The 62,707-nt window shown below is 38.6% G+C and overlaps 2 protein-coding genes across 8 annotated transcripts in view; one reads left to right on the top strand and one right to left on the bottom strand.

Moving 5' to 3' along the window:
* The first annotated feature begins 5,244 nt into the window (after positions 1-5,244).
* LOC129764548 (uncharacterized) lies at positions 5,245-53,070 on the top strand. 7 transcript variants are annotated; one of them, XM_055763748.1, is made up of 6 exons: positions 5,245-5,273; positions 16,033-16,385; positions 37,303-37,502; positions 37,569-37,846; positions 52,170-52,342; positions 52,414-53,070. In XM_055763748.1, the coding sequence occupies exons 2-6, from the start codon at positions 16,316-16,318 to the stop codon at positions 52,500-52,502; spliced, it is 810 nt and encodes a 269-aa protein (XP_055619723.1). In that variant the 5' UTR covers positions 5,245-5,273; positions 16,033-16,315; the 3' UTR covers positions 52,503-53,070. The 7 variants fall into 7 exon arrangements, with proteins under 7 accessions (XP_055619723.1, XP_055619722.1, XP_055619726.1 ...); XM_055763747.1 differs by having other exon boundaries at positions 5,265-5,403; XM_055763751.1 differs by lacking the exon at positions 5,245-5,273 and adding an exon at positions 5,351-5,370.
* Positions 53,071-60,998: 7,928 nt separating this feature from the next.
* Positions 60,999-62,707, bottom strand: part of LOC129771258 (elongation of very long chain fatty acids protein AAEL008004-like) — a 21,279-nt gene continuing 19,570 nt past the window's right edge. The window contains exons 3-4 of the mRNA XM_055774719.1: positions 61,622-61,865; positions 60,999-61,551 (exon numbers count right to left, since the gene is read on the bottom strand). Coding sequence (XP_055630694.1) covers positions 61,247-61,551; positions 61,622-61,865 — 549 coding nt within the window. The 3' untranslated portion in view covers positions 60,999-61,246. The remainder of the gene's footprint in view (positions 61,552-61,621; positions 61,866-62,707) is intronic.

Genomic DNA, 62,707 nt, shown 5'->3' with positions numbered 1-62,707 from the left:
GACGCGGTGTTCTGGCCGGATCTGGCGTCGGTCCTTTACTCGAAGCGATCGGTAGAGAAGATGGAGCGGCTGAATAACGATGTGATACCCAAGTCGGCGAGCCCGCCCAACGTCCCCTAGCTGCGTACCATCGAACAGGGCGTAGATGTTTTTTGCAAGTAAGCTAATATAATTACCTTCCATGGGAAATTTATCAAACTCAATTATCTGTCTTAGTTTTTTTTGTCGCCATCCGAAACAGTCTATTTTTTTAATGCAAACGTTATGTTGCGATTTGCAGATGAGAATGTGGTACATATTTTTTCGCGTTAATCGTATTACCAGCGTTAATCGGACACCAACTGGATACTAGTTGACCTTACTCGAGTAATTCCAAACAGTTTTACATACCAATGCATCGTCGGATGTCAATTGATAGGGACAAACGTAAATCACAAATAACAGCATGTCAAGCGGCTTGAATGAAGGTGTGGTTATTCAATCGAATGGAATAGAACCAGTGAGGAGAGATCCGTATGAGTGAAACATGCCCGTACATCAAAGTAGCCAGCGATCCCGCGATATTGGTTTAAAGAGAAGTGTTGTCAACTGATGGCTGATGGCATTTGTCGTTCGAATTCAAAAGAATGAATTAATTTTTTTCAGCACTGATCTGTAACATCAAAATTATCGGAACAAAATCGTCGAAACCTGAATTGCATATAGTTAGCTATCATAACAACATGTCACGATAATAGATGCCGAGCTAGCGATTTCGAATATATGGAAGGAAAACGGTCAAATATGGCTCATTGCTGGTAGCCATTGTCAATTGCACAAAAATAATAGTGATAGTCAAGCAATCACAAAACTGTCTGAAAGCTGCGGGTATTTTTGTACTCGCATGCATTTTCGCAGACCGGAATGTGTTTCCCTAACACAAAATTTGTTTCCCTAACACATAATTCAAAACCATGCAGTCTGGGGAAAGTGACATTGCAAAATGAAATACGAAAATGTCCACGCTTGTACACGGTGAGGGGGAAGGGGGTATAGATAGCTGAATCTATCATATAAAAAAAGGCACAGGAGGGTTGTGTGCAAGACACGACCGCATGGTTGACGTAGGAGACCGTTAGGCATTCTGTTGATTTTGGATATTTTTGAAGAATTACATAGCTAAACTCTTTGATAATGATTTGGTGGATCAGTGTTTTCCGAGTGATGATGACAGAAGGATGGTAAACAGTCGTTGAATGGAGTGTATCAGATAAAAAATAACGAAGTGGAACGAGATATGATGAAAACCGCCCTGTTATCTAAGACGAGATGCCTCCTGTGTTATGTATGGATGAAAAAAAGAAAAAAAAAACAATGTGATATAAGATAATTACCAATACCGAACACAATTATCAATTTTTATCATCTGTTAAAACATGTTACTTCAATATAGAGAAAACATATTTGAAATGAAAAAGGTAATTTTCTTCTATAAATTTTACTTTCTGAGTGTTTATTCAACCCAATGCGAATTTAAATTGGACTGACAGTACCTAGTACTATATGTAGAGCATTAGGAAATCACTTTTTCTAATATTTCTTCACCTTTACCAATTTTCTTGCCGTATAAACTTTCTTTGAGTCAAAATGAACACAAGAAAACAGACAGCTTAAACCAAACGACCCGTTCTCGAGCGGGAACACACCTTGGTTTTTATTTATGAAAATTGAAATAAATCGTTTCATGAATCGAGTTATTTTTAACACAACTGCTACCATATCCAATTTTACACTTACACTTGTGCTAAATTTTTCACTATATACGATCGATCATTGATATGAAATTTCATGAAGCAACCAACATCAAACTTCCAAATTTAAATTTTATTTGCTAGAATTAATCGTATCACTCACCTTACTTGCAATATGAAAATGGCTCCGACTTGAATATATTTGAAATGCCGATTTCCCTCGGGCAGCTTCGTTTTGATGTCTCTGTTAGGGAATACATTTCGGTAGGAACAAAAATTCCCCCTACTTTCATGTATTTGCAATGCCGATTTCCCCCAGGCAGCTTGGTTTTGGTGTCTCTGTTAGGAACCCGCCGCATGTGTCGTCAATTTCTTCCAATCAGAAGTGGGTATTTACGTTAGGATAGGGGTTGAGATTTTTTAATTTTTTGATAGTTAGTTTCATGACATATATTATTTTCTTCAATATAAAAAATTGTTATGGAATGCCGAAATCGATTGAAGCAAAAATTTCATCAATCCATAATGAAATGACTGAGCAATAAGCGTTTGAAATTGGACAATTTTCACGATGTGCTCGATTTTCGATTTTCAATTTACCACAATATGTTCCCGAAAGACGTAATCCTACGTCAAAGAACTTTTTAAGTAAGCTTTTAAGTGCAATTTTCAGAACCGATTCGCACTTGTTTTTAAACGGTTCGACAGATTCAGCATTTGCTGGTATTGTGTAAAGAGACTCTGAGAGTGCCAGCCGGACATCCATACTTCTCTCTTCTTGATCTTTTTCATTGAAATAAATATTCTGAAAATAATGCACATAAACTGTGAGCGATTGATTTATTTCCATTATTAGTAGAGGATAATTTATTCCTGCAGGATGAAGATAACACCACAGGCCGTTAGTACTGTAATATTAAAAATGGTCGACATTGTTTTCTTAGATGCGGGCTTTGATGCAATTTCCTATATCTTGAGAACCTTCAAGGTTTTGCAAAAATGAAAGACGAACAACACATTCTTTTGAAGGTGCACGGGTTGTATCTCTGATGAAGGGTTTCTTGCAGCGATACCCTTTATTGCTCTTTATTGAACTGTGGTAATTTATGAAAATCTTTTCTATGAGTTGGTCCGGAAAATTCACGCCGCCAAGAATCTATCAAGAATAATATTCGGTACACGACAAAAGAAGTAACAGATTCACTACAGATATCAACAATCACCGTCCCAGAGCATCTAAAGAAGCTAGCTTACACAAATTGCTACGGCGTATGGGTTCCACGTTATTTGATCGAAATAAATTAAATGGATTATATCTCATCTGCGACTCGTTCTATAAGCGTTAAAAACGCCGTTTTTGTTGAAAATTGTGATAGGCGATGAAAAGTCTAACAATTTTGAACGAAAAAAAATCATGGCACAATCGATATAAACCATTAGCTATTCCTAAAGCCGGTCCTCACCCGCAGAAAATCATGCTCTATGCGTGATGGTATTGGAAAGGAATTCTGTGCTATGAACTTTTAACAAACAACCAGTCTACGAATTCCAAAAAATATAGTTCGCAATTGGACGAATTGAGGGCAAAGATCCGTTCAGTATTAATCAATACGATGGGCGTCATGCTGCACCAGAGTAACGTCAGACCTCATATCTGGCAAGCAATTTTGGAGTTTGACAGGGATGTGCTGTTTCACTCACCGTGCTCATAGTATAAAAAAACACAATGACAGTTTTTTGATGAAAGATTCCGGGACAAACCAGTTTAAATTATAATTTAAAGTTTTTTTTCTTAAAATCGGTACGAGCTTTCCGGCGAACCCATTATTTCCCAAGTAGTTATACAGGAAGATCATTGTTAGATGAACTTATTACAACCACAAAACTACTGCCAGGGTAACGTTTTAACAATGTTCCTTGAAGCCACCAGACACTACTCAGCCTTGTTTTGCGTTCTGTAAGAGATTTGAGTGGCAACTCGGGTGTTGAGCGATCCAAAATTACATCAATCAATCTAGCATCTTTATCATCAGAAGAACAACATGATGAAACTTTTCTAGCCAGCAATGCAGTCGGGAAATTGAGTTCCTTACATAGAATGTGCGTGATGTAACTTGTTTGAGATTTACAATGTAGAACGGCTCGATAACCGTGTTGTCGAAACCATCAAATACACTTACTGTAGCATTTATAGACATTCGACTAACGTGAGTTATAAGAATGTGTGATCAGGAGTTGAGTTGGTTTGCGGCTTTTCTGATCTTGGGATGCTGGTAAAATGGGAGCTTCGCAAAAAAACGAGGGTAGAGCAATCCACTGCAGACTCCTCGTGAATTCATAATGAAATGACTGAACAATTTTGAGATGCTGAATGTATACCCATTATCAGGAACAGTTATAGTATTATTTTGTTTTCACGCACAGAAGCTAAGTGTAGACAGTATAAATTAAGTTCGCAAGAAACTTAAGAGAGATACAAATAACTTACCGGGTAATGTTGAAGAAATGAAAGAATAGAGAATAAATCACTACTATGACATTGTTCACAAATTGCATAACGCCAAAAAATATGGATTTTGGACTTCCTTCCTCCCTAACGTAACGCAAGCCATACCCCAAAAATATAACAAATAACATAATCTCGACCCGTGATCACGTCATGATGATGTCGTTCATATCTCGAATCTCATCTTGTTCGAAAAATATTAAAATCAAGATACAACAAATATCGTAACGTAATCCTACGTCAACTATGTGGTCATGATTCGGATACAACCCTACAACTTTCTTGGTTTTCAAAAAAACATAAAACAGAAAATACAAACAAACTTCGATCTGTTCTTCAAAAGAGTAAGGAAAGGGGGTGTGTTTGGAATCGTGCTTTTTCTGTCCACGTGGTATGTGGACAGCCCCTGTCCTCTAATATACACGACTTTACAGATAGATAATTGAATGATTTCTGTATTGATAAAACATGCTGAAATATGGTTTCTTTCGCGTTCGCACTTCATTTTCAGTCCTTTATTGCTTTATTCGCGATTTTCGTTATCCGAGATGACGTTGCCAGACTATTCCGCGGATAGTCGGGATGCTACTGTAGCATGATATCAAACAATCATAAACAAATTGTAACCTGACATTTGAAAAAAAAAAAACACACACAAAATATTAATCACCATAAATAAATGAAAGAAATAAAGAGTTAGAAAATGAATTATGAATTATTTTATGTAAAAGACAAAATGTGGGTCTAACGGTTGCAAAGCGCTCTTTTCTCATGTATGATGTTGTCCAAAAACATTCCGCCTCCTCGTGCCCGCTGTAGTCGACGGCACCCTTCCGTAAGTGGTTCGGCGCTGCTCCTTCTCGGCTCAGTGAGCCTGACGAAGGAACTTAGGGCCGTGTGTTGCGGTTCCACACGGAGCGCGGCTAGCATTAGCCAGTTGGGGTACGTGTTGTTTTTAACTGCTTCCTTTGTTGTTATCCGAGAGTGTACAGAGTAGTTGCTGGCAAGTATCGACGGTATTCGCGCGGCTCCGAGAGGTCTTGTTTTCTTTCTCTGTGTTGTTTGTCTTTTCTCCGACTATTTTTCTTTTCCTTTATGGCATTAGTATAATACAACGTTTTGGTGTTTGAACGGGTAGCTGATTTCTTCCACACATCCTCTCACTCGGTATAGTTTTTATTTTTTTTTATTTCGCAGTCTCTGCCGTTGCTTTCTCAAATTTATGCGAGTTTCGTTTCTGCGAGAGTCGCCTGGCGCTTGGTGAGAGATAAATCGAAAATGGAAAACCATAGAGCACCACCGGGACGGCATTTGCCTCCCACATGTTACGCCAGTCGTTTTTCTTCGCTCGAGTCCGCTTGAGCCAGACTTTTCCCGCGTTCTTGCTGTGTTGGTTCGTTCCGGTGGTAGTTTGCAACCTGGCGCGCGAGAAATTCCGGTGAAGCACGTGTGGGTCCCGTTGCCGTTGCTCTTCCGTTCAGCGGGTATTTTATTAACTCTTTTCTTCAACCGGTAGTATCTCTGCGGCACGTAATCTTTTTGGCGAAAAAAGAAACAGTGTTTCAGGACGATCATCGAAGCGTGGAAAATTAAATGGTTTCTGTGTTTGGGCGGAACTGTTGCTCTTGTGGGTAGTGAGAGAAAGCTGCGCTAGATGTGATTGTGATGGGATAAAAGCGCAAACAAGAAGTTTCGTTTACCGTGATGGTGAAGCGCAGTGTAACGTTTGGAGCGGGATTACAAACGAATGCTGATCTGTCAAAACGATTCAATGTACACAATATGCTCCCATACAGCTGACTACGGAGGATTTCAGTTCTGTGTGACATAGCTCTGGCAGGATATTGAGCGATACGAGCCTTGTTTTGTGATTGATTCTATGAACTGTTGATTGCGAATTGTTTCTACCGAAATAGTTTGGACCGTTGCAAGTTTCGAACGAAACATTCAGTTATAAATGGGCGATTGTTTGTTTCAATTGCATGAGATTTATTTTCCGGTGAAATAGATTGAAACATACCAGGGAGTTGGAACTATAGTATGGTATTTTAGAATTTTTTTTACTATTCTGGAAATGATGAGGATGATATTGATTTAAAATGGATTCTTTTACACTTATGTGACATATAATGAATACAACATGACGAATGCAGACATGATCTCTTGATTTTTTTTTTGGCCAATCGGTGTTATAACGAGGCATTTTTTAAAGTTTTTCCCTGATTTAGCTTTGAGTTATAGAAATGGGTTTTTTAGTGGCTTCAACAGTAGCGTCAATAAAATTTATGTTAGATCCAGGTGATTCATAAGCATTCTTGATTATTATGGTTCTTCAATTGCTCTAACTTCGAACATCGAGGAACTTCATCGTCTAATCATGACGGTAAAATCTGTAGTTTATTACTTAATTGAGGTTTCTATGCTAGTTGACATGCCTTGAATGTGTTCTGAGAGCAAGCTCAAACAATATTTGTAAAAAATATTGGAATAGACATATCGTACCTTGGGAAAGTTAATAATGAACAGAACACTACTAGCGTTTTAACTTACAATAAAGTACAATGGATCTGTAATCTCCATACAACCGTCTCAGAGTAGTGGATAAAGATAACGCCGGAGGAGATCCTCATTATTATTTCTTGAACACAGTAGTGTATCAATGGAAATGTGTAGAATGCAGCAATTTTGCGTTTATGGACAATTTGGAGTGGAAGTGACTAGATGATGCTTTAGAGTTCGTTTCTTGCCAAACAAACATTTTGTTAACGGAACTAGATTTATCGCACGCGATTGAATCAATGGACCCAGAACTGCTGCAGTTGATGATTGTGGTCAAACCGGGAACTTCGAACGTTGAAATTGTTGGGACTGGGGACGGAATGCATCGTTGATCGGATGGTAAAATATTCCTGTTAACGGCGCGAACGGCTAAATCGTTGCTCATTGGAACGAGTGGTCGCAAAGTCATCGCAGCTTCGATTTTGACTGAAACAGTAGACAGGACATAATATGACAGCAAAGTCTCCGACGGTTGACCACGTTTGAGCACGTTTGCTTTTGAATAAACTGGACCAGTGTATTCCATGCCGGCAACGGTCATCGGATTGGCTTGTTGACAGTGATCCGTTTGGCAAGAAGCTGGCCGATTTGTTGCTAGGCCGAAACGAGATCAGCTCTGGCGCATTGGAAGCAGTTTTTGATGATGCTGCGTATTAGCCTTCGCTCTTGAAGTAACCAATACCCCCAACGCATGATAGGGTGACAGGAGAAAGGATGACGATGCCGATACTATGAACAATTATGCAGTGGAATTTGGAAATAAGCTTGGCGAGGAAATGAAAGCTAGAGAACAAGGCTAGATGCTTAGATAAGTATACTGTACAGCTTGAACTGGCCTCTAATCTTCAAGACACCATCGATGTTGAAGAACGGATTCATCAGTCTTATCGGAGAACTCTTCTTCGAAAAGTCGGAAGTGGAAACTGGGATGAAGCTAGAGGGATAACCCAACCAGAATACTCGTAAACTCATCTGTTAAGTAGATGGTAACGAGATTTTCTGGGTTATGGCAGATATGATTGCAAATTCCGATGAACACGATTGTCCCTAAGTAATGAAGACACTGAAGTGTCAGTAAAACTCATTTGAAAGGTCTAATGAAAAAACTGCAGTTTGGTGCTATAAAGGAATATCCTAATATTTAATTATCTTCAAGATAACTAGTCCAACTCAAACATTTGTAGGGGAATGAGGTGGGGCCATCATTATTTAATAAAAAAAGATCGTTCTTGCCGAAGGTCACGAGTTTCGCCTAGACAGCAGCGGAAAGCGACTTGCTTGAATCGGAACATGTGTAATGTGGATGGACCGTCGGCAGTAGGCAACAATTCTTACCAGACGCGAAAAGTTGTGGCACAAGGTAAGAGCGGAATTGTAGAATTATGCAGTAGTGGCTACAGCAGTTTCTACATGCGTACACTCAAATTCTGTTTCTGGTGAGTAGTAACTTTCGGCTTCGACCAACGACTGTTTTTGAACAGGCAGTCACTGAGGGCCGTTCCTCCAAGATAGTTCTATGCAGTCTTTCGAGAGACTTTGAGCGATGGTCGAGCAACTTACGGTACTCTTGGCAGATGAGATTGTCGGAAAGTTAAATTTCTGGTGCTGTAGGGAAAACGGCGTCGGTCATATTCCATCTTTTTACGTGCACATCTTCGGTTGGTAGTTTTGAGATCATTTGCTTGAGAACTTCCCTTCCCTAGTGAAGTCATTTTCGCTGGTGAGTCGGCTGGTGAGTTTTAGTTGACACAGACTCAGTAGCATGCTCAAATTTTACACCAATACTGTGGACGAGGACGTTCATCTACTGTCATTGCGAAGTAGTCGAGCCAAACGATCGGATATCATATTCGGCTAAGACGCACTATCCAGTAAAGCACGAGCGTAGTGTTCCTGCCGGATTATAGAATAGTCAATTTACCCAGGGTGCAGCAAGGAATGATGCCTCTGCTTGCACACCCGATAGCTGGGTATCCGAAATACTTTCAAGAGCACGGGTGCATTTTAAAATCCGGAAGGAAAAAGGTTGACAATCTCAAACTAGGTAAAGTGAACTATGAACGAGGGCTAGGCTCCATAGAAGCACGGTATTGGGGATTCAACATTTTACCTTCGATTTTACCTGATAAAATCTTGTCAGTGAGTGCTGCCTAGGCGAACGAACAGCTAGATACTCAGGGAAGGATATTCAGATTATATTTCTATTCTTAACACTTATATTCTTTGCGTTTTTCAACTCTACTTACTCATACTTCATACCAAACCGATATAGTGGATATCAGATTTTCGGGAAAAGTGGTAGATTTGTTCTTTATCGCAAACAATTAGACCCGTATTGTTTTATTTTTTCGTTAGGGTGACCATTTCCGTTTCAGGGTGATCCGTAAAATCCCTGTTCTCACTTTTTTTTGAACTACTGAACCGATTCTAATGATCGACATATCAAATTAGAGCCTTTAGGAAAAATACTTCAGTTGCAGAAACATTTAAATTTTGTTTCCGTTATTATTGATTGTATTTGTTTCTCATGGTTTTCATGGTCTCGGGACCAAGGGCGTAATATATATTTTTTTTCTACACCCAAAGTTAATTTTTAGCACATGTTATATCATCCCGATTTATTACATTAAATGAGCTGAAAAATAACAGAAAATGTTTTACTCCCCAATACATGTATATCATTTGTATATATATCAATATATATGCTAGAGCCAATATGAGCGAGCCAAACAGGAGACACATTTAAATGAAAGGATATGAAAGCTTTTCGTACAATTTGCCGACTACACGACCTAGACAGAGAAAGATATATTCTCGTTCATGTTCTTCTTTATCCTCTTAGAAAACACTTTTCAACTTCATTTTATGATGAGGTGTAATATTATCACGCTTCTTTATAACAGCACTGGCAGCTATATGGATAGTGCGGTCGTGTGAGGTAGCTTTGCATTCCAGCCGGCCTTGGTTCGATCCCCTTTGACGTCCTATGGACTTCTTTTTTTGGCATAACCCCAAATGAAATGAGAAAAGAAAACAGAAAGATATGATTGCTTGCATACATCATTTCTAAGCTTTTAAAACAGCTCATTATCTGCGCCTCCAGCACACGAAATGGCATCATTTCTGCCAAAGATGAAATGTTTTCAGCCAACGCTAGTTTGGGTGCATTAAGCTGAGGGTTTTTCACATAGAATATTTCAAAATCAGAAATGTGTTCGTCTTCGTTTTTAAGTTATGATTTTTCTAATTTATCCGATAGTTCAAAAAATCATTTTTCATCTCTATCCCGAAAAAGCATTTTTCAATAATTTATAACTTTTGAAATACTGGACCGATTTAGATGATCAATATATCAAATTAAAGCCAATGAGCTTGTTTTGTTTGAAAAACACATGAACAGATTTTGTTTTTGTAATTATTGATAAGAATTGTTTTTCATAGCTTATCTGGTTTCGGAACTAAGGTCACCATATTTTTTATATTTTTTCTCGAAAGCTGAGGTTTTTTTACATAACATATCCGAATGTCAGAGAGGTGTTTTTTTTCTTTTTCGAGTGATTTTGTTAAAAGTTAAAATGATCGACGGGGACAAAATAAATGTGATCATTTGGTTACTCCGTATCAGAAGCAAATACAGCGAATGCTCTCTATAGCAACATCGTCGTTATAGAGAATTGTCGCTATAAAAGATTGTCGTTATAGAGAGCTTAGATGTCGCTATAGGGAGAGAACGCCCAAGCACACGCAAAACAATCAAATTATATTAGAAACGAAAGCAATTGATATTCAACCATCTTGAAACGAAAAATATTAAACAATGAATATAATATTTAGCTCATTTGTCCGATACAAATTGTTCTCTAGATAGAACAAAATAGTAAATTGATACTTTTGAACCAGCATTGATAATCTGGAAAGCATCTACTTGCTGCGTGGGCTTTCACTGTTGAATGCTCCGACAGTGAAAAACGTACTTTTTTCGTTTATTTCGCGCCATCCTCAAAAGCTTCGAGATAAAAATTTTAAAAAAATACTGCATTTGCATCTTACTACGGTGTATCAAGAAAAATTATCAAAAAAATTTCATCAAAAATTTTAGTGCAGGTCGGACTCGATTATCCGGAGACTCGATTATCCGGGATTCGATTATCCGGAATTTTAGACTCGATTATCCGGAGTATTTTATTTTTGATTTTCGGAAATTTTGAATAATTTGTATACTAATTCTATATTGAATAGCTAATATGGGTATCAAAAGAAAGGGCTTGACTAGTAGATCACAGTTATTTATGAAAAATGCAAATCCAAGATGGCGGCCACTACAACATGGCGGATTTCATATTTTCTCAGAACCCCATCAATATGGGTATCGAATGGAAAGGCTTGACTAGTAGAACACAGTTATTTATGAAAAATACCCAAAAATGAAAAGAAAATTCTCGACTAGTAGAACATAGCAGATAATGAAAAAATCAATTTCAAGATGACCGAAGTCCCCAAACAACTAATTACTTTTTAATTGGTTTCACTCAGCTTGACCTGTTTCCATGTATGTTTGAATGTTTGTTGGGTTGTCCAACATTTATAGAAAATTGACCCCGTTCCTGTTGAATGATTGATCTGAAATTTGGAACATACATTTTATTCTACTGTCATTATAAAACTGCGTATTCAATTTGGCCGTCGTAAAAAAATGGCTGAATGGCTTGATTTGGAGAATACACTACACTATGAACAACATAAATTCGAAAAGGTCGTCGCCACAAAATGGTCGACTATGTATTTTCTGCAATCCCTTCAATATTGATATCAAATGAAATGATTTGACTAATATAATACAGTATAGGTCGGACTCGATTATATACAGACTCGATTATATTCAGTTTGGAAAAAAATATTGTTTTTATATTTCAAATATGACTTATTTCATAAAGAAATGTAAGCTTTCAACGATAAGGCGAAGTTATTACATTTACAGTGGGGTAAAAGTCGTGATTTTTGAAGATTTTGCTTGAATTTTCACCAGGAATTGTTTATATCGACATTGCAACCAATTTAAGAAAGATAGAAGTTGTGCGTCAAAGAACAAATTGTGGAGCGGTTGAAGAACTTCATTTTAATTGATAGAAACAATCTAGTTTAATATAAATTTTTAGGATAAAATTAATAATAACACATTAAAAATTATTAACTTTTAAGTGTTTCACTTCCAAAATGTTATTAAAATTTACTAATTTAGTTGTTCCACTACTGTATCCTGTACTAAATTTTCTCATCTTTCAAATGAAAGCATCAGAATCATCTTCCGTAGCGTACTTTTTAATGTAGAGCCAGTATGAAGCAACAGAGTCCGAAACAAAAAAAAATTCTGTAACTCTGTCAAATTCGAACATATGCGTAGGAGGATTTTTTTCATCAAATATGATCGTCTATCACCTCCTGAGAGAATCTGGATAAATTTTTTTTTCATGTGAGAAAGGTGTTTTCTGACTTTAAGGGGATAAAGAAAAAAATTGTTTTGACTCGATTATCCGGAGTGAAAAAAAATCAATCTTCCGGATAATCGAGTCCGACCTGTACTAAAAAAAATATTGAAATTTTGAAAAATTTCTTTTTGGGATTTAGAGATTCAGTACTACTCTAATTCATATTTAAATGTGTTTCTAAGGCTTTTCTAGATATGTGTGACTTTTTTCAGTGTTGCGCGGTACAACAATTTTTTTTTTTCTATATTTCCAAAGAGTCTGGCTGGGTAAGGGTGTGAAAAGTCCCGTAAACCAAATCCCCAGCTGTATGGCAAATATTGTATAGGATACAAAATAAGATATTTTTACGGTTTATTTGAACCCCTATGTGGTTTAACATAGGATCTGTAGTGAAAAACGTACATTTTCGTTTATTTCACGCCATCCTCAAAAACTTCGAGATAAAAATTTGAAAAAAAAATACTGAACGTGAATCTTACTACGGTGTATCAAAGAAAATTATCAAAAGAATTTCATCAAAAATTTTAGTACTAAAAAATATTGAATTTTTGAAAAAAAAAATATAACTTTGAGACCCACTTCTGCTCTAATTTTTAATTAAATGTGTTCGTATGTGTCATTTTTTCCACATGTGGCGTAATTTTTCCTGAATTTTTAAGAGCATTGCGAGACACAAAAATAATTTTCTTCATCATCTGCATTATTATTTTTATTTTCTTGTAATCGATTATTTTATTGAATTCGTGGTTTCCAATTGTAAGATTAATAAAAATAAAAAAATAAAAACAATTTGGATTTTTTTAAGTGTTCTCATTAATCCGAACGATCTTTCCACAAGGTCTTCATTTTTTTTCTCACAGAGCTCTATCGTACTGCTGACACATATGAATTTGGTAAACCATCTAAATCCAATGTAAAAATAATCTCATATATTTTAGGATACGAGAAAAACAATTGGACATCACAGTGCTCTAAATATACCGACAAAATTTAGACTTTTGAAAAACAAAATTAAAAAAAATATTAGAGCAGTAATGGGTCTCTAAATTCAAAATAAATTAAAAATGCCCAAAAGCTAAAAAAACAATATTTTTTTAGCGCAATCCTCTTAAAAATTCAAGAAAAAATTTCGCTACATGTGGAAAAAAACAACACATATGAACGCATTTAAATAAAAATTATAGTAAAATTGGTTCTCAGAGTAATATTTTTTTCAAAATTTCGAAATGTCTGAAAATATATATTTTTTTTTGTGCCGCGAAAAACACTCTAAAAATTCTGATAAAATCACATATACTTAAAATAGACCTAGGAACAAATTCGAATAAAAAAATAATTCAAATAAATAATTTAAATTTTGATGTTTGATTTTCTGATGAAAAAATTGTTTGAAAATATTGATCGATACACCTAAGTAAAATGTAATTTCAGTATTTTTTTTCATATTTTTGTCTCAAAGCTATTGAAAATGGCGCGAAAAAAACGAAAAGGTGCATTTTTCACCATAGATCCTATGGTGTACCATACAAGGACTCAAATTTATGGTACTACTACCAAAATGTTCTGTTTAGTACCCTATACAATATTTTGCATACAGCATGTGATTTGGTGTGGGGGACTTTTGACTCCCTTACCCAGCCGGACTCTTTGAAAATATAAAAAAATATTTTTTGTGCCGCGCAACACTGAAAAAATTCCAAAATTTTTTTTTTCAAAATTGCAATATTTTTTAGTACTAAAATTATTGATGAATTTTTTTTTTGATAATTTTTCTTGATACACCGTAGTAAGATGCACATTCAGTAATTTTTATCTCGAAGCTTTTGAGGATGGCGCAAAAAAAAGGAAAAAGTACGTTTTTCACTATAGATACTATGCTAAACCACATAGGGGTTCAAATAAACCGTCAAATTTCTTATTTTATATCCTATACCCTTTCTGTTTTTGTAAGTATCCGAAAATTTTAATCAGTTGGGCGTGAACAGATGTTTATAGTTGATTAAACCTGTATTATAAGGTTAACATAGACTATTTACGTTCGTAGGCACTGACATTGACACACACACACACACACACACACACACACACACACACACAATGAGTGGAGTGATATTGAAAATTGTCGCAATAGAGAATGTTATGTTTTAATGAATAGAAACGATAATGTGTCGTTATAGGGAAACGTCGTTATAGAGAAATGTCGCAATAAAGAATAGAATTTCTATGCGATTTTGAAGGGAACTTTGGACATGTCATTATAGAGAGATTTGTCGCTATAAAGATTGTCGTTATAGAGAGCTTTGACTTTACATAAATACCTTCTAATGATATAACTCTTCAACATTCTCAAGGAAAACATAAATTCTAATTAATGTTATATTTGGGTCAATGTTGAAGAATCGGCCCAATGTTACATTCGGTTAAATGTCTTACGAGTGGAAGGAATTATGGTGAATGTTATAGAATCGAATTTTGTAGTTTATGAGAACAAATTTTGTTCGCATGCTTCATCTTTCCTTGACCCTTTTTTCACAAACTTCGGAAGCATGTAAATACGTTAAGCTAGGAAGTGAGGTGCCATAATCAGTTGTTATTTAGGGGAAATATTTCGCGCTATTTTAAAAACTACAATGAGAATTTTTGTCCGCAATGTAATGCAACGCAGGCTGCAGAGAGTTGTTTTATTTTTGTAGTTTTCCCCCAATGGCCTGATAGGTTTATTTAAAACTTATTTTGAAATCACAGTTTATAAAAACTTGAACTGTTTTATGAATAGAAGAACCATTATAAGAACGTAGTTTGCGGGTATACACCTCTTTTTTCACTAATAATGTTTCCTTCGTGAGTTTGCTTTGTGTTCTGAGCCTAAACTCAAAAAAATAGAAAATAAATCTGCTCCCTTAAATGTAATTTATGGTCGATTTCAAAGCTCGATTGCGCGGTAAAAGTAAAAGATTTCTAATTAATTTATCACATTTCCATCGAGTTAATATACATTAAGACATGTAAAAAAACAAAACACAAAAAATCGCGCACCCGGAACAGCCAGAGTTTTCGCAGTAAATTGACTTGACGAGAATTAATGGTATGGCCAATTTAACTTCTTGAATTAAGTGATTAGCTCTGCAGGATCGAGTGGAGCAACACGCTTTCATAACATTTCCATTCCAATGAGCATCGCGATAAAGAATCAGCGTATTCATCCTTTCGCTTCTCGGAAAATTCCCAACTGACTCGTTGCCGACCAACGCTCGTGGATTTTTGCTCTCATGTGCTGATGCGGATGCTGGCTGGCGGGAAAAACACACACTTGTTGCTCATCATCCCGAGAAGACAAAAACGAAAAGGAGCGAATCAACCGGAATCACGATCTGGATCTCTAAGATGTGTTTGCGGAGGATGGTCGAAATTCGCGGTTATGACCCGGGTGGGGAGGGGAGGGGTAGGGGTGGTTTCGCCTTTCCTTCAATGCGTTACATTGAGCAGAGTTGGCAGAGTCGAGATTGCTGGTTTCTATCAACGAGAGACAACCCTCGCGAATATGTGTATGCTCGTATGTGCCATATTACGTTGCTCGTAAATTCTTGATGTGCTAATATATTATGTGTGCCGCTTCTCGCTGCATTACGGTTTAAAAATAAGGGCCTCCTGTCCTGAAGTGTGCTGACGGCTGCATAAAACAAAATTGTGATTCGGAATATTTAAACTAAGTGAGATCTCTAATCTCTGTGTCTTTTTTCATTTTCCGCAGATGACTCGTGAAAAAAGTACTGATAGTGTGATATAAAATGGTTATCGTGTGATGATTCTCCGATGTGAAAAACTGTGATAATTGGTAGAGGTGTGATCAGGAGTGATTGTGTTCAGATCAATTAGTGTGACTGAGGCAAGCTGGCGAGTTTTATGGCCAGTTGGCGAAGGTAGAACATTACTAGTCGGATGTTTAATACATAGCTGAAAGAGACAACGGATAAAAGTAAACACGTGAAAGCATTAATCAGAGTTCAAAGCTGAGAAAGAAATAGTGCGTGAAAATGAATAGCCGGCGAAACGACAGCGTCCGTTTGCTGTGTAGAGTTGGGTTAATCCTGCTGCTTACCGAAGGTAATTAATTTAAATATATAACATTTGGCATGTCTAGTTCAAACATTTTCAAGCGACATGTTTACGAAAAAAAATGATGTCAGTCGGAATTCTCCGCAGGACAGATGTTCACATGTGGAGATGCGTCATCGACTAAACTCATCTAAAATCGCTAAAACCATTCGCCTGGAATCAACAGGGTTGATTTGCTTTTGCCTTGAAGGTCAGCCTTTTCAGAATAGCTAATGGAATTAAGCGATATCCGATAGCGACGACAGTTGTAATAGTTATTATTGCGGGGGAGAATATAATGTATATAGAGGGCGGAAAAGACGCAAAGTAAACCACCCACCATCGGGATTGTCTTCCGCAGCGTCTGCTCATCTTTATTTTTAGCCCTGCCAATGCTGCCGTTCACCTCCTATAGTGCCATTGGCGAAAAACTTGGCAAAGCTCAGCTCGTCTCGTGCTAATGGACAGACAAACCGTTGCAGGGTGTAATCATACTGCCGATGACCGTGTCCGCTTCATTTATGATGTGTTGGGATGCGGTGGCGGGAAAATGTGTAAGGAAATATAATGACAACATAAGTTTTAATTTGGTTCCTCTGAGCGCTTGAATGGTGTTGGTGGATGATTGAATGTTTGTTTTATGTAGTTGACGCACGATTTGCTACAGATAGGTCATGATGAGCAATAAAAAGAACGAAAAAAGCTGAAAATATTGTTCGTCACGCTATTGGAATGGTGTGATGAAAACGAAGCATAATGATGCTGACACTACAAGGAATGCATTATGTACTTCCTTGCCTTGAAGGATTCTCAATCGCCCAATCGCCGATTATGCAACCTTCTACAATGAAGTGATCCAGTCGAAATCTATAAATAAATCTCGAATTTATTTTTCATATGCCCAAGACATTGGATGGTGCACTTGGCTGCACTTTGAGAATGACAAGATATAGCTCCTACACGAGTCAGTGAAGCGAATCGGAACAGAATAAAGGTGATCTACAAACGAAGCTATCTAGCATTGAATAATAATAGATGCGAAATATAACGCATCTACTAGAAAATAGCTTAGCTTGGCTGGCTAAGTTTGGTCTGGAAATCGGAACAAAATATATTTGAAGAACTGGCAACCAATCGATCTGATCTGATTTAGTCGTTTGAAACCAAACCTGCTTTTAATGCCTCGATATACTTTTTATTTTTTATATATATACTTACTTATACTTTTTATTTTTTTTATCATTTATCGATTTTCCATTTTCCATTTTTCAATTTTTCAATTTTGCAATTTTTCAATTTTGCAATTTTTCAATTTTTCAATTTTTCAATTTTTCAATTTTTCAATTTTTCAATTTTTCAATTTTTCAATTTTTCAATTTTTCAATTTTTCAATTTTTCAATTTTTCAATTTTTCAATTTTTCAATTTTTCAATTTTTCAATTTTTCAATTTTTCAATTTTTCAATTTTTCAATTTTTCAATTTTTCAATTTTTCAATTTTTCAATTTTTCAATTTTTCAATTTTTCAATTTTTCAATTTTTCAATTTTTCAATTTTTCAATTTTTCAATTTTTCAATTTTTCAATTTTCTAATTTTTCAATTTTTCAATTTTTCAATTTTTCAATTTTTTAATTTTTCCATTTTTCCATTTTTCCATTTTTTTCATTTTTAAATTTTTTTCTTTCTTTTTTCCATTCTCCATTTGGAAAAAATGATCCTTTTATCCATTTTTTTTCATTTTTCCATTTTACCATTTTTTAATTGGAAAAATGGATCATTTTATCCATTTTTTTTATTTTCACTTTTCAATATTTTTCCATTTTTTAATTTTTTTTTCATTTTTCCATTTCTAAAATTCTTCATTTTTACATTTTGTGATTTTTCAATTTTTTTTTTTCAAATTTCCAATTTCCAATTTTTAAATTTTACAATTTTACAATTTTACAATTTTACAATTTTACAATTTTACAATTTTACAATTTTACAATTTTACAATTTTACAATTTTACAATTTTACAATTTTACAATTTTACAATTTTACAATTTTACAATTTTACAATTTTACAATTTTACAATTTTACAATTTTACAATTTTACAATTTTACAATTTTACAATTTTACAATTTTACAATTTTACAATTTTACAATTTTACAATTTTACAATTTTACAATTTTACAATTTTACAATTTTACAATTTTACAATTTTACAATTTTACAATTTTACAATTTTACAATTTTACAATTTTACAATTTTACAATTTTACAATTTTACAATTTTACAATTTTACAATTTTACAATTTTACAATTTTACAATTTTACAATTTTACAATTTTACAATTTTACAATTCTACAATTTTACAATTTTACAATTCTACAATTTTACAATTTTACAATTTTACAATTTTACAATTTTACAATTTTACAATTTTACAATTTTACAATTTTACAATTTTACAATTTTACAATTTTACAATTTTACAATTTTACAATTTTACAATTTTACAATTTTACAATTTTACAATTTTACAATTTTACAATTTTACAATTTTACAATTTTACAATTTTACAATTTTACAATTTTACAATTTTACAATTTTACAATTTTACAATTTTACAATTTTACAATTTTACAATTTTACAATTTTACAATTTTACAATTTTACAATTTTACAATTTTACAATTTTACAATTTTACATTTTTACATTTTTACAATTTTACAATTTTACAATTTTACAATTTTACAATTTTACAATTTTACAATTTTACAATTTTACAATTTTACAATTTTACAATTTTACAATTTTACAATTTTACAATTTTACAATTTTACAATTTTACAATTTTACAATTTTACAATTTTACAATTTTACAATTTTACAATTTTACAATTTTACAATTTTACAATTTTACAATTTTACAATTTTACAATTTTACAATTTTACAATTTTACAATTTTACAATTTTACAATTTTACAATTTTACAATTTTACAATTTTACAATTTTACAATTTTACAATTTTACAATTTTACAATTTTACAATTTTACTATTTTACAATTTTACAATTTACAATTTTTCTACTATACAAATGAAGCATAAATGTTTGCATAACTCGAGAACTAATCAAGCAAACAGAACCAAATTTGGCATGAGGTGGTTTCAGGAGGCAAGAATCGTTTCTAAGGTGGTTCGACTCTCCTCCCTCCTCTCTAAGGGGAGGCTGCCATACAAATGAAACACAAAAATTTCTGCATAACTCGAGAACTCATCAAGTAAATGTAGCCAAATAATGTAATGGTTTTTGGGTACGAGAAATGTTTCTATGAGGGTGTAACACCTCTTGCTCCTCTAGAGTGGAGAGAGAGTCTCATAAAAATAATACACATATTTCAACCAAACATATTCCAACCAAACCACTTTTTTTTACAATCACAAAATTTAATTAGTTTTTTACAAAACATAACAATTGAAAATTTTGGGAAAACTCTGAAGGAAAATGGCAAAAATCTGAAAATTCAATTCGCATATGTTCTAAAATTACATATTGACAAGCGTTGTTAGTTAATTTGATGTTTGCCATAACGAAATTGATCTTCGTTTGAAAGTGGAAATGGATTTTAATGTGATAAAGCGCACTCCTTAATCGTCTTTTATTAATAGAGGTAGTGGGGGCAAATTGGTCATGGGGGGCAAAGTGGTTACTATAGATGCTGTATTGATAGTCACCTTATGTTTGAAGAATTTCATGACTTTTGAGTCACCCTGTACTTCAGTAGAGCTGTCGCATGTCAAAATACAAATAAAAACAGTAATTGCTCTCTCGATAGCCATTCGGCCGTAGTTCTGTACGTGTGGTATATAAGGAATTTCTCGTGAAATGCAGTTTATTCAATCTGATATATTGGGCAAATCATCAGTTTGGACGACTGTTCATATATTCTAGGAGAGGTGAACAGATATTTTGTTTAATCTAAGAGATTAATTAGCATAGAAATTAGTTTGATGTTTGGGGGCAAAGTGGTCATAGGTGAATAACGACTTACAATATTCTGTGTACAGAAGCTGATATACCGCATCACATTCTGCTCTTGAAGAAAATCCTTTTGTGGCTTTGACCCAGGATAAATATGCCACTCCAACTAAACTAAGCCTCATTATGCGGAACGTAATGTGTTTCTTACTACGTTTTTGTATGCATGATAAAATTTAAATTGAGACTCTAGGTGATTAGACCAAGCTTATTCCATACATGTACCTACTATATCAAATATGATTCGAACAAACAAATTTGGACGAAAAAAACGCATAAATCCTTTTCATTTAGTTTGATATTTGATCAGGTGATCACTTTGCCCCCCACAGGTGACCACTTTACCTCCAAACAAAAAGAAAGTTCGATTTTTCACCTTTTTTCCTAATTATGAAAAGTGTACTATTTTGAATTTTTATAGTAATAGCCGTTTGCTATCTTGAAGATCAATGAGTTGAACTATTATATTCTTCGAGAAACGGAAATTGGATTGGTATGTGGACGCTGGAAATGGGCATTGAATTGAAATGAGAAAGGAATTGTTCGAGTTAGGGCTGTCTCTATTCTATCATTTTTTCTGTATCAAACATTTACTCCATGTAACGGAGAAACATGTTATTTGCAAGTGGTTGAAAAATCTTGAAAGAAAATTGTGTCTGAGAACAATCTGATAGTACTATGAATTTTATAGTAAAAGGTAATTTAAAGGTAAGATAAAGATCAATCAATGAACAGTTCTGCGATTGGACTCATGAACGCGCGTGGAAACGTGGATGTGATTACGGAAAATAAATTTTAGGCGGGACGAAGTTGGCCGGCTCAGCTAGTTATACATGAAACTATAACTCAAAAACTATAATAGCTACAAAATTTTAATCAAAGAATGAAATATAGGAAATTGCTTAAATGCATAAAAAATGCCAAATAAAATTTGGAAAAATTTACACTGAAAAAATAATGTTTTACTCGTAATATTTTTATTTACAAACATGTCACGAACAAGTCAAACGCGAGGATTTACACAAAAAAAAATGTTAGGAGTAAAACATAATTTGGAAAAACTGAATTTCAATTTTTAAAATATTTTTTTACATGTAAATTACATACAAAAGAATAAATTTTGGTATTTTTATGAACATTCGAAGAATTTCCAACATTTCATTTTTAGACCAAAATTTTGTAGTATTTGAGAAATTTTTCTAAAAATTAAAAAAAATAAGAAAAAAACTTTCGCACTTTTCAAAAAGTATTCTATGTTTTTTTTAAATATTTGCTTAAAGGACTAACTTCTTTACACCCACAAAGTTTGACTCTAATATAGGTGTTTGACTGTTTGAATTTTGCTGCACGATCGTTGTAAACGAGTTTTGTCCAAAAATGGCACGAATGTGATTGTTCAATTGATCAAAGCAACGTACTTTCTAGATATGGCCCCGTGTGATTTTTTTTTCTATTTATGAGACTCAAATTATTGCTTCGAAGGACCCGTTTAGACAGTGAATTTTATTTTTGACCCGAATATTGCGAAAAAGAGTATTTCGATGACTGGATTGTTCGTTGGAAAAAGTGAACTGTTTCAGAAGGGGCCTATTCTGAAGGCGGTAATATAAATTTAGATAACAACAAAGCATTTAAAAAAACGTAATTCCCGGTATATATTTGACAGAATGAATCTCGCATTTCACCTGTATGCAGACTGCAGTCGCTTTCTGTCATCATTCTCGCATTCTGAAACACACAAATCTCGACCTCGAGAACAAAAACATTTTCTTCTAACTTCCTTGATTTGACTCCATTCGAATATAAAAACACAAACATTGCTGTCAGTAATAAGGAACAAAATACTTTTCTGTCAGTCAATCAATTCATGGCTGAACCGTTTTTTTTTCTTCCTTTATGTTTTATCATTAGATTACACAAACAGACTACAAAGAACTTACAAAACGAAATTGTGGGAAAACCATAAAACTGACACGTAAAAATCTCGCACAACATAAAGGAACGATCTCTCTGTGCACTGGGTGTTTGATTTCATTCTCCAGTATTTCCTGTGTGATCTGGAAAAGTTTCTCTTCGGTGTAGATGCGAGCACATCGAGAACGGGGTTTGTTCTGGTGATAAATTCGTCGACTAGAAATTACAGTAGTGACGTCTTTCATTCGACGAGAAACAGAGTGAAGCGGAGAAAAACAAATCCGAAAGGAAGCGTGATCTCACAAACATTTGAAATTTTCTATTCATTTTGTGCTCCACTAATGTAAATAAATATTAGACTAAGCGGCCTTACGTAATGGATATAAATTTTGGTGCGGCCATTGGCTGTTGACGACAAGGACCGACGAAGCGCACCATACGCAAATGTTTATCATTGCTAGGGTGGCCTCAGCCAAAAATCTACCAAAGGCCACGTGTTTTCCCGTTTACTATAAAATATTTACGATGATGACGAGTCATACCTCCGCTGCCGCTACCGAACTCTGTTTTGCTTATGTCTTCGAAAAAAAAACAAGTTTGGTGCACTTAGAAATATTATATTGTTTGGAAGTTCTCTTGACTATCTGGGGAAGTGTACAGATGAAGTGTAGCGAGTGCAATTTCCCGAAATCTACCAACAGTAAAATGTAGGTTTACCTTCCCGGAAGAAGCCGCATAAGGGTATTACACTAATGGTGTGGAAAATATACCCTGCTTGGTCAACCTTCGGACTAGGTTTAACAACAACATGAGCTAGGTAAAATATAATAAATCAGCTGTCAGCACACGGACAACGAAGCATGCCATCATATCATAATGGATCGCTATTTTTTCCACTTGACCATCATCATCGTCAACGATGGAAACCTGCCATTATTACATGCCGTCCTGCGCCGCACCTAACCATTTGCCGGACGATGCCATTCGACGTTGGAAGTGTTACACAACATGTGAAATCTTTTCCATCAGATCATCAACTGTCACGTCTCAAATTACCAACCGCATGGATATAGAATTGTGCAGTGTTAGCTGTATTGATAAAAGGACAGCAAATTGATGATGTACTGTTTGTGTCACTCGACTTTCGACGGCTGATTTCCATTTTGTTTTGGTGCCTGGATCAAATGTATGCGTTTGCAACTTCGGATTCAATTTATTCCATACTCGTCACGTTATGTAAACTGTACAGCAGAATGCGAAGCATGTGTTATTTGACAAGCATGCAGAAGTTTCAAAAATATAAACGTGAAAACAATAGCCCCAAATTGATGGGAACTAGCATCGAATAAATCATCTGGACAGTTTTTCTGCTGATTTCAGTTCGCTATCTCCTCCCACTGTACGACACATAACAACTCATCTGTCATCAGATGTAACCCAAACACTTGATTGAATTGTTTATCGTATTGACTTTTTTGGGATTGAAGAGCCTTGGAATGAGAAAATACATGTTCTCATAAAGCAATTGTAGGGGATACGCGGGTAATACGGACAGTGGGGGTAATGTGGGGGTATTCTATAATATTGAAGCCACCTTATGGCAATGAATATTGATCAAAAGTGGAAAAGGGAAACAAAAACCGAAAATCATACATGATTCTGCATGTGGATGTAATTTTAGCTGCTTCGATATTAAGCACTTTGAGTGGTTTAATATCAAAATTCGATTCGTTGACACGGACGGTTCCAAAGGGATGCAAGGAGTTGGTTTCGGGGTAAGCGGTCATAATAACTCTCTTATTTCCAGCAAGAAGCATGTCGACATTTGCCAGGTATTGTCGGCTGAAGCTGTCGGAATCTTTGAAGCTGCCACCATGCCGTCAAACAAACCGATCCTGATAGTTACCGACTCGGCTAGCGTCATCGATGCTGTTGGCGCGGCTATAACTAGGCATCCATGGATACAAGCTATCAGGAGGTACCTGCTGCCGGATACAGTCACTACTCATGTGGGTCCCCGGACATAGTGGCATAGCCGGCAATGAAGCTGCCGACCGTTTTGCCGGAATCGGTCATCTTGGACAACCTTTAACACGTAAAGTACCGCTAGACGACATCAGACTATGGATCGCCAACACCTTCAAAACTTTTTGGGCGGAAAAATGGTCCGTTGAAGCGACGCTGTTCCTCCGGAGAATCAAATGATCCATCACCAGATTCGAAGACGTCAAAACGATGAGAGAGCAACGAATCTTATCCAGGTTAAGAACCGGCCACTGCAACATGTCTCACAACTTCAACAGAGGACCCTTTCATCCCCTTTGTGACTTGTGCGAGGTTCGCAATTCAGTCGAACACATCTTCTGTATTTGCCCAAAGTACGAGGACCTCCGGATCTTACACGGGATCAGCGGGAGCATTCGTGATATGCTTGGCGACGACCCTCCACGAACTGCTGCACTGCTCTGTTTTTTGAAAGATGCCTATCTGGTTTTTAAAATTTAAACAAAAAAAAACTTGTGATAAAATCGAATATCCTTGTGCCTTCCCCTTCGCGATAAGGGGAAAAAGAACAGTCGGCATCTCCGAGTGGCGCGGATTCCCCATCTGTGGCCTGGGGCCATGGTAAGCGGACATTCTCGTCAAATGACCAGAGAAAAGAAAAGCTCAAATGTGTGGAACTTCTCGTGACGAAATCTGTTTTTTTTATTGTTTTATTTCTAATTGCTTGTCCGTATGTGCATGTGAAATTAATTACACGCACATGAAACGCACATCGCGGCATGGTTTCGGCCGTTTTTGCTGAGACGAACCAGCCTAGGAGGCTGAAAGTCTCAAAAATAAAGAATAAAAAAAAAAGATTCGTTGATGGTTATATTTCGGTTTGTGAGTTAACATAGAAGCGACATTAGATATGTTTAGAAGTTGACTGGAACCAAAAGTAAAATAGTTGAGGGTCTGTCCGTTTATACTGCTGAAAAGCACGATATCACTTTTAGGTGGATTAATTCGATTTCGTGATGAGTTCAGGCCTTGGTTGAATGAAATTATTCCTCACGCGATCGATAAACCTCTATGCTTCATATATTACGAACATCCATATATCCATATAGGTAGAAAAACAGTATATTGAATTACAAGAAACTGCATCAAAGTTTTGGAAAACATGAATTTCCAAAGATATAATTGAAGTTCTTCTTAACATGTCCGTTTTACCCTCACCTCCCCTATTATATTTTATCATATAACATTATGGTTCAATTCTTATCCTTGGAACACATTTCGATCAAATGTTTTCCCGGGACACTTACGTTATTTTCTATGCCTGATATTTCCTGTGATCAGTTTCTAAATTAGGAAATTCAATCCTGTCAGTTACAATAACAACGTCATTTACAAAAAAATGAAGAGTTGTGTCCGAAGCCCGACCGCATAGTTGACGTAGAATTGCGTTACGATATATGTTGCATGTTGATTTTGAATATTTTCGAAATACATAAGCCGCAGACGCATGTCGAACAATCACAGCAACTGCTTTGCCGCTGCTGGCTCCAACCTACCCGTGGAGAACTTTTAGATATTCTCTTGTTCGGGTGCGAAAGCCGATGCAGCTTGCTCATGTCGTCAGGGGCGGCGGCGGGTTTTACTATGAAGGTCCACTCTCCAAGAGTTGATTCGCCTCTAGTCTTGAAAGAGACCATTGGATGATTAGTCTTGAGAATGGCTAATTCACATCGCCCGGTATCCCTAAAAGACGATTAACGAGAAAAATCTAAGCAAACAAACCTGACTGGCTGGTTACTGAAAAAAGAGATTAAAGGTTGGTTAAGAAATTAAAGAATGTAAATCGAACGATTCCGAAGATTTAGATTCACAAACCTGTGTTACCTTGGTGTTTTCGATTCTCAATCTGGTGTTGGTGATTGCTGATGTCTGTTCACGGAAGATTGGTATTTTGAATTTGTCTTAGGGAGGGGTTTAAAGCTGATTTGCTTCTAGTTTTTGACGTACGATGAAGTGAATTTGCATGATAGCATCTTGGGAGGAAATGTTGATGTTCTGACAAACGGCTTCTTGTCCCATGTTCGCTGGGACAAGCAGAGCGGTCTTCAAGCGGTATCTTCTACGATGCCAACTCTGCAACTGAACCGTCGGTGTGGATGTGGAGATATCTAGAAAATTCATTTTAGATCACAATTTAGATAATTTATTTTTACATGTTGAAAACAATTTTCAGCAAATCGGTCCACTAAATTCTGAAAAAATCATCCCACCAACATGTTGGAACTGTTTTAGAGAGAGCATTCACGCGCCCAGCTGTCAACAGCATAATAATCACTAAATTTCAAATAAAAAAATAAAAAAATACATCTTCAAATATACCCTTATCAATCACCAAAATGTCCCATCACCCAACTTTAATTTCAACTTCCGAAAAAAATCACGAAAAACTGTTTTTTTTTCGACCTTTCGTTTATGAAGCCTTCTACTAATATGCTTCGACGCCCTGTCGGGCGGCCTTACCGCAATTGACCGAAACCTTTTCCATCGCCGTGAAGAAAATGGATGTCGGCATGTTCCTCAACTCTTTCGTGGCCCTGTCGATCAGCTGTTTCTTCGTTTGAGGTTCACCTAAATGGCAACACTTAAACATATATTGTGTTATACTCATCGCATCGGATACTATTCAGATACAGCTATTCAAAGACGACAATCTGTGCTACAAGTGTCGTTTTGACAGTGTTGTGATTGTCCTTTTCAGTCTCAAGTTAGAGCGCGTCAAAGGAGGTGAGGAGGAGGAGGGTTTTATAATGGCATAATGAATGAATAATGAAGTTGCCATCTAAATGGCAACAAGTTTGCGAACAAAACGGCGAATTTTCAAAGTTAACCGATGGTTAAAAAAATCAAAACATTTGAACAACTGTTTGAAAAAATGAAAAAAATCGGGTCTAATATTTTGTGAAAAGGAACAAAATTACAACTTTCCACGAAACTCTGAAATCATTATATCGGTTTGGCATGGTTTGGCTACATAAATATATCTGAGTCACTCAATTTTTGCCCAGTAAGATTCGTCTTGAGCAGCCTGAACTCGTTATCCAAGCCTTGCCAATTATCTGCTTCAATGAATCAAGAAAATTCGGCTCATCAAATCATTAATGTTTGGTAGCTTGATGAAATTGGTTGATGGTTTATCAAGGCCGCAGTTTTGATAACCGGATCGATTTGAAATTTGTTTCAAGAGCTCAATATAGAAGTCACGACAAATCGGTTTAAAAGTCGGCTTCCTAGCTGTATCCAATCCAACCCAAATACCGGTCTGTACGAATGTATGTGGGAAATGAAGCTCTCATTTGAAGGCTATTCTAACAAACTTACTATTGAAAAACCCATAATTTTCTATTCTGCGATAGGTTGTTATGCAGTGTTCAAATCAAATGGTACAAAAATCTCCATCAAGTGTATCCTTTCAAAGTGGGACGTTTCTCGTGACGCGACCGATACTTAAGTTTCCAGTTCATACCCCAAACTTGTTCTCGAAAGACGTAACCCTGCGTCTATAACTGGGACGTAGAGATTGAGTTTTCCGCAGAGGCGCACCAGATATGGTCACCTTTTTCGGGAATCATAGATCAGCACAACCAAAGCTTAAACTTTTGGTTAAAACAAACACTTATTATAAGTCATTTATATAGTTTGAGGTCTGGTTGGACATAAATTTCATTTGGAAAGCCTATATCATAAGGGGCGCGAGCATCAGTTAGTGGATTTTTTGAAATGTAAAATAATATCTTTCTGGAGCGTATTGAGGGTACAAACTGAAAAAAGGTTTTTGCACCAACCGATTTCGACACTCCCTTAGAATCTATTGCTATATAAATTCTTTCAAATATTTACCGAGAATTTGCGTTTTAAAAAAAAATGTAATTTTAAATCTTACCGCAGAACATTTTTTTTAGTTGGTACTACTGTCAATGGTCTTAATGTCAAATTTTAGCGCGATATTTCATTTAAAGGGTGTGTCACATCAAATTGCATCACGGAAAAAACGCTGTAAAAATTCGCCCAGTAGACCGATCCTTTTGAATAATTTAGACAGTAAAATAAAAACCAATAAACAACTTTTGGCATTTTCTTTTTATTCATACTTCGAGCCCAAGCCTGTATACTCGCACCTTCCTCTATACCCCGTCCATAAGGTTCTGTACAACGTCAGGTTGTAGTTTTTTTTTAACAGAAATACATTCTCTCTTGAAGTCCGCCTCAGATTTGACAACTTTTGGGTTCTTCCGGAGGGCCTGCTTCATAATCGCCCAATATTTCTCTATTGAGCGAAGCTCCGGCGCGTTGGGCGGGTTCATTTCCTTTGGCACGAAGGTGACCCCGTTGGCTTCGTACCACTCCAACACGTCCTTTGAATAGTGGCACGAAGCGAGATCCGGCTAGAAGATGGTCGGGCCCTCGTGCTGCTTCAATAGTGGTAGTAAGCGCTTCTGTAGGCACTCCTTAAGGTAAACCTGCCCGTTTACCGTGCCGGTAATCACGAAGGGGGCGCTCCGCTTTCCGCAAGAGCAGATCGCTTGCCACACCATGTACTTTTTGGCAAACTTATACCATACTTATACCATATAAATTACATCCACATGCAGAATCATGTATGATTTTCGGTTTTTGTTTCCCTTTTCCACTTTTGATCAATATTCATTGCCATAAGGTGACTTCAATATTAGTTTCTGCTTGCGAATCTCCTCCGGAACGCTGAATTTGTCCTCTGCGGAGAAGAACAACAGGCCCGGCAGCTGACGAAAGTCCGCTTTGACGTAGGTTTCGTCGTCCATTACCAGGCAATGCGGCTTCGTCAGCATTTCGGTGTACAGCTTCCGGGCTCGCGTCTTCCCCACCATGTTTTGTCTTTCGTCGCGGTTAGGAGCCTTCTGAACCTTATATGTACGCAGGCCCTCCCGCTGCTTGGTCCGCTGGACGAATGAACTTGAAAAATTCTGCTTATTGGCGACAACCCGGACCGAACTTCTCGGATCACGTCTAAACTGCTTAACTACGCGCTTGTGATCTTTTTCACTGACGGAGCATCCATTTTTGCCGTTCTTCACCTTCCGGTCGATGGTTAGGTTCTCGAAGTATCGTTTTAGTACTCTGCTGACCGTGGATTGGACGATTCCCAGCATCTTACCGATGTTCCGATGTTACAACTCCCGATTCTCGAAATGAGTGCACAGGATTAATTCACGACGCTCTTTTTCGTTCGACGACATTTTTCCAAATTTACGAAAAATTGATAGTGAAGCATGGCCAACGTGATCTATACACTCTTATCTGATTATAAGCGAAAGCTGAAGATATAATTCCTAAAAATTAAATTTCTACAGCGTTTTTTCCGTGATGCAATTTGATGTGATACACCCTTTAGTTTGTTTATAGCGTTGCTAGGAACAAGTTAACTTTTTTTTTTATCGAAGATTTTTGATATGTCAATTCGGAATGCTTGTCAAAGGGCCAATAAGTGTCAATAAAGACTTGGCGTTTAGAGACAGTTGAGAGATGAAATTCCTCGCAAACGGCCTACGCCGGATTCTCCAGATATGGCCCCGTGTGGTTTTTTCCTTTTTCCAAAACTCAAATTACCACTTCGTGGGGGCCATTTTGATAGCATTGAAGACAAGATGAATTCGCTGCATCAACTGAAGGCAATTTATGAATACAGCTATAAATAGTGTTTCGATGACCGAACAATCATTGGAAAAAGTGTATGCATTTTCTTTAAAAACACAGATTCCCTGTGTATAATTGACGGAATATATTTGATTTGTTACAACAAATTGAAACTGGCATAGAATCTTAGTGCAAACTTACGGTGAGCATGCTGGTAGAAAATCGCAATGTTATGTGGGTAGTTCAATATTTTTCAAAGTGAGAACTTTGATGTGAGGAACAAAAAAACACTGAAAGTGTTTGAAGATGCCGAGAGTTGACGAATCTGTTAAAAGCAAACGTTAAAGAAAACGATTGACCGCATTGAATCCTACTCTGCCCCAAAAACGACTGGAATATTAGAAAAGGCAACACTAAGTGATTTTTCTTCATTCTTCGGCATAAGCTTCGAGTAACCGGTCGTGTGCTGTGAGCGTCTCCGTTGAAGCATTGTTTTCGGTTACCGTTGGCTGTTATTATTTTTTTTTGTCGCCCGGGTGTGCTTTTTTCGCGCGTTTTCGAATTGTTCGAGATATCGTGGAACGCAGTGTGAACTCGGAATTGGTGAGAAAAGCTGAATCGTCAAAGCCTGGCAAGGCCTGCCGGCTTTCAGTTATCGCCGATTTGTCGCCATCGCAGTCGAAGTCGGACATCGGTGGTCAGTTGCACGCACACAATACCAGCGCGATTCGCTGCTAACTTACAGCAGTGTGAAGGAGAGCATCACTTCTTAGTGGTGTGTGATAGTACCGAGCGCTCAAGCGCTCCGACTGAGAAGCAAGCAGCGGTTGCCAGTTCATCAGCACTGGGGTGCATTGTGAATGGCAGAAGGAGGGGGAGGATCTCCAGATATGGAGATCTCTGATGATGACTCCCCTCTGGTTGAAAAAAGTTCTAATAAAGGAACAGCGAAGACACTTAAACGCGTTCCTACATCAGAGGATGTTTCGTCCGGGGACGAGTCTGCTAACTCTAGCAAGCCCCCCTCTAAAAAACCTGCAAATACCTCCTCTCCAACCCCCCTCGCTCCTACAACAGCTCAGATTTCGCCTCCCCATCCTGTTGTCCCCGATCCCCTTCAATCCTCGTCATCTCCTTCTCGTCCTGTAGTCTTCTCTCCACGTGTCAAGGTCTATCCTGAAGATGCACCTGGAACTGGTCCGTGGGTTGTTTTCTTCAGGCCTAAGCCAAACGGAAAAGCACTTAATGTTATTCAGATCATGAAAGATCTGGCAAGATACTCCTCCGTGACAGAAATTTCGAAGGTTAGACCGACCAAACTGCGTGTTGTCGTAGCTGATCGGAAAGACGCAAACGGTATTGTCGTCGACCAGAGGTTTACCCTGGAATATCGTGTCTACGTGCCTTCCCATGACGTAGAAATCTCGGGGGTGATAACCGAAACGGGTCTGACGTGCAAATCAATTATGGAAGGAGATGGCAGATTTAAAAAGCTGCCTTTGATTAAGGTTAAAATCTTAGAATGCCGACAACTCGGAAAAATCTCCCAGGAAGGGAAAGAATCGAAATTTACGCCGTCCGACTCGTTTAGAGTCACTTTTGCTGGCTCCGCCCTCCCTGACTACGTTATGGTGGACAAATTGAGGCTACCGCTGCGACTCTTCGTGCCAAAGCCCATGACTTGCCTGAAATGCAAGTCAGTTGGTCACACAGCAGCTTACTGCGCCAACAAGGAGCGCTGTGCCACTTGCGGAGAGCAACATGTGGACAAATCCTGCAGTGCGATTGAGCAAAAGTGTCCATATTGCGGAGGAACTCCGCACGTGCTCTCGGCTTGTGAAACTTACAAGAGTCGCTGGGAGAAGCAGAAGCGCTCTTTAAAGGAACGCTCGAAGCGCACTTTTGCGGAAATTTTAAAGGGCGCTTCTCCATTGGCCCAACAGCAACAACCTTTAACCGCAAACAATGTCTTCGCTTCGCTGCCAGTTGACGAAATGGAAGCGGATACAGCTAACGAGGGCACACCGTACATCTTCCAAGGGAATCCCAGGCGCAAAAATGTGACCACTCCCAAAGTTCAAGTACAAGCCCCTCCGGTTATACCCTCTGTTAGCATGCCTAAAAAATCGAGTGCAGCGGACAAGCAAAATCAGGTTCCTCCTGGCTTCCGTGGGAATAATTCACCTTCGAACGACCCAGCACTCGAAGGAACATCAAAAACCCCAACTGTCCCTATTTTACCGTCAAGTTCAACTTCCCAATCGGGATTTATAAAGTTGACTGACCTTGTGGCTCAAATCTTCACATGCTTTAATGTTTCCGACTCCATCAGAACCATTGTCATATCAATGCTTCCAGTATTAAAGACAATTTTGCAACAATTGATGCAAACATGGCCCCTCCTTGCAATGATTATCTCTCTTGATGTCTAATTCAAATAGAGAGGTCGGAGATATCACTGTTTTACAGTGGAATTGTCGTAGTCTTATCCCTAAATTGGATACATTCAAATTTTTAATTCATAAGTTCAATTGTGATGTTTTTGCTCTGTCCGAAACTTGGCTTTCTTCGCGAGATGATCTCTCTTTCCACGATTTTAATATTATACGCTTGGACCGTGATGACAGATACGGAGGGGTGCTATTGGGGATCAATAAGTGCCACTCATTTTTTCGAATTGACCTTCCACCTATTGGAGGGATTGAAGCTGTTGCTTGTCATGCAAACATCAGAGGAAAAGACCTCTGTATTGTCAGCTTGTATTGGCCTCCGAGAGCTGCGGTTAGCCGCAAGCAACTTGTTGACATGTGCTCACTCCTTCCTGAGCCACGATTGATCTTAGGAGACTTCAACTCTCACGGAACTGCCTGGGGGGAACAGTACGACGACAATCGTTCACTGTTGATATATGATCTTTGTAACAGCTTCAATATGACACTTTTGAACACTGGGGAAACAACACGTGTACCTAAACCTCCTGCTAACCCAAGTGCTCTTGACCTCTCGCTTTGCTCGAATTCACTATCGTTAGATTGCAAGTGGAATGTAATCCAGGACCCCAACGGTAGTGATCACTTGCCAATCAAAATTTCCATCACCATTGGGTCGAATTCTTCTGAATCTATAAACATGGCATATGACCTTACAAGACACATTGACTGGAAAAAATATGCGGACGCGATTGCTCTAGCCATCAATTCCAGAGATGGTTTACCTCCATTGGAGGAGTATAACTTCCTTTCTCGTTTGATCTATGACAGCGCGGTTCGCGCTCAAACGAAACCCATCCCAGGTTCCACCATTTCCCGAAGGCCTCCCAATCTATGGTGGGATAGCCAATGTTCCAAGCTTTATGTAGAAAAATCGAATGCATTTAAAGCTTTTCGGAAACGTGGAACCCCTGAAAATTTTCAAACGTATTTAGCCCTTGAAGATCAATTTAAAAACTTAATCAAAGGGAAAAAACGTGCTTATTGGCGAAACTTCGTGGGAGGTTTGTCACGAGAAACGTCAATGAAAAAATTATGGAAAGTGGCTCGAAACATGAGAAATCGCTCTTCATCGAATGAAAGCGAAGAATATTCACATCGATGGATTTTTAATTTTGCACGGAAGGTTTGTCCTGATTCCGCTCCTGTGCAAAAAATTGTTCGAGATATACCACAAGATAGGTGCGATCTTGATTCCGAGTTTTCGATGGTAGAATTCTCTCTTGCTCTCCTTTCATGTAACAATTCTGCTCCGGGATCGGATAGAATTAAGTTCAACTTGCTGAAAAACCTCCCTGATGTGGCGAAACATCGCTTGTTGAATTTATTCAATCGGTTTCTGGAGAATAATATTGTTCCAGATGATTGGAGACAAGTACGAGTTATAGCTATTCAAAAACCCGGAAAACCCGCGTCCGACTTCAATTCGTACCGCCCAATAGCAATGCTGTCTTGTATACGGAAATTGTTGGAGAAAATGATCTTGTTTCGCCTTGATCGATGGGTTGAAACGAATGGCCTACTCTCAGATACACAATATGGGTTCCGCAGGGGCAAGGGGACGAATGATTGTCTTGCGTTGCTTTCTTCAGAAATTCAAATGGCTTACGCCGGAAAAAAACAAATGGCTTCAGTATTCTTGGACATAAAGGGGGCCTTTGATTCTGTTTCAATAGAGGTTTTGTCAGACAAATTACACTCTCGGGGTCTTCCGCCTCTATTGAATAATATTTTATATAACTTGCTTTGTGAGAAGCATTTGAACTTTTCTCACGGAGATTCGGCAGTAAGTCGGGTCTCTTACATGGGACTCCCCCAGGGCTCATGTTTAAGCCCCCTTTTGTACAACTTCTATGTAAGCGACATCGACAATTGCCTTACACAAAATTGCAGCCTAAGACAACTTGCAGATGATGGAGTGGTGTCTGTCGTAGGATCAAACGAATCCGACCTGCAAGGACCCTTACAAGATACTTTGAACAATTTTTCAACCTGGGCCATTGGGCTAGGGATCGAATTCTCCACGGAGAAAACAGAGATGGTGGTTTTTTCTAGGAAGCATAGACCAGCAAAACCAAAGCTTCAACTTTTGGGTAAACCGATCACTCATGCTATGTCATTCAAGTATCTTGGGGTCTGGTTCGACTCCAAATGTACTTGGGGGGCCCATATTAGGTATCTGAGTAAAAAATGTCAACAAAGAATAAACTTTCTCCGTACAATTACCGGCACCTGGTGGGGAGCCCATCCCGAAGATCTTATAATGTTGTATCGAACAACTATTCTCTCAGTGATGGAGTATGGCAGTTTCTGCTTTCAATCAGCTGCCAAAACACACCTCGAGCGAATTCAGTATCTTTGTCTCCGTATCGCGTTGGGATGTATGCCCTCAACGCATACCATGAGTCTCGAGGTTTTGGCAGGCCTACTCCCACTAAAAGATCGCTTCAATTTATTATCTCTTCGGTTCTTCATCCGGTGTAAGGTCATGAACCCATTGGTGATCGGAAATTTTGAGCAGCTGATCGAGCTAAATTTTCACTCCGGATTCATGAGTTCATATCATGAATTCATCTCCATGCAGGTTGATCCTTCTTCGTATATTCCCAACCGTGTTTGTTTCCCTGACTACATCAATTCCTCTGTGCATTTTGATCTGTCCATGAAGCAAGATATCCATGGATATTCAGATTACCAACGATCGAGGATCGCTCCAACGATCTTCGATGAAAAGTATGGGGGTATCAATTGTGATAATATGTACTTTACTGATGGGTCCACTATAAACGAGTCCACAGGATTTGGAGTGTTCAACGAATTTTTTAGCACCTCACACAGTCTTCAGAATCCTTGCTCAGTGTATATTGCTGAATTGGCAGCAATTCATTGGGCGCTGGACAGCGTCGCCTCACGACCTGTTGAACACTATTACATTGTAACGGATAGTCTTAGCTCTGTCGAAGCTATCCGTTCAGTGAGGCCGGAAAAGCACTCGCCGTACTTCCTTGAGAGAATACGAGAAAATTTGAGTGCTTTATCCAGACGCTGTTATGTCATTACCTTTGTGTGGGTCCCTTCTCATTGCTCAATTCCGGGTAATGAGAGGGCTGACTCATTAGCAAAGGTAGGTGCGATTGAAGGCGATATTTATCAGCGTCAAATCGCCTTCAATGAATTTTACTCTTTAGTCCGTAAAAATACCATCGCTAACTGGCAACGCAAATGGAACGAAGGTGAATTGGGCCGGTGGCTTCACTCGATTATCCCTAAGGTTAACCTCAAACCATGGTTCAAAAGTCTGGACTTGAGTCGGGACTTTATTCGCACCTTCTCCCGACTCATGTCCAATCACTGTTCGTTAGACGCGCTACTCTTTCGTTTCAATCTGGCCGGCAGCAATATCTGCGTTTGTGGCCGAGGCTACCACGACATCGAACACGTTGTTTGGTCGTGTGAGGTGTATCTTGTTGCCAGATCGAATTTAGAGAACTCCCTTCGGGCTAGAGGAAGGCAGCCCAATGTGCCGGTGAGAGATGTGTTGGCTCGGTTAGACCTTGATTACATGTCCCAAATATATGTTTTCCTTAAATCTATCGATGTTCGTGTGTGATTATCCTTATATCCTTATACCCTCCATTTCTTCCTTTATGAGTAATTGGTCCGCTTGCTATAAACAGGAGAATGAAATGTAAATTCACAATAGATGTACGAATAGATTTAAGAATTGAGTGTGTGTGATTATCAACATTGTAATAATTTCCTTATACCCCATCCTTTTCCTGAGAAAAATATGTCACCCTTCTAATCTCGAGTTCACCGCGAGTAATCGGTTTCCCACATTACTAACCATAGATTTAAGAAAATTGTTCATATATATAGTTTTAAAAATATATTTAAGATTTCGGCTCCTTTAAACTTATGCAACTGAGCCTGTAAAAATAAACGAATTTATAAAAAAAAAGTGATTTTTCTTGATGCCAATGCTCCGTTACATGGAACGATTAGGCTGCTCAATCGGGATCAATCGCCAACTACGATTCACCAGACTTGGCCCCTTCGAATCATAATTTGTTCGTCTTATGAAAATGTACGAAAATGGCTCGATGACTGATTTATCTTGAAAAACAATGTTTTTTTTTTGAAATTCTGAAACGAAGTGAACAACATCACGGGTGTTCTTAATATGAGGAACATTTTCTAGACATGCTTCTTAAACAAAGAATCATCCAGAATAGGTTGGCGTAATAAACGAAAATTGTATGAAGGGTTTGCGCTTATTTCATTTTCGGTACTCTAGCAGCTCATAACAAACAGAATGAATGGAATGCAACGCCACACGAAGAATAATGGCGTGAGCTTATGCACGGATTTTCCCTCTAAATTCACATTTTGATAAATGGTATTACTCAAAACGGCCGTGGATGGATGGTACAGCATTTTTCAAGCGCTTCCCGCCACCCGATGACAATGTGTCGCTCACGTTTTACATACGCGTTGTATCGCTGATATTAATTATAGATGTGATTGACAGAGACATCATGCGGCGAATCATCGTCTGTTGTTTTTTTCGCGTATTATTTTGGTATTATATCCTGCTGACTTAGGTGCGGTTGAGTTCTATATGCTGACGAAGGTGACCCACTGACAGAACGTTTAATTTGGCTGGGTAATCACTATAAATTTGTTGAGTAATCACTATTTGTTGAGTAATCACTATAAATTTCCTAAAACTGCGCTTATTTTGAAGCGCTGCATTTAATGAAATGTGCAATGGATGGAATTTCAAAGAATAATGATGACACATTATTTTTTTTCAGTTACCCAATGCCTTCGAATCACAGAGCTTGACGTGCCGCAGGCATATGTTCTGCAACAGGGGGAGGATCCACCGGAGGACCTCGTGTTGGATTGCGAGTATGATCTGGAGGAAGATAAAGCGAAGGGTTTCGTTCTCAAGTGGAAGCACAACGACCTTCAAATCTACCAATGGATTCCCTCGAAGAAACCCGTAGCCTTCGTAAGTGAATCGATATATGCTTAGATATCCTGTGATGGTCCACTAATTTTCCAAATATTTTTTTAGACATCTTTCAAAGGTCATGTCGATCTGGATTACTCAGTATCGGATGACCGATATCAGAAATATCGTGCCTTGAAGCTGATTAACCCTATGGCAAATTTCACCGGCAATTACAGTTGTTCTGTGCAAACGTACGATGAGAATGAAACCAAGACGGGACACCTGCAAATTATAGTCCCCGAGGCGGACTTCAATCTTACTTATCATCGGGAGAGCAACGGCAGCACTGTCGTCACGTGTGAAGTCAGCGATATTTTCCCGAAACCGCAGTTGTCTTTATTGTAAGTATCGAAAGTGACGCGGAACGTTGACTCAATTCTTCGGATTTTGTTTCACTTGTCATGAAGGATTAACCCAATGACTTCCAATCAGGGTGTACGATATACAACTTTGAATTCGCGAACATTCACCTTTAATTTCAGCAATTATAGTGAGAGATTTTGTTCACATTTTATAGATTTTAGTCCGAAGACCGAAAAATAAATAATTCTGTTTTGAGAAGGCCGAGTCAAATGACTATATGAACGGAATGAAGTTGAAGAAATTTAATGAAAAATGGTAGTTTTGTTTTTATTTCGTAAAACTCAAAATTCAAAAAAAAATTCCTCTTTGTTTTTTTTTCAAAAATGACTTTTTCAAGTGTTCAAGTTCGAAAATTCATAACTTTTGAACTACAGAACTGATTCAGATGATCGACATATTAGATTAAAGCCAATGAGCTAGTATTTTGGGGGAAATATTAAGTCTGCGAAAAAATTGATTTTGTTTTCGTAATTTTTGATTGTATTTGTTTTTTATATTTCTTTTCTAGGTTGAAAAATCATACCGATGGTTAGCTAACCGATGGTCTAAAAATCATTTTCCCCCTTTTTTCAAAAAAAGCCTTTTTTCGAAAATTCATAACTTTTGAACTACTGGATCGATTCAGATAATCGGCAGATCAAATTAAAGTCAATGAGCTTTTTTTTTTGAAAAAATAATTTACTTGCAAAAAAAAATGATTCTAGTCACAGATCTATTCTAGTCGCATAGGAATACTGAACGAAGACAGAAAAGGAACAAAAACCATGTTTGAAAAATCATCACTTAAAAATGAAAAAAAAAACTAATCTCAGATTTATAGATATGTTATGTGAAAAGTCTTCAGTTTTTGAGAAAAAATATTGCGTCCGCGGCCCCGAGACCATGCAAACTATAAAAAGCATATACAATAAATAATCACGAAAACAAAATCCATTTTTTTCGGAAGTGTAATATTTTTTCAAAAAAGACTAGCTTAAATTTGATATATCGATCATCTGTATCGGAGCAGTAGTTCAAATATTATGTATTAAAAAAATCATTTTTGGAAAAAAAAGGGAAACAAATATTTTTCGAAAAATCGGTGTATTTTGAAAAATCATAACTTGAAAAAGAAAAAGAGCACGTCTCTGATTTTTGGATATGTTATGTAAGAAGCTTAGCTTCCAAGAAAAAAAATATAGCGCCCTTGGTCTCGAGACCATGTAAACTATGAAATACTATCAATTACAAAAACAAAACTCAATTTTTTACAAGCACAAGCAAATCTGAGAACCACAATATCGGTTTGGCATGGAATGGCTGTAAATAAATACCAATAAAGTCTATAAAGCACACAACAGCAATATTACAGAGACACGAACGGTCTGTGACATCGTGTGCGAGTACACGAGTTATGATTTTGCGCGCTACACTCGACAAAAAAAAATTAAAGGAACAGAGTACGAAGTCGAAATATTTAGGTGATTTTAGATATGCTGGAACTTCCAAAAAAATCAATGCTTCAAGATGAAATATATCATTTTAAAGTAAGAACTTTGAAGTTTTCAAGTAGTTCAAATTTTTATCTGTAGATAACAAAATTATGTTAGTCCACAAAATCTTTAAAATAACAGAATGAAATCGATTGTCTACATCTTCCCGATATTGTTGCCAGCTTCAAAATATAAATAAAAACAGAAATTGCACTCACGATAGCCATTCGGCAGTAGTTCTGTGCGCATGGTATCTAAGGAATTTCTCATGAAATTTAGTTTATTCAATCTGATATATTGGACGATTTGTCAGTTTAGACAATTGTTCACATATTCTAGGAGAGGTGTTCTCCTATCTGTGAATCTGTGGTCGAGTGGCTAGCGGCACCAGAATACAGAATACATTCAAGGCGTGTTATTTGGCATAAGAAATCTCAACTAAATGTTAATTAGAATGATGTAAATATTTTTCACGTTCAGATGGCAAAAGTTCCTCTGGGAACGCTAATGTCATTCAAGATTCAAGACACTGGTGAACCCAGTTTGATTATATATTAGGCTGTCAAAAAAGTCCTGCGGTATTTTTTTTTTAATTTTCATTTGTTCATAAAATTAGTTACAATCATCTGTTTTCAGTCAAATATGCGCCGTTTTGTTCGATGACTTGTTCCCAACGAGATGCCAACTTCATAATACCCCTGTTATAGAAGCTCGCTTCCTTATTGGCAAAAAACTCGGATAGCCAATTTTCACAGGCCTCTTTTGTGGCTAACTTCTGACTACCTAGCTCGTTCGCCATGGACAAAAACAGGTGGTAGTCACTTGGTGCAAGGTCCGGACTATACGGCGGATGCAAAAGAACCTCCCATCCGAGCTCCCGGAGCTTCTGGCGCGTCACCAAAGAAGTGTGTGGCCTGGCGTTGTCCTGATGGAAGACAATGCGGCCTCTGTTTATCAAAGATGGCCTCTTCTTCATGAGTGCTACCTTCAAGCGGTCCAGTTGTTGGCAGTACAGGTCCGAATTGAGCGTTTGGCCATAGGGAAGCAGCTCATAATAGATTATTCCTTGACAATCCCACCAAACACACAGCAGAACCTTCCTGGCCGTTAATGAGGGCTTGGCCACCGTATGAGCCGCTTCAGCGGGCTTCGACCACGACCGTTTGCGCTTCACGTTGTCGTAAGTGACCCACTTTTCATCGCCAGTCACCATCCGCTTCAGAAACGGGTCGATTTTGTTGCGATTCAGCAGCGATTCACATGCGTCGATACGGTCAAAGATGTTTTTTTTGCGTCAACGTGTGTGGAACCCATACATCGAGCTTCTTTGTGAATCCAAGCTTCTTCAAATGGTTAATAACGGTTTGATGACTTATACCCAGCTCTTGGCCGATGCTACGGCTGCTACTATGCCGGTCTTTCTCGGCTAATTTAGCGATTTTGTCGCAATTTTCGACGACAGGCCTTCCGGAGCGTGGCGCATCTTCGACGGCCTCTACACCAGAACGAAAACGTTGAAACCATCGTTGTGCGGTGGAAATGGAAACTGTATCGTGTCCATAAACTGCACAAATTTTATTGGCAGCTTGGGATGCATTTTTGCCTTTGTCATAGTAGTACTGTAAAATATGTCGGATTTTCTCTTTGTTTTGCTCCATATTTGCGACACTATAACTCCAAACGACTTAACCAAACAAAACACTGTCAAGGACTATATTATAGCAAATATACCTTTCCAACAAGCTATAGTATGACTCGATACAATGAATACAACTAGAACTACACGCTTACAATGACACCTCGCGGAAATACCACAGGACTTTTTTGACAGCCTAATATATCATCAATACAATTGTGAAGTTTTAACGGTCCTTCGTATCGACAGGATTAGATATTCATGATTAACGGCTCAATGATTTTAGAGTGTTTGTTCGACACGAGATTTTGAAATTTTCACCCTAATCAGTATTAGACGTGGATCAAAATTTTGTCGAAGAATGTTCAGCCGATTTGCACTGTGGGACACGCGTATTCTAGAATCACTGCTTGACATCACTGCCGTATCGTAAGCATCCCGTGTTTTTATTGTGCTGTTTGTTCATCGATATTACCGTTACAACGCCGTCCGAATTTCAATATTCCATCTCCACATCATTATTGCTGCCTGATCGCTCACATGAGCCTGAATCGACAATCAGTCAGATAGGGTGATTGAATTTTATTGAACTAGAACTTTGTCCATCTCGCCTCTCTCCTCCTGCACATTTTTTTTTTTTATCCAAAATATATATTTTATTAAGGCTCATATGGCGTCAGCCTAACGGGGCCGGGAGTTCAATTTTTCTACAATGTTTGCTTACAACTATGTTAGTAATATGTAACCTATTACTCGCGGTTGGCTCGAGGTTAGTATTACAAGTGTTCTCATAATTGGTATGTTGCAGTCTTCGATGCTCTGTACGTGTGCCCGACACGGGATACCTGCTATTGGGATGCAGCTGACCATTAATCAGCAACGCCCCCCTAGTCTGTACCCCATATCTAGCGTGGTGCGTCTTTCTCGACTCGAGGAATCCAGGATAGAATGGTCACTAGCCGGCGCAATCATCAGCTCGTGTAGAGTTGTCATAAGCGGTACAACCTTTGGCTCTTGTTGAATGATCAGTGGACTGCACAACCTTTGGCCCGTGTATCTGTAAAGAGTGTGTGTATGTATTGCCGCGACTAAGTAAAAGTTTATCGTTTGGATAGGAGGGATATGAAACGGGGACACAACGAAGGAAACATCATTAAACGTTGACATCGGCGTTTCTGAGGAACAGGTATAGATGAAGCAGAAGATCAGGATCCCGGCTACCTAAGATATCCCGGACGGGGATATCCGATTGTCTGCCTTGTGCTCTCAGTGCTCTAGAGAGCTGAGAACGAGCAGCATGGAACCGGATACACGACCAGACAACATGCTCGATGTCGTGGTAGCCATCGCCACAATCACAAAGATTGTTTGCTGCGAGCCCAGTGCGATAGAGATGCGTGTTTAGGTTGTAGTGATTGGACATAAGCCGAGATATCACGCGAATGAAATCACGACCTACATTCAATCCCTTGAACCATGCACTCGTCGAGACCTTAGGGATAATCGTGTGTAACCAACGACCGAACTCATCTTCACTCCACATGCGCTGCCAACTTACGAGCGTATTCTGACGAGGAATGTGGAAAAATTCATTATAAGCAATTTGCCTTTCAAAAAGTGTGCCTTCTGAAGCGCCCACCTTAGCTAGCGAGTCCGCTTTCTCATTCCCCGGTATCGAGCAATGAGAGGGAACCCATGCTAAGGTAATCTTGAATAATTTTTCGACCAAAACACTCAATAGTTGTCTTATTCTTGTTAGGAAATAAGATGAGCATTTATCAAATTTCATTGAGCGGATTGCCTCTATTGAGCTGAGACTGTCTGAAAAAATAAAATAGTGGTCGATGGGCAATGTTTCAATGATCCCTAATGCGTAATATATCGCACCCAGTTCAGCGACATACACGGAACAAGGATCTTTGAGTTTGAAAGAGGCACTGGAATTTTCATTGAAGATGCCGAAGCCAGTGGACCCGTTTATGAATGAACCGTCAGTAAAGAACATTTTATCAGATCTAACTTTCCCATATTCTGCCGAAAATATCGGCGGAATAGAATCGGAGCGTAGGTGATCTGGGATTCCATGGATTTTTTTTCGCATGGACAGATCAAAAATGACAGAGGAATTGCAGAAGTATGGGAAGCAAACTTGGTTGGAGATGCCTGGTGAAGGGTGCACGTCGTGGGTAAGGTACTCATGGTATAAAGACATAAAACTTGACTGAGGAGTCAGTTGGAGTAGATTTTCGAAGTTATCAATCACCAATGGATTCATGATCTTGCAACGGATGAGAAATCTGTAGGATAATTCTGTGAACCGAAGAGTAAGCGGGGGTACTCCTGCCAAAACTTCGAGACTCGTCGTATGTGTCGAATGCAAACACCCCATGGCTATACGCAAGCAACGATATTGTATTCTCTCCAACTTGAGAATATGAATCCTGGCAGCTGATCGGAAGCAAAAACTGCCATATTCTAACACTGATAATATCGTTGTTTTGTACAACTGAATGAGGTCTCCTGGATGGGCACCCCACCATGTTCCGGTAATTGTTTGGAGAAAATTGATTCTTTGCTGGCATTTCTGTTTCAAATATGCAATGTGTCTCCCCCAGGTACATTTAGAATCAAAATATACACCCAGGTATTTGAAAAACATAGAGTGTTGGATCGTTTTGCCGGATAGGTGAAGCTGGAATTGGGCGGGTTCATGCTTCCTAGAAAAAACGACCATTTCAGTTTTCTCCGTAGAGAATTCGATACCCAGCTTGAGGGCCCACGTGAACAGATTGTTCAGGGTATCTTGCAACGACTTTTGCAGAACGACGGGATTAGTACCCGTGATGGAAATAACTCCATCGTCTGCAAGTTGTCTCAACGTGCAGTCTCTAGTTAGACAATCATCCATATCATTGACGTAAAAACTGTACAAGAGGGGGCTTAGGCAGGAGCCTTGTGGTAGGCCCATAAAACTGTAACGAGAAGATTTCGAGCTGCCATGAGAGAAAATCATGTGCTTTTCTGACAGTAAATTGTACAGGAAATTATTGAGAATTGGTGAAAGTCCACGATTATGAAGCTTCTCTGAGAGAATTTCCATGGAAACTGAATCAAATGCCCCTTTGATATCGAGAAAAACGGAAGCCATTTGTTCTTTGCGAGCAAATGCGATTTGGATTTCAGAAGATAGCAGCGCGAGACAATCATTCGTCCCTTTACCTCGGCGGAAGCCAAACTGCGTATTTGACAGTAAATTGTTCGTTTCGACCCACTTGTCCAAACGAAGTAGAATCATTTTCTCTAACAATTTACGAATACAGGATAACATTGAAATCGGCCTATACGAGTTGTGATCGCTAGCCGGCTTGTTGGGTTTCCGTATGGCTATCACTCTCACTTGTCTCCAGTCATGCGGGACAATATTCAGCTCCAGAAACTTGTTGAACAAGTTCAGCAAACGCTGTTTTGCCAAGTCGGGAAGATTCTTCAACAAGTTGAATTTAATCTTGTCCGACCCCGGAGCTGAATTGTTACATGAGAGAAAGGCAATTGAGAATTCCACCATCGAAAAATTCTCATAATCGCTTTGAAGTGGAATGTCGCGTACGACGTTTTGTGCAGGAACGGTGTCGGGGCAAACCTTCCTTGCAAAGTTAAAAATCCAACGGTCAGAGTATTCCTCACTTTCGTTTGTATGGTTCCAGCCACGCATTTTCCTAGCCGTATTCCAAAGAGTGCTCATAGCGGTCTCCCTTGACAAACCATTGACGAACTTCCGCCAATATCCACGCTTTTTTGCTTTAACCAAACCTTTTAGTTTGGCTTCTAGAGCTTGGTACTTTAGAAACCATTCCACTAATCCAGTTTTCCTGAATTTTTTGAAAGCGGATGATTTTTCAAGGTAGACCTTTGAACACACCCTGTCCCACCAAAGTGATGGAGGACGACGTCGGAAAGTGGTAGCCGGTACACGTTTCTTTTGAGCTTGAAGTGCGCTTTCGTAAATCAAACTCGATATAAAGTTATACTCTTCGAGTGGAGGAAGTTCATGCATTGAAACAATTGCTTCAGATATTATTTCCGCAAATGTTCTCCAGTCAATATTCTTCGTGAGGTCATACGAAATATTGACTGACTCACGAAAGCTTGATTCATTAGCGATCGATAAAATTATTGGTAGGTGATCACTACCGTGGGGATCTTGGATTACCTTCCACATGCAATCCAGGGATAACGAAGAAGAGCATAGAGATATGTCTAGCATACTTGCCCGTGCAGGAGGGTTGGCTATTCTGGTTGCTTCCCCAGTATTCAAAACTGTCAATTTGAAGTTGTCGCACAGATCATAAATCAAAGTGGCACGGTTGTCATCGTAGAGTGATCCCCATGCTGTTCCATGGGAGTTGAAATCACCTAAGATTAACCGCGGCTCCGGCATTGCCTCGATAGTATCAAAGAACTGATGGCGACCTACCGTAGTTCTGGGAGGGATATATATCGAAGCAATGCAGAGGTCTTTGCCATTGATTTGTGTCTGGCAAGCAACAACTTCAATGCCTGTCATCGATGGGAGAGTGACTCTATAGAAGGAGTGACATTTTTTATTCCCCAATAGTACGCCACCAAACGAGTCATTTCGATCGAGGCGAATAATGTTGAAATCGTGGAAATTCAGCTCATCGGCTGAAGAAAGCCATGTTTCACAGAGAGAAAATACATCACAGTTAGAGCTGTGAACTAAAAATTTAAACTGATCTAGTTTAGGAATGATGCTTCTGCAATTCCACTGTATTACAGTGGTCAAATCCTTGACATCTTGCCCTGAATCAGGCATCGAGGGAAATGAACGCTGCCAAAAAACCACATTTTTCTTTCAAAAATGTTCTCACAATCGGAAGCAAACATAATACTATGCTTTTAAGAGGGTCGTTTATATTTAAAGCATTTAAAATGTTGTCCACCAGGTCAGAAAGCGCAAGCAAGCCAGATTGTGGCTGTTGCCTCGACCGCGAAAAAGGAGCAGACGTGTTGGGTGCTGCTCCGGGAAGTGCTGAGGACCCCTGGTGCGTAGAAGAACCGCTTAAACCAGGAGGTACTTGCTTCGGTCTATTCTCAGCACGTTCGATTCGAGTTTTCATTCCAACTTGGGAAGTTTCGGTTTTCTTTCTGGGGAGTGATGGAAAAGAAGTAATTTTTCTTTTCCTGATGGCACCCTGCGATGTACCGGAACTTCCTGCATTGGGAGCGTCAGCAACAGGCTCGTCGTTCTGCAGAATGGAGTAGGGATTGTCCTGAGTCGTTGGAACGGGACTCTTAAGCATTTCTGCATAAGTCCGCTTGGAACGTTCTTTTAAGGAACGCTTGATTTTTTCCCCTCGTTGTATGTACACCGGGCATTGAGTAAGATCATGAGGAGTCCCGCCGCAATGAAGACACTTGCGCTCTTTCGGGCAAGGATTTCCTCGTTTTCCTCCTGCACATTGTTTGGTACGACTCTAAGCTCGCCCGATATTGCCTGCATTTCCCTTATCACCGACTGTCGCCTATTGTATAGCTATTTGAATCGTTTGTTTGAGAAACCCCATAAACGAAATTTTCATCAAAATTCGCTTTTTGGCAGATTTTAAGTCATTGAGGGTACCTACATCGACTATCAAAATTTAGAAAAAGTTGGTTCTACGCTACTACCCTCTTAAATTGCAAATATTGCAAATATTCGTTTGTTTGAGAAACCCAATAAGCCATGTTTCTAATACATATACATAATACATAATAATAGATATACAATGTTGTTCATTGTTTACATCCGATGTCGCAAGAAGCATGCGCAGCTCAACATAATCGGAATGCCTTTTGATTTTGATTGTGACCCAGACCTGACCGTGAAATGTAAGCGTAGTGTTCGGCGGGCAACAAAAAACAAAGCGGAAGTTTTAAAAAGGGCAAGAGTCAATGAAAAATACACAGAAATAGGAAGGGAGAGGGGGTTCCATCTTAGAAACTCCAAGCTAAGAACTGTAATTTATATTGCGTCGTCTCTCGTAAAAGTATCCTACGATATCATCGTCGAGAAAACTACCAAAAACTACGCGAAAAAAAAACAACTGTTTCGTTGGAAAGCAGTGGCCGGAAACATCCATATGACCAAAAACTCCGCTTCAAGTTTTCGTTCATTCAATTTTCTCACTCGTCAAACTTCAAGGACAAGGAGACGGTAAAAACAGATCCTCTATCTTCCTCCACAACTAATTTTTGTATTCCTTATGCATTAAGAGTAAAACTAATAATACTTATCATCATACAGCTCATTTACCTTCTTTCCGACGTCTGTTATGCTGGCCCTATCAAGTTGTAGCCCTTCTTGGGATGTGCTGTTGCTTGAAGTCGTCGTGAAAAACTGCTTGATGCCGATCCAAGTTCTTCCTGGGGTGCTTGCTGCTCTTCTCTGGGTTTGGCACTGCTGGTACTCGTTGTGTGCACTCGAGTACGAACAGGTAATCTCCGCTTCTCGCGAACACATTCTCCTCTCCATCGTTTGTTGGAGTGTTATCGTAATTATTTATGCTTGTTGGGTCCCACCTCCGGGCCGCTATCTCCACTCGTTGTACATAAAGCATAATTTATCTTAAATCTGGACGCACTGTATATTATACCACAGTGCTCCTAGTGGTCGGATCTAGAATGTTTTGACAGCACTTTGTTTTGAAATGTTTCCTCTATCAGTATTTGAAGGTGTTGAGAACGATCAAGGCAAACTCAGAGCAGTCGGGCTATGACATCGCCAAGAAATTCAATGCCGACCGGTGCACCGTCAGAAGGATTCGTCTGCGCGAAGGAATACGATCTTATCGGGCCAGTAAGCAACCAAACCGGACATTGAAGCAGAATATAGTAGCCAAAGGACGTGCTCGGAAGTTATACAACAAGGTTCTAACGAAGTACGACGAATGCATCCTCATGGATGACGAAACGTACGTGAAGATGGATTTTGGACAGCTTCCAAGCCAAAAATTTTATAAAGCCACTGGTCGGGGTGATGTCCCCGGCAAGTTCAAATTCGTTTTTGCCGATGAGTTTGCAAGAATATGTTTGATCTGGCAAGGTATTCGCAGCTGCGGACGAAAAACCCCGGTTTTTGTGACAAACAAGACCATGGACTCCAAGATGTACAAGGAGGAGTGCCTGGGAAAACGTATTCTTCCGTACATTAGATCCCAGAAAGGACCAGTAAAGTTTTGGCCAGATTTGGCAAGCTACCACTACAGCAAAGATACTACAGTGGTATCGAGACAACGGAGTGGATTTTGTCGAAAATCAACCCACCCAACTGCCCTCAATTTCGCCCTATCGAAAAATATTGGGCAATTGTCAAGCAGAAGATGAAGAAGAATGGTAGGACGACTTGGGATGCAACAGAGATGAAGAGATGGTGGAACAAAATGGCCGCTGAGGTTAGCGAACAGGGTGTCCAAACTATGATGAGTGATATTCGCCGAAAAGTTCGATATTTCATCAAAACCACATCGGAATAATTTTTTTGTTATTTTTCCTTCAAAGTGCAATAAAAGACCTAAATTTTGAGTACATAACATTTTATTTCGTTCACATAGCTCCGAGATAGACCCGTTTTAATGCGTCCAGATTTAAGATGAACTATGCTTTAGTCGCTTTTTATGATCCCATGGTTATCTATGCAAGCAGTGAGACCATGCAGTGGTTGACATGGTCCTTCATGGGGACCGTGTTCGGAGCCGGATAAGCGTAAGACAGGAATCTGACATCTGAGCCTAGTACCTAGTGCCAAATCCCAGCGGAGCTTCGAACGTACCCGGATGCCTGCCAAGATTGTTATCGGGACGAGGGCAACCGCACCATTAGCCCACACGCCGTTTCAGGAAGGTGTCACCCTTCCTTACTCAGGGAGCAGAATGGCACGATTGTCAGCCTGTTACGTCGAATTCAACGCATTTCCGCATCGTGTCCGTTTTCCATGCCATACCAGTATATCGTAATCAGGATCTTACTGGCGACGATCCTGATATGCCAGGCACTCCTCTCGTTGCTCCTGTACACGGTATTCCCCCCGTGCAGTCTCCGTAGGCTTTACCGCGCCCTTACTTGCGTTATCACCCGATTAGTCGCCTTCTACGACATGGACAGGGAGCAGGACCCGAAGTGCTATGCTAAGCCGGCAACCCCACGGCTAGTCGAAGTCGGTGACTATAATCTTCCGTACTTATCATGTATGTTCGATGAAGACATACAGTTAGCCTTGCAACGCCTCCACGGAAGCCGAATTTGGGTTCACGGAATCAATGGCTGCAGCCGGACTCCATTAAATCAATACGTTTCGCAACTCAAACTCTCCCGTGGTCCAGTGGCCGAGTGGTTAGCGTCACACCTAACATGCCGGGGGTTCTGGTTTAATTCCCATTCAGGTCGGGGGAATTTTTCGCTAAAGAAATTTCCTTCATCTTGCACTAGAGCTTGTTACTCAGAATGCATCCAAGGCGTTTTTTTTATAAAGAACGTATTTTTGACAAATCTCAATATATATATATATATATATATATATATATATATATATATATATATATATATATATATATATAAATAAAATAAGTAAAAAAAACATTTCAAGCTAAACGGTTTAATTGTGATTACACATAACAATGTACTAAAAGCTAGAAAATAATTAGGCAAGTAGTAGTTAGCAGTTATCACACCTCTTCTTCATTAGTCTAGGGCATTGATAAGACTAAAATTAAATCGTGGGACATATGATGAAGTCGCTAATTGTGGATAATGGAAATCCAACGAGCCCCAAGATTTTATTTTAGTCTTATCAATGCCCTAGACTAATGAAGGAGAGGTGTTATAAGTGCTAACTGCTACTTGCCTAATTATTTTCTAGCTTTTAGTACATTGTTATGTGTAATCACAATTAAACACATATAATTATACATAGAGAAATAAATCGTATGTAGAGACGTGGTTCATAACGCCGGTCTCCGTGAAACTCAACTTCAAACAATTCGCATACCCTATCTTGATTTCCAGATTTCCGAGCTGTGGCTGCCGTTTTCATTTTTCAACTCGAATTTGCCAGTGCTAAATTTTAAATTTTCTTTTTATCACCATCGAAAAGTATTTTGAAAGAACTCTGCAACGATTGAAACCGATGCCATAAATGACTAAGAGATAAGCCTGCATGTTTATATACAGCCATTCCATGCTATAGTGGTTCTCAGATTTCCAAGAAAATTGGTAGTCTTGTTCCTTATAGCAAAACATTAGAGCCGTATTTTTAATTTTTTTCAAAAGGGTGCCCGTTTCCTTTCTAGGGTGTCCCTAGGGAAAACCCTTTTTTTCTCCAAAATAGATTTTTTTTCCAAAAATTGATAACTTTAAAACCACTGAACCGATTCAGATAATCAACATATCAAATTGACCCAATGAGCTAGTTTTCTTTGAAAAAAATATTACACTAGCGATAAAATCGTATTTTGTTTTCTTAATTATTGATTTTATTAGTTTTTAATATATATAATTTAATATATCTTTGGACTAGAGGGCACTATATTTTTTAAATGTTTTTTTCTTGAAAACTGAGGTATGATATCCAAAAATCAGAGATGTGATTTTTATCGTTTTTGAGTCATGATTTCGGGTCAGCTAGTATTACATAATGATTTTTACAATTGAAGTCGGTTAAGAACCACCCTCCTTAAGAATCCTGATTTCTTTCAGATTTCCTTCCAATTTATGAAAATTATGGTTGGCAAAAAAGTGGGAAAGAGATTTTGTTTTCCTTTGAGTTGGTCATTTTCAAGGCTATAATGTCATCTTTCTCGGATTTATGCTGGAATATTGAACACTCTTCCAATAGAATCCAAAGGAGCTGATGATTTGCTTGATCGTTCAGCTCCCAACAAACCTAGAAGCTCTTAAACTCCTGATAAATTTAAAGAAAATTTTATTGGATATTTTTTCTATGAAATTGGTATCTTGAAGCGGTATTTATAGTGTTTGGAATCAAATTACTATTCACAAACGGCAAACAGTATACGAATTCCTTGATGTTTTCTATCTTGAGGTTAAGTAATATATCGCCTATAAGTGGATATAATTTGATGTTCAATCAACCAAACTCACAAACAGAGATTGTCGTTATACCCCGGTTCAAATAAAAAAATGCGTTGAGATATTTTTGCCCAGATTATTGACTATTTAAGTCAAGCTCCTCTGTGAGTCGTGAATCATGAATCAGAATGAAAGATTGGGATACCTGATACGAATCCGGATACGGATGGATTTATACTGAAACTATTATTTAAATAATGTAAAATCGTGAACATTTGCCATTTGAGATCGAACGTGAATTTATGTTCAGTTACCGATAAGCGTTGGATGGGGTAACCATTATAGCAAACATTATAGGTTCGTTCAGCCTGTATTCTTGAGAATATTTGTTGGTAGTCTAATTCGGAATAATAGCTATTAATCAGCGAGGGTTGTCGCGTAACACATACGACAAAATCAACTCGTTCGAATATCAAAACATTGGATAGCACTGGTTTTCTAAATTTAATTTCCACCACCAATTTTCAATTTTAATCATGTTTTTGCTGTGTGACAAAGTGTAATGCCCGAAGGCATTTATTTGGAATGTTGAGTGTGGTTTTATGCGATACGGTTCAATCGAGGTATGTGATTCATTTGCTTCCATGGAGAATAATTATATCAGTTGCTGGAGTTAGTTGCGAATGTCTTGCAACTTTTATTATGATATTTTCATATTAGATTGAGAGTTTCTGGCATGCCAATATCTTACGTTGGATTTGTTTGATGATCATTTCTGGTGAAGTTTTCAAGGTTTCAAGGTAAGAAATATCTATGCTTTGATCAAACGCTGGCGGGCATAAGAGTTTGGTTCCGCACCGTTGCTATTTTGATCTTGGATCATACCATTTGGCGACATCATTTTTTGCGCAGTCGTTTTTGCGTAATGAAGTGTTGTAAAAGTGATTATTGTTGGAGTGGACCATCTGTTGGGTTCGGCTTGAATCCTGTTCAATTTTGAGGTTTTTTTTTCACTTTGACAATTTGAATTTAGGACGCATGTTTTCGCATGTACAAATTTGTACAAATGAAAATAATAATAATTTTTTGCGAATATTTTTCCCATTCCAGTATTGACGAAACGCAAACAAATGAAGTGATTCTTTCCGAAAAACAAAATCCAGGTACATTCGATGTCGTTCTGCAGCATGTACTCAGTGATGACTCCAAGGATGCGTCCATCCACTGCCAGTTATCGATACCGGGGACCAACTATACCAAAAAGAGGGAGAAAATGTATCACGGTTAGTTGAAGAAGTAGATTCGTCTCACAAAAAAACGTGATTTTTTCTTCAATTCGTTTGTTTAATTTCAGGCGCTGCCTTTCGAGCGAGTATTTCGATTTTGCAGGCCTTATTCTACGCACTGACCGCAGCAGTATTGTCCAACACGATCGGATACTAAACACCACCTTTCTATGTATATGTCACACTAGAATTTTAGGGAACGCTAAAAGCGATAAACGATATTCTTATTTTGTTTTATTATGATATTACTACTACCAGTGTCTTAATGAATGTGTAAATTATTGCGAAGATTTCACCGTTAGCTTCTAAGTCCGATCGAGGGAACTGTAATGACGCCTACGATTCAGATGAGTTTCTTTTTTGTGTCTTACCCTGCAGTGATCTGCGAAGGCATCTTTATTTTCAGCAAGAAAAAAAAATCACAGCAGTCCCACGCGACTCTAAACATTACACTAATCATTTTTCTATATCAGCACAAATGTTTTCCAAGCGAGTAACAAACTCTGCGCACATTGTTATACCAAAAAAGTAACATTAATTCTACGATTAGAAAGTAAATTGTTGTAAATAGTTGTTTGTATATTTTTACTAGCTTTATCTCCTGGCGCAGGTATTGTACGATTTGTTTCGTGTACTTATCGTGAGTTTATTAACAACCAAAGCAAAACTATTTTGTGAACCAAAAGATTAGGAAATAAATATTTATTTGGAACGAGACATACAAACGACCCCATTTTTCATTACGACCTCAATCAATATTGGGATTGTGTTTATTGTTTTTTATCGACCAGTTGTATTACGTCAAATTAAGAGCTACCATAAAATTCGGAACCCAGTTCGCAGGTAGAAAGCATTTACAGCTGATGCACTACTAACCGGATACAGGTTGTACAGGTTTTGTGAATCCATATGTTATCAATCGATAGGATATCGCAGTTTCGTTTTCGCGCCAATATAATTTTATGGGACGATCAGGCCTTGATTGTTTCGTTTTATGGAACGATGATAAATTGAGCAAAAATCTCAATGTGAGCATCGTTCGAAATGGGTGACCCAATGTTTTTTCATAGCAATTCCATCACATCTTCGACTTTCAAATATGCATCGTTGGATTACCGGAAATCTAGATTTTATATGTTCCCGGTGAACATAGTTTATTTATCAACATTTTTTTCTACCACTCGAATAAATTTCATTGGAATGATGTGTTAATTTTATGGCAATTGAAAAATGGTATCTGAATGTTGTTTCCGAAACAGAGGTGATTCAATTGAGATCAATTTCGATCTTCTGAGAGCCGATGTCAATATCACATTGACGAAAAGCATAGAGAAATGAGAAAAATATGCGACTTCAAGGTTAATGTCAGATGCATGTTTCGTGTTGTGTAATGTGAAACAGTCGTTGATTCCATTAACTGTTTTCATAATCGAGCAGTTGACATCGGAATAAATGGCATATAATGATATATACCAAGAGTTTTCCATCAGGTGAAAGGGCATGTTTTTACATATAAAAAGTTTAGAACATTCAAGTTTTTTTTTTCAAGAAGATAGAACAGAGAAAGAACATTTACTAAGCATAAATGTTCACATCGATGATCAAAGACGATATTTGCGTTCTTTAATTTCGTAATCAACTCAGGTAGGCCAATTGGTGCTAATTCGTAACAATAACGTATGCATTAAAAATGAATTAATTTCGAATGGTGATGTAAGAAAAAACAAAAAAGTTGATACACTAGAACATATTTTCTATATATCCTATGAAGACGAATGGACTGCAAAGTTTAAAGCCTATTAAAAACATAGCACAAAACGAAACATATACAGTGGAACCTCGATTATCCGCGAGCGGATGATCCGCGGTGCGGTTTATCCGCGAAAGCGAGTTTCATAGTAATTCAATGGACTTTCCCGGAATTTTTATTTGGCTTGGCTTCGACATTACTTGACTACTGGTGTACACGACCTCACAGATGGATAGTTAGATTATTCCTAAAACATAGTTATTATTCTAAAATATCTTTTTTTTGTGTTTACATCTTTTTTTTCATTTCTTGCGTTTTCCGCTATTTTCATGATCCGCGGTGACCTAGCCAGATTCCGCGGATAATCGGGATTCTACTATATCTTACGTTTTTGAAGTCTACTATAAACTCGACACTCTGCCGGGCATATCTTGTGTTGTACTTATCGCTTCGGGTTATACTATACGGCTATTTAAAGACGACAATCTGTGCTACAAGTGTCGTTTTGACAGTGTTGTGATTGTCCTTTACGGTCTCAAGTTATAGCGCGTCAAAGATGGAGTCCACCAAGCAAGAAATTTGCCATATTTTACGTTTTTACTACCTGCGAGGTAAAACTGCAACGAAGGCGGCCGATAAAATTCGTGTAATTTATGGACCCGATACTGTAACGATTCGCACAGCACAGCGTTGGTTTGATCGATTTCGTTCTGGTGCAGTGGCTGTCGAAGATACACCCCGTACTGGTAGGCCAATCCTCGTAGAAACCGATAAAATCGTTGAAATCATCCAAGTAGACCGGCATGTGATCACTCGCTCGATTGGCCAGGAACTGGGTATAGACCATAAAACCGTTTGGAACCATTTGCAGAAGATTGGATTCCAAAAAAAGCTGGATGTATGTGTGCCACACGAGTTGACGCAAAAAAATCTTTTAGACCGAATCAACGCCTGCGATGCACTGCTGAAACGGAACGAACTCGACCCATTTTTGAAGATGATGGTGACTGGAAAAGTTCATTCGCTCATTTCTCCACACCTGATTATGAATCACTCTTGTATCTGCTTGGAATAATCATGGCAAAAAGAGTGCAGCAAACAATCGTGAGATTGCACGATGAATCATTTTACACTCCCCGACCATCTTCATTCGGGACTGATCTGAATATTGGAACACATCTTTATCTCTGGTGTCATTATAAAACTGCGTATTCCATGATCTTGAAAATCCAAGATGGCGGCCGCTACAAAATGGCGTATTATGTAGATATTTTCCCAAAACCCCATCAAAATGTATATCAAATGAAAGGGATTGACTAGTAGAACACAGTTATTTATGCAAAATGAAAATCCAAAATGGCCGCCACCACAAAATGGCGCCATATATATTCTTTTTCCAAAAACCTCATCAATATGGGTATCAAAAGAAAGTTCTCGACTAATAGAATATAGCAGATAATGAAAAATCCAATTCCAAGATGGCCGCAGTCTCCAAACAACTAATTACTTTTTAAATGATTTCATTCATCTTGACCTGTTTCTATGTATGTTTGAATGTGTGTAGGGTTGTCCCACATTAATAGAAAATTGACCCCGTTCCTGTTGACTGATTGATCCGAAATTTGGAACACACATTCAATTCTACTGTCATCATAAAACTGCGTATTCCATGATCTTGAAAAATTCAATTTGGCCGTCGTTCAAAAATGGGAAACGTAAGAAAAGACGCTTTAAACCGTTTTTTGTTTTTCAAATGGCCGCCATTATGTCAAAAAGATGTTTCTGGCTTGTCCGAGGTTCATAGACAACTTTTTTTAACCCCCTCACTTTATAAGCTAACAACTATTCTAGGTATGCATATTTTTCCTCTGTTCAATTTTTGTTTTATTGTCAAAAGATAGATGAACAAGTAATGATATAATGGATAGTAAAAATATTCTTTATTTTTGCGGAGCACGAAAAAACGTCCGAAATTCGTGTCTCTACACTAGAATACCCCCTTAAAGGAATATCATTTCACTGGGATCCAACTATTATCGATGGTTATGGTTTGTAAACATACCTCTCAGTGTTGAAGTGTCCTGTGTAGGAAACAGGTGACCAACTCTAGGAAGCTCGAGTATGAGTTCTTTATAGATGCGAATGAGGGAAGAATAGCGGTTTTCAGAATCTCTGAACTAAATAACATTTTCAGAACTCCACTCAGACCGGCCATAGAAAATGCGAACCGAATCGGATGTATGGTGAAGTGACGACATCGGGGCGAATGAATTGAGGAAGTCTGAGAATCTGAGAAAACCTCTATAATTCAAAACATCATCATTACACAAATAAATCCGTACACGCTTCTAAATTCACAATAGCTCTCTTCCAGAAAAAAATATATTAAACTTGTTCGCGACCGACATCGCGAAGGAGAAGCAGTAATAAAAAAAGCAACTTTCCTTTTCCATCCCTATCCTTTTCCCATCCAAAACTCTTCTTCCTTCCACAATCACAATCACAACATCCACAACCAGCATAATAACCCAATGCACACAACCAGCATAATAACCAATAACCCAATAACAAGAGCCGAACGCAAACAAACAAATATGTGCATACGAATCGATCCCTACCGATATCATAGAATCAATCCAATTCTAACTTTTAGTAGTGCAAGATCGTTTATATATCCATCCTATGTTTAGAAGTATCCAAAGTGTTTGAGTTTGAACTAATACGTTGATTCTATGGATAATAGATAATGGTACTCGGTAAAGATTATTAGCGTGGAAAGTTAAGACGACCTCTTTCAAAGAAAATTAATTCCGACCGCAAAGGGTTAACTATCCAGTGCAAGCCATATACCGTGTGGTCCCGAATTCTGAGCTATCATCATCCAGGCCTCCTCTGAATACCATCCAACGTCGAGTATTGCGGATCGACAGCCAGCACATCATGTGAAGCAGCAAACTTATTTGCCGAATTATTTAAAAGTGTGTTTCGCACGTCTACACAACTACCACTCTTAGAGAATTTTCAGCACATGCCTTCGTTCGATGTTCATCTCCCTGCCAGACAATTTTCGACTACAGAGGTCCTCCAAGCCCTCAATAAACTTGATGCTTCCAAAGGTGCTGGAGTAGACGGGATACCTCCATCTATCATTAAGACCTGTAGGCGTGAGTTGGTGGTGCCAATAACACGGATTTTTAATCGTTCTATCTCTGAGGGTGTCTTCCCAACCATGTGGAGAACTGCCAGAATGGTACCCATCCACAAAGCCGGCAGCCTGGATCGTGTAGTGAACTACCGAGGTATTTCCATACTCTGCTGCTTAGGCAAAGTGCTTGAAACACTTGTTCACCATTACCTATAAAATGCCGCTAAACCGATTGTGTCCGAAAATCAGCATGGTTTCGTTGATCGCCGGTCGACAATTACAAATCTGATGTGCTACGTGAACAAATTATTCCATGCGATGGAGAATCGGCGCCAGGTAGATTCAGTCTATGTGGACTTCTCAAAGGCTTTTGACACGGTACCTCACACTTTTGCCATAGCTAAACTGAAGCACATAGGATTCCCGGATTAGATAACCAGTTGGCTGAAATCCTACTTATTGGACCGCAAATGTTATGTCCAGATTGGCGCAGATTGCTCTACTATTTTTGATATCCCTTCCGAAGTCCCACAAGGAAGCGTGCTTGGACCCCTAGTTTTCATTCTTTTCACCAACGACCTAGATCATCGATTGTCAACAGATAAATTATTCTTTGCTGATGACCCGAAAATCTTCAGAGTCATTGCACCAGATCTGGACTGTATTGCCTTGTAAGATGATATCGACGAGCTACTCAAATGGTGTGAAGAGAATCGAATGTGCTTGAACATCAGCAAATGTAAGGTGATCTCGTTTACTAGGAGTCATGCTAGTCTGGGACACGTTTATAAGATCGGAACGATAACTCTTGAACGTGTAAATGCCATCCGCAATCTTGGAGTAATCCTCGATTCCAAATTGCGGCTCAACGAACATGTCACAACTATAGTTTCCAAGGCATATTCTCTCCTAGGATTTATTCGTCGACACGCATCGTTCATCACTGACGTTTACGTATTGAAATCATTATTTTGTGCTCTTATCCGCAGCATTTTAGAATATGCAACTCCAGTTTGGGCGCCGTATCACATGGTCCAGATCGTCAAAATTGAGCGGATCCAAAAGCACCTTATTCGCTTCGCCCTTCGACAGTTTCCATGGCTGGACCCAGCTAACCTACCTCCCTACAGTTCACGGTGTCTCCTGATTGACCTTGAAAGCCTTTCGTCCAGATTGATGATTGATGATTGATGATTGATTGAAATTGCAACGGATGTTCATATTCGACATAACGACAAACAGAACTGATTGTTCCGCTCTGCTCCAGCAAGTTAACTTGAACGCTCCATCTCGTTTGCTTCGCAATCGTAATGCGATCAATATCCCCCTCCACAGGACGAACTACGGGCACAACAACCCACTCAGTGCGAATTTACGAGCATTCAACGATGTTTCCGACTATTTTGACTATAATATAAGCAAGGACATTTTAAAAAATAGGAAAAGGAATTTAAATTAATAACAGTCTGTACGATTTTTTTCGAAGACAAAGGAAATAAATAAATAAATAAATAGATAAATAAATAAATCTTGAAAAGCGACACAGTGACCCTACCGATCAAAATTGCATCACTGTGTGCGATATTGATCTTACATTCTTCCTTTGTGTCGAGCAAAACAGTTGTTTTTAATATCAGCATTAAGGAAGACTACTGTCTTCTAGCTGGAGCGAGATTGTGAATTGAATATCACATATGATCATGGGATGAATTATAGAGACTTTAGAGTTTCTCAGTTCATTCGCCTCTAAACTTGAAAAAAGGTCAATTTGGAAAAAAAAAATTAAACTCTCGGTCTTGAGAAAGGCCATTTGGAAAACCTTGCTGCCGTCTGGTTGCTCGCTGGATGACTGATGGATCGTGAATGATGTGAAATCGCGAAAAACTTGTTCATACTTAATGAACTGATAACGAGCGGAGCTCAAATTGTAATATTTCCTCTCTGCACATTGCCCGTAGAACGAACGCTGCATTTGGTATTTCTAATACATAAAAACGTGCTCTGCTTTCTGATTATTGATAGACGTAGTCCTACGTCAAAAAATAGGTAATGATTTCTTGAGTTTTCATCATTGTCACACATACATAATTGTTTAAAATTCAGGGTCTGTCTGGATACCCTAGATGAGAACTTTCAGAAATGCATCCTGAAAAAGAAAAGTATATGTGACGCTGACCGCTCGGCAAGGGGAGCACTTGATTCACATTTGATTTTTAACTCGTAAAAACGATCATCGTAAAGAGTAAATCATGGTTTATAGATCAATTACACCATTGTTTTATGTTTGTTTCGATCAACATGAAAAAAAATACAAAAAGCTTGCATTGTTATCACGAATTTCTGTTAAAGGGTGTGTCACATCAAATTGCATCACGGAAAAAACGCTGTAGAAATTTAATTTTTAGGAATTATATCTTCAGCTTTCGCTTATAATCAGATAAGAGTGTGTAGATCACGCTGGCCATACTTCACTGTCAATTTTTCGTAAATTTGGAAAAATGTCGTCGAACGAAAAAGAGCGTCGTGAATTAATCCTGTGCACTCATTTCGAGAATCCGGAGTTGTCACATCGGGACATCGGTAAGATGCTGGGAATCGTCCAATCCACGGTCAGCAGAGTACTAAAACGATACTTCGAGAACCTAACCATCGACCGGAAGGTGAAGAACGGCAAAAATGGATGCTCCGTCAGTGAAAAAGATCACAAGCGCGTAGTTAAGCAGTTTAGACGTGATCCGAGAAGTTCGGTCCGGGATGTCGCCAATAAGCTGAATTTGTCAAGTTCATTCGTCCAGCGGACCAAGCAGCGGGAGGGCCTGCGTACATACAAGGTTCAGAAGGCTCCTAACCGCGCCGAAAGGCAAAACATGGTGGGGAAGACGCGAGCCCGGAAGCTGTACACCGAAATGGTGACGAAGCCGCATTGCCTGGTAATGGACGACGAAACCTACGTCAAAGCGGACTTTCGTCAGCTGCCGGGCCTGTTGTTCTTCTCCACAGAGGACAAATTCAGCGTTCCGGAGGAGATTCGCAAGCAGAAACTATCCAAGTATGCCAAAAAGTACATGGTGTGGCAAGCGATCTGCTATTGCGGAAAGCGGAGCGCCCCCTTCGTGATGACCGGCACGGCAAACGGGCAGGTTTACCTTAAGGAGTGCCTACAGAAGCGCTTACTACCACTATTGAAGCAGCACGAGGGCCCGACCATCTTCCGGCCGGATCTCGCTTCGTGCCACTATTCAAAGGACGTGTTGGAGTGGTACGAAGCCAACGGGGTCAACTTCGTGCCAAAGGAAATGAACCCGCCCAACGCGCCGGAGCTTCACCCAACAGAGAAATATTGGGCGATTATGAAGCAGGCCCTCCGAAAGAACCCAAAAGTTGTCAAATCTGAGGCGGACTTCAAGAGAGAATGTATTTCTGTTAAAAAAAAACTACAACCTGACGTTGTACAGAACCTTATGGACGGGGTAAAGAGGAAGGTGCGAGCATACGGGCTTGGGCTCGAAGTATGAATAAAAAGAAAATGCCAAAAGTTGTTTAATAGTTTTTATTTTACTGTCTAAAATTTTCAAAATGATCGGTCTACTGGGCGAATTTCTACAGCGTTTTTTCCGTGATGCAATTTGATGTGACACACCCTTTATTGAGGACAATTAAATACATTTACATATTACTAATGAGATCAATAAAAAGATGTACGTTTGTAGCAGAATTTTTGACATATTTTCTCTGAAACGAAAAAAAACAACTCCGCATCATATGATGTATAAGGAATCTTTTGAGATTTTATTCAATTTGCTATTCTATAGTGTACACGGTTTGTCCCAAGACAATCCTTACCTACCAACAGCATTTGTATGACACGTCTTAATGGTATTTGCAGTCAGTGTGACTCAATTCATAGAACTGATCGCATCGTGGCCTTTCTAAGAACTAATTATTTGCATCATTGAACCCTCATCACATGCTGATGGGGGCGAATTGCTTTCCTCTCTTTTTCCACCTAAGAATGCTTCTTCTGCTTCCGGACGTACGATTTGATGTAAAAATCAACAAACATGGCACAGATGAAGATTGCCTGGCCGAAGCCGATCCAGTGCCACAGTTTTGGGAAGCCACAGTCGGTGCCCAGGAGAGCCGGCCGGCCAAAGTGAATGCCCAGATGGATGAACTGCACCAGTTGCATTCGGGTGAGGTATTTCTTGAACCGAGCAGCCCACTCGGAACCGAACGAGGACAGATAGTAGTAGAAGTACATCACGGCATGTACCAGGGTGTTCCACAGACCGAGCAGGAAAATGTGGCCACCTGTTTTTGATGAAACAGAAAAAAATATTAGGATAACACTTATTTGATCACACAGCACGACGCTACGAACCTGGAACGAAGAGAACTCCGATATAGGTCATCGCTACCATAATGGCGTGATGATACACATGCAGGAAGGACACATGGGATTGCTTTTTGCGCAGAACAAAGAACAACGTGTCAGCCATATCGAGAACCTTCAGTAGAAAGTATGCATAGGACATGTACAACTCTTCATATGCCGCTTGGGTTGTAGAAAAGTCCACCGGTTGGCAGGAGTAGGAAAAGTTCGGTCGTTGCGCAAGCAGGTAGATCTGTAATTAAAATAAACGATTTAGTCTTACAAACAATACTTTTATTAAGAATAAAATCTGGCTTTCAAGCCAGACTTGGTTGACAGCATGTTGGTTGGCGGTTTTTTATTTCAACTTGTTTCCGTTTATCAATTCCCCTTGCAAATAGCTCATCGTAACAAATGATTTGTATTCGTTTTTCTATAAGGGACGTAATCAAAGTGGCATCGCCTAAAAGTGCAATTGCATCAAGTCAAGTGATCAGAGAGTAGCCTCTAAGCGATAATAGAATAGCATAAATCATTGTGCTTTTTGTGAACTAGACTAGTCTTTCTATGGGAGATTTTGCGCCTTGATAAACTTATAATGATATGTTTCTGGGCATTACCGACTCTTCAGAATTTATTTGTCAGTGTCATTGTTTTCAATTTCGCTTTATATCGGCATTCCTTCTAACCCTCACTTATATTTCATTCCTTTTCCAAGAATATCAGTTTTTGAAAGTTAATGATTAGGAGTGCCGGTAAGTTTCTTCGTTTTTTTTTCAACAATTAATGCTTCATTCTGCAAAAATGGTTACAAATTGATCTTCAAAGTATTGCCCATCGCTAGTCACAACTTTTTCCCATCTTTCTGGCAATTCACGGATCCCTTTGCGGAAATAATCGGCCGGTTTGTCGGCTAACCACGAAACGATTAAATTTTTGACTTCGTCAAAATTGGAGAAGTGCTGGTCAACCAGGCTATGTTGCATCGATCGAAAAAGGTAGTAATCAGACGGAGCAACGTCTGGAGAATACGGCGGGTGGGATCGGACCTCCCATTTCAGCGTTTCCAAGTGTGTTTTCACCGGTTTCGCGACA

This window comes from Toxorhynchites rutilus, chromosome 2 (assembly GCF_029784135.1).
Source record: "Toxorhynchites rutilus septentrionalis strain SRP chromosome 2, ASM2978413v1, whole genome shotgun sequence".
In the NCBI taxonomy this organism is placed as follows: Eukaryota; Metazoa; Arthropoda; class Insecta; order Diptera; family Culicidae; genus Toxorhynchites; species Toxorhynchites rutilus.
This window is presented reverse-complemented; position numbering and strand designations above follow the sequence as displayed.

Excerpts from the sequence above, each read along its gene's own strand:
- LOC129764548 (XM_055763748.1), top strand. The coding sequence starts at position 16,316 with ATGAATAGCCGGCGAAACGACAGCGTCCGTTTGCTGTGTAGAGTTGGG. Across the intron at positions 37,503-37,568 it reads CGAAGAAACCCGTAGCCTTC|ACATCTTTCAAAGGTCATGT; the intron begins GTAAGTGAATCG and ends ATATTTTTTTAG. Across the intron at positions 52,343-52,413 it reads GAGGGAGAAAATGTATCACG|GCGCTGCCTTTCGAGCGAGT; the intron begins GTTAGTTGAAGA and ends GTTTAATTTCAG.